This window comes from Rutidosis leptorrhynchoides, chromosome 2 (genome assembly GCF_046630445.1).
Source record: "Rutidosis leptorrhynchoides isolate AG116_Rl617_1_P2 chromosome 2, CSIRO_AGI_Rlap_v1, whole genome shotgun sequence".
In the NCBI taxonomy this organism is placed as follows: domain Eukaryota; kingdom Viridiplantae; phylum Streptophyta; class Magnoliopsida; order Asterales; family Asteraceae; genus Rutidosis; species Rutidosis leptorrhynchoides.
Genome location: NC_092334.1, coordinates 340,760,987 through 340,833,075, shown reverse-complemented (window position 1 = coordinate 340,833,075; position 72,089 = coordinate 340,760,987).

Below are 72,089 nucleotides of genomic sequence, written 5' to 3'. Positions count from 1 at the left end.
GACTTTGGTTGGTGGAAGGGATCGCCTTCTTTGCGTCTGTAGTGACCCGAACTTTTCCATGTTTATATATATTAATTGAGATTGATATTTACATGACTAAATGTTTCCAACGTGTTAAGCAATCAAACTTGTTAAGACTTGATTAAATGAAATAAGTTTCATATAGACAATTGATCACCCATGTTGACCGGCGATTCACGAACGTTACAAAATTGTAAAAACTACATGTTGTGGTATATATATAGACATATATATATGGTTGACATAAGATTATGATGAGTAAGTATCACACTAAGTATATTAACAATGTGTGATATACATAAGAAATGAGATTACTAAGTTAAGAAACTCGAAATGATATATATAACGATTATCGTTATGATAATGTCTACTAAATACATATGTATCATATTAAGATATTGATACACTATATTTAACATGATAAAATGATATTTAAATATATCATTAAGTGGGTTAACAATGAACTACATATGTAAAAACAAGACTACTAACCCAAGAATTACGAAACGAGACTTATATGTAACGATTATCTTTGTAACGACGTTTTAATGTATATATCATATTAAGAGATATTCATACATCATAATATCATGATAATATAATAATTTAACATCTCATTTGATATAATAAACATTGGGTTAACAACATTAATTGAGATCGTTAACTTAATGGTTTCAAAACAATACTTACATGTAACGACTAACGAAGACTTAACGACTCCATTAGAATGTATATACATGTTGTGTTTTGATATGTATTCTTACACTTTTGAAAGACTTCAAGACACATATCAAAATACTTCTACTTAACAAAAATAATTACATCCTCATTCAGTTTCATCAACAATTCTACACGTATGCACCCGTATTCGTACTCGTACAATATATAGCTTTTAGATGTATGTACTATTGGTATATACACTCCAATGATCAGCTCTTAGCAGCCCATGTGAGTCACCTAAAATATGTGGGAATCATCATTTGGCAACTAGCATGAAATATCTCATAAAATTACAAAAATATGAGTAATCATTCATGACTTATTTACATGAAAACAAAATTACACATCCTTTATATCTAATCCATATACCAATGACCAAAAACACCTACAAACACTTTCATTCTTCAATTTTCTTCATCTAAGTGATCTCTCTCAAGTTCTATCTTCAAGTTCTAAGTGTTCTTCATAAATTCCATAAGTATAGTTTCATAAAAATCAAGAATACTTCCAAGTTTGCAAGTCTACTTCCAAGCTTTCTAATCCATTCCAAGTAATCATCTAAGATCAAGGAACCTTTGTTATTTACAGTAGGTTATCTTTATAATTCAAGGTAATATTTATATTCAAACTTTGATTCAATTTCTACAACTATAACAATCTTATTTCGAGTGGAAATCTTACTTGAACTGTTTTCGTGTCATGATTCTGTTTCAAGAACTTTCAAGCCATCCAAGGATCCTTTGAAGCTAGATCCATATTTCTCATTTCCAGTGGTTTTATCCAGAAAACTTGAGGTAGTAATGATGTTCATAACATCATTCGATTCATACATATAAAGCTATCTTATTCGAAGGTTTAAACTTGTAATCACTAGAACATAGTTTAGTTAATTCTAAACTTGTTCGCAAACAAAAGTTAATCCTTCTAACTTGACTTTTAAAATCAACTAACACATGTTATATATCTATATGATATGCTAACTTAATGATTTAAAACCTGGAAACACGATGAACACCATAAAATCAGATATACGCCGTCGTAGTGAAACCGGAGGCTGTTTTGGTTTGGATAATTTAAAACTATGATAAACTTTGATTTAAAAGTTGTTCTTCTGGGAAAATGATTTTTCTTATGAACATGAAACTATATCCAAAAATCATGGTTAAACTCAAAGTGAAAGTATGTTTTCCAAAATGGTCATCTAGACATCGTTCTTTCGACTGAAATGACTATCTTTACAAAAAATGACTTGTAACCTGTAATTCCGACTATAAACTTATACTTTTTATGTATATATTCATAAAGTTAAGTTCAATATGAAACCATAGCAATTTGATTCACTCAAAACGGATTTAAAATGAAGAAGTTATGGGTAAAACAAGATTGGTTATTTTTGCTTGTTGTAACTACGTAAAAATTGGTAACAAATCTATATTAATCATATCCTAGTTAACTTATATTGTATTATACATGTATTCTAATATATTATGTAATCTTGGGATACCATAGACACGTATGCAAATGTTTTGACATATCATATCGACCCATCTATATATATTATTTGGAACAACCATAGACACTCTATATGCAGTAATGTCAGAGTTAGTTATACAGGGTTGAGGTTGATTCTAAAAATATATATAGTTTGAGTTGTGATCTAGCATGAGATGTGCATACACTGGGTCGTGGATTGATTCAAGATAATATATATCGATTTATTTCTGTACATCTAATTATGGACAACTAGTTGTAGGTTACTAACAAGGACAGCTGACTTAATAAACTTAAAACAGTAAAATGTATTAAAAATATTGTAAATATATTTTGAACATACTTTGATATATATGTACATATTTGTTATAGGTTCGTGAATCGACCAGTGGCCAAGTCTTACTTCCCGACGAAGTAAAAATCTGTGAAAGTGAGTTATAGTCCCACTTTTAAAATCTAAATTTTTTGGGATGAGAATAGATGCAGGTTTTATAAATGATTTACAAAATAGACACAAGTACGTGAAACTACATTCTATGGTTGAATTATCGAAATCGAATATGCCCCTTTTTATTAAGTCTGGTAATCTAAGAATTAGGGAACGGACACCCTAATTGACGCGAATCCTAAAGATAGATCTATTGGGCCTAACAAACCCCATCCAAAGTACCGGATGCTTTAGTACTTCGAAATTTATATCATATTCGAAGGGTGTCCCGGAATGATGGGGATATTCTTATATATGCATCTTGTTAATGTCAGTTACCAGGTGTTCACCATATGAATGATTTTTATCTCTATGTATGGGATGTATATTGAACTATGAAATCTTGTGGTCTATTATTATGATTTGATAATATATAGGTTAAATGTAACTCCCCGTACAAAACCATCATGTACGGATCATCAACAACAGGATCCTCACAAGGTCAAACACTATATGCTGTTTGAAAACCGATTTGCATTCATTAAAAGATAACGTTTTACAAAGATAACATGTCATAAGACTAGTTACAAACCATTGCTCCAAAATAACATAAGTTTACGAATGCAAAACATAAGTTTCATAATTTGAGACATCTCTAGTAATGCAGCGGATAACTAGTACAGTAGGTCCATAACAGCAATTCAATAACAGCATGACAGCAAGTGTAACAGCATGACATCAAGTCTAACAGCGGAAGCAATAAACCTCTAGGCACCTGAGAAATACATGCTTAAAAAGTCAACACGAATGTTGGTGAGCTATAGTTTAAGTTGTAATAGTAACTTAAGATAGGCCACGAGATTTCAGTGCTGCAACAGCGTATCAAAACAGTATGAAAAGTATATATATAACCGTGGGCACCCGGTAACTAGACTTAACGTTTATAACCCCCTGAAAGTACACCTGGCGATTGCGTATGTTCACGAAGTATTAAACACCCGTTAAATGCTAGCGCGACTAGCCCGAGTGGGGATGTCAAACCCTATGGATCCATATCTAAGATTCGCGTCTACCGGTTCAAAAACCAATAGTTAAACGTTACCATGCTAAGGGGAAAGTTTATGCCGTTATATAACCCACACATATTTAAAGTTTAAGTCCTCGTGCCTAACATGTAAAACGTAAAAAGCTCATGTATTCTCAGTCCCAAAATAGTTAAAGTAAAAAGGGATGCTATAACTCACAGTGATAAAAGCGGTAAAGTCGGTAATGAAAGTACGCAAGTAGTAAGTCGGTCCGAAAGGTCGTCAACCTAAATCAAAGGTTACTAGGTCAGTAGGTTGTCTTTATAAATTCTAATAGTGCATAAAATAAGTTTAAGTGTCATCATCATCATCATTCATCATCATAAAAGCTAAGTAAGTTGACGAGAATAGAGATCGAAACAATAGGCTAATTCGGTCAGCTGCTACGACCTCTACGTAAATCGAAAAGATGTACGGTCAGTGGATATGGCTCTGTATATGAGTCCCCTAACAGCTGACCAATTTTCAGAACCTAACTCATCTTCGTTTGACCGTGGCGACGGTTTAAGTGCGAGTAGGTCAGAAATTTCAGCACAACGTTAATAGGGTGTAGTGACTCTCGGAGGGCCATAAATCCTAAACCGTAACTCGGATTAAGACGAGGCCTAAACAGAAAATCATCTAATCGAACCGAACTAACTGAAAATTAACTTTTCAGTAGCCCAGGTGATCTGATCAGATACGAAAATCAGTGGGTTATGTGCTCCGGTGGGGTTCTTAGTACTTGATGCTCATCACGGTTCTCATCCTTGATGCTTGTAGCTTCAAGTGTACAACTCGTTGATGGTTTAACATCACTTTTGACAAAGATTCACCATCAATACACAATATGTTAAGACCAAGTAAGAATACAACTCATTCATGAGTCTTAGATAGATGATGAACCAAGGTTACATCATATACTTAGTCTTAACACTTATACAAGTTACAATAACAACTAAAGCTACAAACTTTACATCAATTCAACAAGTATAAGCATAATCCAAGTCAAAAGAGGTGATGGAACCCTAAGCTAGAGAGCTTGGATCCATTTCACACAAGTTACAAGGTTGCAAAGCTAGAAAGCTTGAACCTTTAAGTGTTCTTGAAGATCTTGAAGCATAAAGCTTGGATCTTTAAGATATATGAAGATAACGAACACAACTTTGAATCTTTTTCACAAAACAAAATGATCAAAGCAAAAAGAACTTAGATCTAACAAAAAGATATGAAGATTCAAGCTAGAAAGCTTGCATCTTGATTGTTCTTAAAGATCTTGAAGCATAAAGCTTGGATCTTGAAGATGCATGAAGATTACAAACAAAAGTTTGAATTTTTATCATAAAATAGAAAGATTAACGTATAAAAGAAGTAGATCTACAAAAGATATGAAGATTCAAGCTAGAAAGCTTGAATCTTTGTTGTTCTTGAAAGATTCATGCTTGAATCAACAAGATGTAAGTAAGATCAAAGCTAGAAGGAACTTGACCTTCCACATAATGATGATGATGTACATGAATTTAAGAAGAAAAGAGGAAGGAAAAGAAAAACTTACAAGCTAGGAAGGAAAGAAAGAATAAGTGTATGAAATGCCAAAATGATCAAGTGTTGGAATGAGGAATAATGGCTAGTATTTATAGGTAAATGAAGATCACATGGATTGATGAGGTGGCCAAGACCATGGTGGTGGTGGTGGACGGCATTAGAGGGGGGAGGGGGAGACAAAAACTTGCTTTTTGACTAATGGTGTCTAAAGTGTGTCCTTTTGCTAGAATCTTATGTAACATTTAGATAAACCTTATCCATTATGCTAGTATACTCATTAATTAATTTATTTATTATTTATTTATTATTATGGGCTACTAGTAATAATGCTTGGGCTAATTAATTGGGTCACTAGCTAGAGTAGGGTGGGCTTGAGTCCAACAAGGTAGAAAGTCCAACAAGGCTAACTATTGGGCTTTAGCAATTAAATAAATAAAATTAAGCATCCAAAGGCCCAAGTAATTATTATTATAAAATAATAATTAATATTTCGCAGTCCAAAAGTTCCGGTTCTGACAAAAGTCAAACGTGCGCGCAGTCCGCGGTTTATTCGTAATGGCAAGTAACACTAACGGTTATAAAGCATCCAATGGACAAGTTAAGCATTCCACATACACCAAGGCATGTTTTAAAGTATATATGAATACAAAACATGTGTGTCAAGGTTCCGGAGTAATAAAGTAACACAGTACGCACAAATACGCAATTTCCCTAAAATACAAGGCACAAAAGCAAGTCGAAAAAGTCGGGTCGTTACATTACCCACCTGTTATTGGAAATTTCGTCCTGAAATTTAAGCTGAGGCAGGTGTTGGAGTCAGGAAAAGGTGAGGATACTTCTGCATCATTTGATCCTCTCGTTCCCAAGTAAACTCAGGTCCACTCTTGGCATTCCATCGAACTCGAACAATTGGAATCTTATTGCGTTTCAAGGTTTTGACCTCACGGTCCATAATTTCTACAGGTTCCTCCACGAAGTGGAGTTTGTCATCAATCGTAAGTTCCTCCACGGGTATGATAAGTTCCGGTGTAGCAAGACACTTTTTCAAATTTGATACATGGAAGGTAGGATGAACAGCACTCAACTGAGTCGGAAGATCCAAACGGTAAGCAACGGGTCCAACACGTTCCAAAATTTCAAAAGGACCAACATATCGTGGGTTTAACTTTCCGCGCTTTCCAAATCGGATCACACCTTTCCAAGGTGCGACTTTCAACATCACACGGTCACCTACGTTGAATTCGAAGTCTTTACGTTTAAGATCAGCATAACTCTTTTGGCGATCGCGGGCCATCTTAAGTCGCTTGAATCTGAGAAATCTTCTCTATCATTTCATGGACTATCTCAGGTCCGGTGATTTGCACTTCACCTAACTCAGTCCAACAAATAGGAGAACGGCACTTGCGACCATACAACGCTTCAAAAGGCGCGGCTTTAATACTAGAATGATAACTGTTGTTGTAAGAGAATTTGGCTAGCGGCAGATGCCTTTCCCAAGACTTTCCAAAGTCAATAACACAGGCACGTAACATGTCCTCTAAAGTCTGAATCGTTCGTTCATTCTGACCGTCGGTCTGGGGGTGATACGCGGTGCTCATGTCGAGACGAGTTCCCAAGGCTTCTTGCAATGAACGCCAGAATCTGGAAGCAAAACGGGGATCGCGATCTGAGATAATTGATAGAGGCACACCATGACGAGATACAACTTCTTTGATGTACAGTTGAGCAAGTTTCTCCATTGTGTCTGTTTCTTTCATCACTAGAAAATGAGCAGATTTGGTAAGACGGTCAACGATAACCCAGATTGTATCGTATCCGCCCACCGTCTTTGGTAGCTTCGTAATGAAATCCATTGTAATTGCTTCCCATTTCCATTGTGGGATTTCTGGTTGCTGAAGTAATCCAGATGGCCTCTGATGTTCAGCCTTAACCTTCGAACAAGTTAAACACCTTCCAACATAAGTTGCAACATCCTTCTTAAGATTTGGCCACCAATACTGTTCCTTAAGATCGTGGTACATTTTTTCGGCTCCTGGATGAATCGAATATCTCGACTTGTGGGCTTCATCAAGTATAAGGTTTCGTAGATCTCCATAACGAGGTACCCAAATTCTTCCGGCATAACAACGGAGTCCAGACTCCTTAACCTTGAATTTAGAGATGAGAATGTTCAGGTATTCGCGAGATATGTTCTCCTCCTTGAGAGCCTCTTCTTGGGCTACTCGAATCTGACCGTGGAGGTTCGAATGGATGGTGATGTTCAGAGCCCGAACGCGAAGAGGTACCGTCCTCTCCTTTCGACTTAAGGCATCAGCTACAACATTGGCCTTGCCCGGATGGTAGCAAAGTTCACAATTGTAGTCGTTTAGCGTTTCAATCCATCGACACTGTCTCATGTTCAGTTGCTTCTGATTGAAGATGTGTTGGAGGCTTTTGTGATCGGTGAATATGGTACTCTTTGTCCCATAAAGATAGTGTCTCCACAACTTCAAAGCGAAGACAACGGCTCCAAGTTCGAGATCGTGAGTAGTGTAGTTTCGCTCGTGGACCTTCAGTTGACGAGACGCATAGGTAATGACCTTCGTTCTTTGCATCAATACACAACCAAAACCATTCTTCGAAGCATCGCAGTACACAACAAAGTCGTCACTGCCTTCAGGAAGAGATAAGATAGGTGCGGTGGTTAACTTCTGCTTCAGGGTTTGAAATGCTGCTTCTTGTTCGGTTTCCCAAATGAACTTCTTTCCTTTGTGAGTCAGTGCGGTCAAAGGACGCGAAATCAACGAAAAACCTTCAATAAACCTTCTGTAGTAACCAGCAAGAACTAGAAATTGGCGGATGTGAGTCGGAGTAGTGGGTGTCTCCCATTTGCTGATAGCTTTGATCTTGGCGGGATCAACTTTGATACCTTGATCACTCACAATATGACCCAGAAATTGGACTTCCTACAGCCAAAATTCACACTTGGAGAATTTGGCATAAAGCTGCTCTTGTCTCAAGAGTTTGAGCACTAACCGAAGATGTTGCTCATGTTCTTCTTCGCTCTTAGAGTAGATGAGGATATCATCTATGAAGACGATAACGAATTTATCCAGGTATGGCTTGCAGACACGATTCATGAGGTCCATGAACACGGCTGGTGCATTGGTTAATCCGAACAGCATCACGAGAAACTCATAATGACCATAGCGGGTTCTAAACGCAGTCTTCATCACATCACTCTCCTTCACCCTCAATTGGTGATAACCTGATCGCAAATCGATCTTAGAATAAATGCTTGATCCTTGCAGCTGATCAAAAAGATCGTCAATTCAGGGAAGAGGATATCGATTCTTGATCGTCATCTTGTTCAGCTCACGATAATCGATACACATGCGGAAGGATCCATCCTTCTTCTTCATGAATAAAACAGGTGCGCCCCAAGGCGACGAGCTCGGTTGGATAAACCCTCGGTCGAGCAATTCCTGCAGTTGACTCTGCAACTCTTGCAGTTCTGAAGGGGCCAGACGATACGGCGCACGAGCTACGGGTGCAGCTCCCGGCACTAGATCGATTTGGAACTCCACTGCTCTGGGTGGCGGTAATCCAGTCAACTCTTCCGGAAAGACGTCGGGGAATTCATTACCGATTCGCACGTCATTCACACTCTTCTCCTCTGATTCTAAAGCCTTCACGTGTGCTAAAACGGCAAGTCATCCTTTCTTCATGATCTTCTGCACTTTCATACAACTAATGAGGTTCAGTTTCGAACTACATCTCTCTCCGTATATAACCAGTGGCTCACCATCTCCTTGTGGTATACGAAGAGCTTTATCTCCATAGATAACATTGGCCCTTACTTTAGTCAACCAGTCTATGCCAACAATCACGTCAAAGCTTCCTAATTTGATGGGTATCAAGTCAATTTCGAAATCCACACCAGCTATGTTAATAATAGCTCCTCGGTCAATTTGGTCAACCTTTTCAAGTTTACCGTTGGCTACCTCGACAAGCATACTTTCTTTTAAATGAACTAATGACCAAATTATCTTATCACAAAAGTGTCTACATACATAGCTTCTATCGTCACCAGTATCAAATAGGACAGAAGCTAAAAGATTGTTGATAGTGAATATACCTGTAACCAAGTCGGGGTTCTCACGTGCATCCCTTGCATTAACATTAAAAGCTCTACCACGCGGTGGTCCGCCATCCTTCTTCTTATTGGGGCAATCATTCCTAAAGTGGCCCTGCTGTCCACACTCATAGCAATTCCTTGGCCCATTTGGGTTTGTCCTTGCAGCTGGGACGGGAATCTTGCAGTTCTTACCAACATGTCCGATCCTGTTGCACTTTTCACATACCGCATTACAATACCCAGTGTGGTGTTTGTAACACCTCTTGCATTGCGGTAGGGTACCTTTGTAGTTCGGGTTGGAGCTTGTGCCGGGGTTGGGGTTTCCACCGTTGTTATGTCTCTTAACGGGGGTTTGATCATAGGTCCACCCCTTACTGTTATCCCACTTTCACTTGTCACTAATACCCGCTTCAGATTTAGCCTTCTCTAGTTCATCGATGAGAATCTGATTCATTAGTGTATGCGCCATGCGCATTGCTTCGGGAACATTCGGTGGCTTGGATGAGGTGACATTACCCTTGATGGACTTAGGGAGTCCCCAAAAGTATCTCTCCATACGCTTGAATTCCGGGGTGACCATGGTAGGACACATAAGAGCTAACTCAAGAAACCTCCGATTGTAACCATCGAGATCGTTGCCAACTGCTTTCAATTGCATAAACTCCATTTCCATCTTTTGTATCTCGGTTCCCAGACAATACTCATCAATCATAGCTGCTTTGAACTCCTCCCATGGCGTAGCATACGCCTCATCAATACCTTGTGCCTGAGCCATGGTGTTCCACCACGTGAGGGCGCCATCAGATAGCATGCAGGAAGCAAATTTGGTTTTGTTAGACTCGAAACAGTTGCTGACTCGGAATACTGATTCAAGCTTTTCAAACCATCTTGTAAGACCAACAGGCCCCTCAGTTCCGTTGAAGTTTTGTGGTGTACAGCTCTGGAATTCCTTGTAGGTACACCCGTTTTGAACGGGTTGAATAACCGGCGGTGGTTCAGCTTGAGGGTTCATTTCCGCCAAGGCTGCGGCGACTCTTTCATTAATCATCTCTTCGATTTGAGCTGCTGTGGGTGTTGTTCGTGTGTTTGCCATTGCCCTTCGAAACGAAAGTTTTGACTTAAGTCAAAATCCAGCATACAACATACCATAATACAGTATATAGTAAACAGGGAAACAACACAACGCATGCCAATATAGTAACGCAACTAGGTACAAATACAACAAAACCAACATACAGTAACGTAAATAGAACACTATGCAAGGATTAAACAACGCAAAGTTCCATTAATTAATAAAGAGTTGCATACATTCGCATAAGTTTTCACATTACATAAGGAAAACATGGAACTACAACGAGATTACAAAATGAAACCTACTACAAAGCTCTATGCTGACGGTGGGTAAAGGATGTCCAGCACATGGGACATCTTCTCCTCGAGCTCAGTTACCTGAGCACGGAGGATCTCCACCTCCCTCATCAGTTCCTCAACAGAGGGAGGGGCTGGCAGAGCAGGCGGTGCTGCTGGTGCAGGTGGTGCTGGTGGTGCAGATGGTCCGGCTCCAGAGGTAGATGCTGCACGGCGGTAAGGCTTACGCACGAACGGATCAGCCGGGTAAGGCACGACCCGCTTACGGGCGGTAACCCTACAACGCTGGCCATGTGGATCAGTGAATGCTCGACCTCTATTGATCCCCAGAATAACGGTGCCATCGAAACGGTACCGCTTCTTCGACGGGGTGGAGGGTGGCTGCACACGTGCATCATCAGGGTTCTCCTCGTCGGAGTCATCATCACTAGTGTCGTCTGTGGATGAGTCGTCGGATGATGAATCAGCTGGAGGTGGCGGCGATCGGCGACCGGTAGTCATGATCCGGTATCTGAAAGGTGGGATCGGGATGACACGTCCATCAGGAAGGCGTCGGCACCAATGGTTATGCTCATTACGGAACGGGACGTCCCCGTATTCTCCGGGAATCACAACACCACCGGGGCGGGGCTGTGGCTCCTGAGGTACCGGGGCAACTGGAGCTGGAATCTCCGGAGGGTCCTGGGTTCCGACTGCGGTAACCACTGGTACAGGTGTATGGCTGCTGGTTCCGGAGGATGAAGCGCCGGGGTCACTGGTTAACGGGATCTGTGTGTCGGTAGCAGCAGTATGTGAGGTGGCTGACGAGTCTGAATCGCTACCCAAAATAATGACAGGTGGAATATCCGACATCTGAACAAGGAAAATAAATTTTCCATATCAGTAAGTCATAAGCAAGCAAGTATTAGGCACTATAGCAACCTAGCATAGCAATCAGTACTAATCAGAGATAACATGTGAAAGCAGATAGTAGTCATGCCAAGGCAGAAATAGGCATACAGCAAGTTCGCATGGCAGTAAAGATAAGCAATAGCATGCAGTAAGATCATACAGTAGAAAGTAGGCAAAGCATGTAGTAAGTCTCGCAGAAACAAGTAAACAAGCTAGTTGTAGATTAGTCCTATTAGTGAATCCTACTTAGGTCCGGTCTAGACTTACTAATGCAACCTAATTCCCTACAACCAATGCTCTGATACCAACTGTGACGCCCCGTACAAAACCATCATGTACGGATCATCAACAACAGGATCATCACAAGGTCAAACACTATATGCTGTTTGAAAACCGATTTGCATTCATTAAAAGATAACGTTTTACAAAGATAACATGTCATAAGACTTATTACAAACCATTGCTCCAAAATAACATAAGTTTACGAATGCAAAACATAAGTTTCATAATTTGAGACATCTCTAGTAATGCAGCGGATAACTAGTACAGTAGGTCCATAACAGCAATTGAATAACAGCATGACAGCAAGTGTAACAGCATGACATCAAGTCTAACAGTGGAAGCAATAAACCTCTAGGCACCTGAGAAATACATGCTTAAAAAGTCAACACGAATGTTGGTGAGCTATAGTTTAAGTTGTAATAGTAACGTAAGATAGGCCACGAGATTTCAGTGCTGCAACAGCGTATCAAAACAGTATGAAAAGTATATGTATAACCGTGGGCACCCGGTAACTAGACTTAAAGTTTATAACCCCCTGAAAGTACACCTGGCGAGTGCGTATGTTCACGAAGTATTAAACACCCGTTAAATGCTATCGCCACTAGTCCGAGTGGGGATGTCAAACCCTATGGATCCATATCTAAGATTTGCGTCTACCGGTTCAAAAACCAATAGTTAAACGTTACCATGCTAAGGGGAAAGTTTATGCCGTTATATAACTCACACAAATGTAAAGTTTAAGTACTCGTGCCTAACATGTAAAACGTAAAAAGCGCATGTATTCTCAGTCCCAAAATAGTTAAAGTAAAAAGGGATGCTATAACTCACAGTGATAAAAGCGGTAAAGTCGGTAATGAAAGTACGCAAGTAGTAATTCGGTCCGAAAGGTCGTCAACCTAAATCAAAGGTTACTAGGTCAGTAGGTTGTCTTTATAAATTCTAATAGTGCATAAAATAAGTTTAAGTGTCATCATCATCATCATTCATCATCATAAAAGCTAAGTAAGTTGACGAGAATAGAGATCGAAACAATAGGCTGAATTCGATCAGCTGCTACGACCTCTACGTAAATCAAAAAGACGCACGGTCAGTGGCTATGGCTCCGTATATGAGTCCCCTAACAGCTGACCAATTTTCAGAACCTAACTCGTCTTCGTTTGACCATGGCGACGGTTTAATTGTGAGTAGGTCAGAAACAGCACAACATTAATAGGGTGTAGTGACTCTCGGAGGGCCATAAATCCTAAACTGTAACTCGGATTAAGACGAGGCCGAAACGGAAAATCATCTAATCGAACCGAACTAACTGAAAATTAACTTTCCAGTAGCCCAGGTGGTCTGATCAGATACGAAAATCAGTGGGTTATGTGCTCTGGTGGGGTTCTTAGTACTTGATGCTCATCACGGTTCTCATCCTTGATGCTTGTAGCTTCAAGTGTACAACTCGTTGATGGTTTAACATCACTTTTGACCAAGATTCACCATCAATACACAATATGTTAAGACCCAGTAAAAAAACAACTCATTCATGAGTCTTAGATGGATGATGAACCAAGGTTACATCATATCCTTAGTCTTAACACTAATACAAGTTACAATAACAACTAAAGCTACAAAGTTTACATCAATTCAACAAGTATAAGCATAATCTAAGTCAAAAGAGGTGATGGAACCCTAAGCTAGAGAGCTTGGATCCATTTCACACAAGTTACAAGGTTGCAAAGCTAGAAAGCTTGAACCTTTAAGTGTTCTTGAAGATCTTGAAGCATAAAGCTTGGATCTTTAAGATATATGAAGATAACAAACACAAGTTTGAATCTTTTTCACAAAATAACATGATCAAAGCAAAAAGAACTTAGATCTAACAAAAAGATATGAAGATTCAAGCTAGAAAGCTTGCATCTTGATTGTTCTTGAAGATCTTGAAGCATAAAGCTTGGATCTTGAAGATGCATGAAGATTACAAACAAAATTTTGAATCTTTATCATAAAATAGAAAGATTAAAGTATAAAAGAAGTATATCAACAAAAGATATGAAGATTCAAGCTAGAAAGCTTGAATCTTTGTTGTTCTTGAAAGATTCATGCTTGAATCAACAAGATATAAGTAAGATCAAAGCTAGAAGGAACTTGATCTTCCACATAATGATGATGATGTACACGAATTTAAGAAGAAAAGAGGAAGGAAAAGAAAAACTTACAAGCTAGGAAGGAAAGAAAGAATAAGTGTGTGAAATGTCAAAATGATCAAGTGTTGGACTGAGGGACTAAAGGCTAGTATTTATAGGCAAATGAAGATCACATGGATTGATGAGGTGGCCAAGACCATGGTGGTGGTGGTGGACGGCATTAGAGGGGGAGGGGGAGACCAAAACTTGCTTTTTAGCTAATGGTGTCTAAAGTGTGTCCTTTTGCTAGAATCTTATGTAACATTTAGATAAACCTTATCCATTATGCTAGTATGACTCATTAATTAATTTATTTATTATTTATTTATTATTATGGACTACTAGTAATAATATTTGGGCTAATTAATTGGGTCACTAGCTAGAGTAGGGTGGGCTTGAGTCCAACAAGGTAGAAAGTCCAACAAGGCTAACTATTGGGCTTTAGCAATTAAATAAATAAAATTAAGCATCCAAAGGCCCAAGTAATTATTATTATAAAATAATAATTAATATTTCGCAGTCCAAAAGTTCCGGTTCCGACAAAAGTCAAACGTGCGCGCAGTCCGCGGTTTATTCGTAACGGCAAGTAACACTAACGGTTATAAAGCATCCAATGGACAAGTTAAGCATTCCACATACACCAAGGCATGTTTTAAAGTATATATGAATATAAAACATGTGTGTCAAGGTTCTGGAGTAATAAAGTAACACAGTACGCACAAATACGCAGTTTCGCTAAAATACAAGGCACAAAAGCAAGTCGAAAAAGTCGGGTCGTTACATTAAACCTATAACTCACCAACATTTTTGTTGACGTTTTAAGCATGTTTATTCTCAGGTGATTATTAAGAGCTTCCGCTGTTGCATACTAAAATAAGGACAAGATTTGGAGTCCATGCTTGTATGATATTATGTAAAAACTGCATTCAAGAAACTTATTTTTGATGTAATATATTCTTATGGTAAACCATTATGTAATGGTCGTGTGTAAATGGTATATTTTAGATTATCATTATTTGATAATCTACATAATGCTTTTAAACCTTTATCGATAAAATAAAGGTTATGGTTGTTTTAAAAATGAATGCAGTCTTTGAAAAACGTCTCATATAGAGGTCAAAACCTCGCGACGAAATCAATTAATATGGAACGTTTATAATCAATATGAACGGGACATTTGAGTTGGTATCAGAGCGTTGGTCTTAGAGAACCAGAAAATTGCATTAGTGTGTCTTACCGAGTTTGTTAGGATGCATTAGTGAGTCTGGACTTCGACCGTGTTTTTCTTCAAAAACGAATGATTAACATTTTTTTTGTTGGAAACTATATATTATTAACATGTAAATATTATGTGATATATTAATCTCTTAACGTGTTTGATATTGTGTGATAGATGTCTACCTCTAGTACAAATCCCATTGATTCACCTAATAATAATGAAGAGTCGAATATATTTTGGGAAGATTCACAAATTCCCGAAGAGGAACTGGAAGAGGAGGAACCGGAAGAGGATCCAGAAGAGGATGAATCGGAAGAGGAGGAACTAGAAGAAGAAGAGGTTCCGGAGAAAGAAATATTGATACCTATAGTAAATCAGTTAAATAAAAGAAAATCCTCAACCAACGGACCAAAGTTAATAATGGTCAATGGTGTTTCCGCCGAGGAAGCAAAATATTGGGAAGATTACCAATTTTCCGACGAATCGGATCCCGATGAGGATTCCGATGATGTTATAGAAATTACCTCGACCCAATTTAATAAATCGAAAGAAAATAATAAGGGAAAATGTATAAAAATAGAGAAACCCGATTCCAACCCCGATGAACTTTATATGTATCGACAACATCCGTATTTCCTAAAATGTAACAATGACCCGGGAGCCTTTAAACCACCAGGTTTTTCTAAACCATTATGGAAAACGACGACTCGTATTAGAGGAACACCATATATTCCTAGAAAATTAGGAAAACGAACCAAGTCCGAAGAAGAAGAAACCAGTGATTCAGATTAGAAGGTTGTAATCATATTGTGTATTATATGCATTGTAGTGTGCTTGTACTTTTATGTTCTATGTAAAAATTGCTTGTATTGTTTGTTAATTATCTTTTACGAATCTAATCCTTGTCTATTTTACAGTATAAAAACAAAATGGACATTAAGGGTAGACAACCGAATATTTTAGAAGACCTACCAGAGGATATGATTGAGGAAATCTTGTCTAGAATCGATCAGAATTCATCAGCACATATAGTTATGGCGAAATTAACTTGTCAAATATTTGAAAGACTTTCCAGAAATGCCTTAGTTTATAAAAGGCTTTCCTTTGATAGGTGGGGTATATCACATTGGGGAGACCGTAAGTTATGCCGTGTTTTCTTTAAAGCGTTAAATGCGGGGAACCCAAATGCAATTTTACGCTACGGGTTAAGAACCTATTTTGACTCAACATATCCCAACATAGGATTTTGTGAATTAGAAAGAGCTTCTAACATGCAACATAAAGAAGCATGTTATGCTTACGGGTTAGTGATGTTCGCTTCTTACCAAAGTGAGAAAAAGAACATCGGATTGCAACTTTTAAATAAAACCTTCCCACAAGTGACGGATTCAGTAGTTGGGATGAGAAACAAGGTTTTTAGATTATTACGGGGCTGTTGGACATTACGAAACCCTCGTCCTTTTGACGACATTACAACATGCTGCCTAGCTAATGGTCATAACGGTTATTTTCCACAAGACCAAGGATGGGAAGTCGTCTTAGTAAAACCAGAATGCATGACTTATTTCTGGACTTATGAATTACGTGTCTTTATTTCCTTTGCTGAACAACTTGCGTATTAACTAGATTTATCTTCAAAACTGTCTTGTATCATAGTGTACTATATTTCATGTTATATGTAATATAGCGAAGTTGTAAGTTTGAAGAATATTTGTATGTGATATATTATTATATTCAATTTTTCATATGGAATTGTAGTAGTTGAATTGTATATTAGCTACTAAGTATGAACTTAACAGGTAGGTAGTACCCGAATTTAAAATTATAAAATGCTAATATGAAGAAAAAGCTTTTATAAATGAGTTCATATTATGCTACGAGATACTATTGACTACTCTTAATATTCTGTATGATTAAATTGTTTCATTTGACTATTTTAAAGGAAATGGCACTGACTACTCGACACACCTTGAATATGAGCGAAGAGGAATTTCGTGCCTTTCTTGCTTCAAACATAGCCGCAGTACAGGCTGCGCTACATACCAACAATAACTCTAAATCTAGCAATGCAGCTAACGGCGCAAGAAATTGTGTAGGATGCTCCTACAAAGAATTCACTGCCTGCAAACCTTTGGAATTTGATGGAACTGAAGGACCAATTGGATTGAAACAGTGGACCGAGAAAGTCGAATCGGTGTTTGCCATAAGTAAGTGTACTGAAGGAGACAAAGTGAAGTACGCTACGCATACCTTCACAGGTATTGCATTAACATGGTGGAATACCTATCTAGAGCAAGTGGGACAAGATGCTGCTTACGCGCTACTGTGGTCATCATTCAAGCACTTGATGAACGAGAAGTACCGTCCCAGAACCGAGGTCAATAAGCTCAAGTCAGAACTTAGAGGGTTACGAACACAGGGATTCGATATTACTTTGTACGAAAGACGATTCACAGAATTGTGCCTATTGTGTCTGAGAGTGTTCAAAGATGAGGAAGAGAAGATCGACGCGTTTGTGAAAGGGTTACCGGAGAGAATCTAGGAAGATATAAGTTCACATGAGCCTGCCTCCATACAAAAGGCATGTAGAATGGCTCACAAACTAGTGAACCAGATTGAGGGAAGAATTAAAGAACAGGCGGCCGAAGAGGCCAACGTGAAGTTAGTCAAAAGAAAGTGGGAGGAAAACGGTGATAAGAGTCACCAAAACAACAACAACTATCCCAACAATCGCAACATCAATCGCAACTACAACAAACGGCACAACAACAACAACAACAACAACAACAACTACAACAATCATCCCAACAACAATAACAACCGCAACAACAACAACAACAATCAGAAGCAGCTATGCCAAAGGTGTGAAAAGTATCACTCGGGGTTTTGCATCAAATTTTGCAACAAGTGTAAAAGAAATGGTCATAGCGCGGCGAAGTGTGAGGTCTAAAGACCAGGGGTTAATAGAACGACATGAACAAATGGTGTCGGAATGAGTAATGGCGGAGCAAGTAGTGTCGGAGCAAGTTATGCCAATGTAGTTTGTTATAAATGTGGAAAAAAGGGCCACATTATTAGAAATTTCCCGAACCAGGAGAACACGAATGGACAAGGCCGCGGAAGAGTTTTCAATATTAATGCGGCAGAGGCACAGGAAGACCCGGAGCTTGTTACGGGTACGTTTCTTATTGATAATAAATCTGCTTACGTTTTATTTGATTCGGGTGCGGATAGAAGCTATATTGTAACACCCCAGCTTAACATGACCACAATATTGTGGTCATGTTAAGCTGGGGTGTTACAGAATGGTATCAGAGCCACTCATGTGCCGTTGGGGGTGGTGGGGCAAACCTCATCGAGGACGATGAGTCCCTGAGGGGGGGTGAATGTAATACCCTAGGCAAATCCCACATCGCCCACAGACATGAGTGATCATGGGATTATAAGGTAATACTCACGCTTAAATGACACAACGCGTTTTGGGACCACAGGCAGAGCGGGTGTGCGAGTACGTTGTGGTTAAGCGTGCTCGGGCGAGAGCACTACTAGGATGGGTGACCTCCTGGGAAAGTGCTTCTCGTGTGTGGTTGCCAAGAAAAAGCCGTGCGCCTGCGGGCAAAGCGGACAATATTGTGGTCATGTTAAGCTGGGGTGTTACATATATGAGTAGAGATTTTTGTGCTAAATTAAGTTGTCCATTGACGCCGTTGGATAGTAAATTTTTACTCGAATTAGCAAACGGTAAATTAATTTCAGCAGATTATATATGCCGGAATCGAGAAATTAAACTGGGTAGCGAAATATTTAAGATTGATTTGATACCAGTAGAGTTAGGGAGTTTTGATGTAATAGTTGGCATGGATTGGCTGAAGGAGATGAAAGCAGAGATCGTATGTTACAAAAATGCAATTCGCATTGTACGAGAAGAAGGAGAACCTTTAATGGTGTACGGAGAAAAGGGCAACACGAAGCTACATCTTATTAGTAATTTGAAGGCACAAAAACTAATAAGAAAAGGTTGCTATGCTGTTCTAGCACACGTCGAGAAAGTACAAACTGAAGAAAAGAGCATCAGTGATGTTCCCGTCGCAAAAGAATTTCTCGATGTATTTCCGAAAGAATTACCGGGATTACCCCCACATCGAACCGTTGAATTTCAAATAGACCTTGTACCAGGAGCTGCACCAATAGCTCGTGCTCCATACAGACTCGCACCCAGCGAAATGAAAGAATTACAAAGTCAGTTACAGGAACTTTTAGAGCGTGGTTTCATTCGACCAAGTACATTACCATGGGGAGCTCCTGTTCTGTTTGTGAAGAAGAAAGATGGTACATTCAGGTTGTGTACCGACTACCGAGAGTTGAACAAACTTAACATCAAGAACCGCTACCCACTACCGAGAATCGACGACTTATTTGATCAACTACAAGGCTCGTCTGTTTATTCGAAGATCGATTTACGTTCTGGATATCATCAAATGCGAGTAAAGGAGGATGATATTCAAAAAACTGCTTTTAGGACGCGTTATGGTCTTTACGAGTTTATGGTTATGCCATTTGGATTGACTAACGCACCAGCTGTGTTCATGGACCTTATGAACCGAGTGTGCGAGCCATATCTTGACAAGTTTGTCATTGTTTTCATCGATGACATACTTATTTACTCAAAGAATGATCAAGAGCACGAAGAACATTTGAGAAAAATGCTAGAAGTAATGAGGAAAGAAAAACTGTACGCTAAGTTTTCAAAGTGTGCATTTTGGTTGGAAGAAGGTCAATTCCTCGGTCGCATAGTGAACAAAGAAGGTATCCAGGTGGACCTGGCAAAGATTGAAATTGTTGAAAAGTGGGAAACCCCAAAAACTCCGAAACACATACGCCAGTTTTTAGGACTAGCTGGTTACTACAGAAGGTTCATCCAAGACTTTTCCAGAAAAGCAAAACCCTTAACTGCATTAACGCATAAAGGGAAGAAATTTGAATGGAAAGATGAGCAAGAGAAAGCGTTTCAATTGTTAAAGAAAAAGTTAACTACGGCACCTATATTGTCATTACCTGAAGAGGATGATGATTTTGTGATATATTGTGACGCCTCAAAGCAAGGTCTCGGTTGTGTATTAATGCAATGAACGAAAGTAATTGCTTATGCGTCTAGACAATTGAAGATTCACGAACATAATTATACGACGCATGATTTGGAATTAGGCGCGGTTGTTTTTGCATTAAAGACTTGGAGGCACTACTTATATGGGGTCAAAAGTATTATATATACCGACCACAAAAGTCTTCAACACATATTTAATCAGAAATAACTGAATATGAGGCAGCGTAGGTGGATTGAATTGTTGAATGATTACGACTTTGAGATTCGTTACCACCCGGGGAAGGTAAATGTGGTAGCCGACACCTTGAGCAGAAAGGACAGAGAACCCATTCGAGTAAAAGCTATGAATATAATGATTCACACTAACCTTACTACTCAAATAAAGGAGGCGCAACAAGGAGTTTTAAAAGAGGGAAATTTAAAGGATGAAATACCCAAAAGATCGGGGAAGCATCTTAATATTCAGGAAGATGGAACCCGGTATAGGGCTGAAAGAATTTGGGTACCAAAATTTGGAGATATGAGAGAAATGGTACTTAGAGAAGCTCATAAAACCAGATGCTCAATACATCCTGGAACGGGGAAGATGTACAAGGATCTCAAGAAACATTTTTGGTGGCCAGGTATGAAAGTCGATGTTGCTAAATACGTAGGAGAATGTTTTACGTGTTCTAAGGTCAAAGCGGAGCATCAGAAACCATCAGGTCTACTTCAACAACAAGAAATCCCGGAATGGAAATGGAAAAACATTACCATGGATTTCATCACTAAATTGCCAAGGACTGCAAGTGGTTTTGATACTATTTGGGTAATAGTTGATCGTCTCACCAAATCAGCACACTTCCTGCCAATAAGAGAAGATGACAAGATGGAGAAGTTAGCACGACTGTATTTGAAGGAAGTCATCTCCAGACATGGAATACCAATCTCTATTATCTCTGATAGGGATGGCAGATTTATTTCAAGATTCTGGCAGACATTACAGCAAGCATTAGGAACTCGTCTAGACATGAGTACTGCCTATCATCCATAAACTGATGGGCAGAGTGAAAGGATGATACAAACGCTTGAAGACATGCTACGAGCATGTGTTATTGATTTCGGAAACAGTTGGGATTGACACCTACCGTTAGCAGAATTTTCCTACAACAACAGTTATCATTCTAGTATTGAGATGATGCCATTTGAGGCACTTTATGGTAGAAAGTGCAGGTCTCCGATTTGTTGGAATGAAGTGGGGGATAGACAGATTACGGGTCCAGAGATAATACAAGAAACTACCGAGAAAATCATCCAAATTCAACAACGATTGAAAACCGCCAGAGTCGACAAAAGAGCTACGCGGATAGTAAAAGAAAAGATATAAAGTTTGAAATTGGAGAAATGGTCATGCTTAAGGTTTCACCTTGGAAAGGCGTTGTTCGATTTGGTAAAGGGGGGAAACTAAATCCAAGGTACATTGGACCATTCAAGATTATAGATCGTGTCGGACCAGTAGCTTACCAACTAGAGCTACCTCAACAACTCGCGGCTGTACATAACACTTTCCACGTCTCGAATTTGAAGAAATTTTTTGCTAAAGAATATCTCACTATTCCGTTGGATGAAATCCAAATCAATGACAAACTTCAATTCATTGAAGAACCCGTCGAAATAATGGATCGTGAGGTTAAGAGACTTAAGCAAAATAAGATACCGATTGTTAAGATTCGATGGAATGCTCGTAGAGGACCCGAGTTCACCTGGGAGCATGAAGATCAGATGAAGAAGAAATACCTGCATCTATTTCCAGAAGATTCGTCAACACCTTCAACAGCTTAAAATTTCGGGACGAAATTTATTTAACGGGTAGGTACTGTAGTGACCCGAACTTTTCCATGTTTATATATATTAATTGAGATTGATATTTACATGACTAAATGTTTCCAACGTGTTACGCAATCAAACTTGTTAAGACTTGATTAAATGAAATAAGTTTCATATAGACAATTGATCACCCATGTTGACCGGCGATTCACGAATGTTACAAAATTGTAAAAACTACATGATGTGGTATATATATATAGACATATATATATGGTTGACATAAGATTATGATGAGTAAGTATCACACTAAGTATATTAACAATGTGTGATATACATAATAAATGAGATTACTAAGTTAAGAAACTCGAAATGATATATATAATGATTATCATTATGATAATGTCTACTAAATACATATGTATCATATTAAGATATTGATACACTATATTTAACATGATAAAATGATATTTAAATATATCATTAAGTGTGTTAACAATGAACTACATATGTAAAAACAAGACTACTAACCCAAGAATTACAAAACGAGACTTATATGTAACGATTATCGTTGTAACGACATTTTAATGTATATATCATATTAAGAGATATTCATACATCATAATATCATGATAATATAATAATTTAACATCACATTTGATATAATAAACATTGGGTTAACAACATTAATTGAGATCGTTAACTTAAAGGTTTCAAAACAACACTTACATGTAACGACTAACGAAGACTTAACGACTCCATTAGAATGTATATACATGTTGTGTTTTGATATGTATTCTTACACTTTTGAAAGACTTAAATACACATATCAAAGTACTTCTACTTAACAAAAATGCTTACAATTACATCCTCGTTCAGTTTCATCAACAATTCTACTCGTATGCACCCGTATTCGTACTCATACAATACATAGCTTTTAGATGTATGTACTATTGGTATATACACTCCAATGATCAGCTCTTAGCAGCCCATGTGAGTTACCTAACACATTTGGGAACCATCATTTGGCAACTAGCATAAAATATCTCATAAAATTACAAAAATATGAGTAATCATTCATGACTTATTTACATGAAAACAAAATTACACATCCTTTATATCTAATCCATATACCAACGACCAAAAACACCTACAAACACTTTCATTCTTCAATTTTCTTCATCTAAGTGATCTCTCTCAAGTTCTATCTTCAAGTTCTAAGTGTTCTTCATAAATTCCATAAGTATAGTTTCATAAAAATCAAGAATACTTCCAAGTTTACAAGTCTACTTCCAAGCTTTCTAATCCATTCCAAGTAATCATCTAAGATCAAGGAACCTTTGTTATTTACAGTAGGTTATCTTTCTAATTCAAGGTAATATTCATATTCAAACTTTGATTCAATTTCTGCATCTATAACAATCTTATTTCGAGTGAAAATCTTAGTTTAACTATTTTCGTGTCATGATTCTGTTTCAAGAACTTTCAAGCCATCCAAGGATCCTTTGAAGCTAGATCCATTTTTCTCATTTCCAGTGGTTTTATCCAGAAAACTTGAGGTAGTAATGATGTTCATAACATCATTCGATTCATACATATAAAGCTATCTTATTCGAAGGTTTAAACTTGTAATCACTAGAACATAGTTTAGTTAATTCTAAACTTGTTCGCAAACAAAAGTTAATCCTTCTAACTTGACTTTTAAAACTTGGAAACACGATGAACACCATAAAATTGGATATACGCCGTCGTAGTGAAACCGGGGGCTGTTTTGGTTTGGATAAATAAAAACTATGATTAACTTTGATTTAAAAGTTGTTCTTCTGGGAAAATGATTTTTCTTATGAACATGAAACTATATCCAAAAATCATGGTTAAACTCAAAGTGGAAGTATGTTTTCCAAAATGGTCATCTAGACGTCGTTCTTTCGACTGAAATGACTACCTTTACAAAAAATAACTTGTAACCTGTAATTCTGACTATAAACTTATACTATTTCTGTATAGATTCATAAAGTTAAGTTCAATATGAAACCATAGCAATTTGATTCACTCAAAACGGATTTAAAATGAAGGAGTTATGGGTAAAACAAGATTGGTTATTTTTGCTTGTTGTAACTACGTGAAAATTGGTAACAAATCTATATTAATCATATCCTAGCTAACTTATATTGTATTATACATGTATTCTAATATATTATGTAATATTGGGATACCATAGACACGTATGCAAATGTTTTGACATATCATATCGACCCATGTATATATATTATTTGGAACAACCATAGACACTCTATATGCAGTAATGTTGGAGTTAACTATACAGGGTTGAGGTTGATTCCAAAAATATATATAGTTTGAGTTGTGATCTAGCCTGAGACGTGTATACACTGGGTCGTGGATTGATTCAAGATAATATATATCGATTTATTTCTGTACATCTAATTATGGACAACTAGTTGTAGGTTACTAACAAGGACAGCTGACTTAATAAACTTAAAACAGTAAAATGTATTAAAAATGTTGTAAATATATTTTGAACATACTTTGATATATATGTACATATTTGTTATAGGTTCGTGAATCGACCAGTGGCCAAGTCTTACTTCCCGATGAAGTAAAAATCTGTGAAAGTGAGTTATAGTCCCACTTTTAAAATCTAATATTTTTGGGATGAGAATAGATGCAGGTTTTATAAATGATTTACAAAATAGACACAAGTACGTGAAACTACATTCTATGGTTGAATTATCAAAATCAAATATGCCCCTTTTTATTAAGTCTGGTAATATAAGAATTAGGGAACAGACACCCTAATTGACGCGAATCCTAAAGATAGATCTATTGGGCCTAACAAACCCCATCCAAAGTACCGGATGCTTTAGTACTTTGAAATTTATATCATATCCGAAGGGTGTCCCGGAATGATGGGGATATTCTTATATATGCATCTTGTTAATGTCGGTTACCAGGTGTTCACCATATGAATGATTTTTGTAACACCCCGCCAAAATCGTCATTGACGCGGATGTTAACTCTGGTCCCAGTGCTTGGCTTGACTTCTAAGTAACAGTAGAGGTCTATAACGGAAGCAATAAATCTAAGTACCTGAGACAAAACATGCTTAAAGAGTCAACCAAGAAGGTTGAGTGAACAACATAGGTTAAATATATAGAGTTTTAGACCACAAAATTTAGTTATCAAAAGCAAATGCTGAAAGTTATGATATCGAGACGTAAACAAAGTTACCCCAGGACACCTTGAACTGTCAGTGTCGTTTAATCATTATTATGTAACCAAAGACCAACGGTCAAATGATTAGAGGCGTCACTCTCAATAGCGCTATTCACAATAACTAAGCTAAATAGTTTTCAGGTACTTGTGTCTAAGCGTAAAATAGTTTGAAAGTAAGCATGTGTCTCACCCCAAAAGTTATAAAATAAGTAATAGAAACAGTTAAAAAGTGGGGCTATGAAGTTCACCTTATTAGCAGATAGATATTCCACGCAAGTAGTAAGTACGAAATGTGTAATCGAGGATCTCAACCTAGAGATATAATATTCGATTAGGTAATGTCCAATAGACATATAGCTTGTTTATTAATACAGTAAACTATATTAACAGTGACCGTTTTCGAGAAAGTTATGTGTATGTAAGTGATAACATACTTAGTGTTATAAGTGTTACTATATAGGTATGTGTACATGTTATACCAATAATAGTATTATTAGTTACTTTAATTATTCAACTATTGAGTAAGTTATCATTATATGTTATGTATATAATTATATCTATGTGATACATACATATATATTCTTTATTATTATCATACATGTATGTATTTATAACTACATGATATGTATATATATTTAGTAGGTGTATATGTTACATATATATAAGTGTAGGATGGTACATATACTTATTACTTCTTATTATTATTATTAGGTTTACTATCTTATTAACCTACATAATGAACATTCATACATACATTCACACGTACATATACATACTTATATACACATACATATACACGTATGCATATATTTACATATACACACACACATATACATACAGTGTATACATGCACATGCGTATGTATGCATGCATGCATGCATTCATGCACGTACGCTATGATCATAACTATGTTACAAAACCACAAATCATAAACTAAATCTTTTAATCAAAATCTTTATAACTTAACATAAAATCATAAGTTTTTAACTTAACAACTAGTAATCTTTTAGCTCTAATCAAATCATAATCTCTTCTATCTTTAATCTATTTTTGACCCAAAGATCATGATCATAATCTAAATCTTTTATTCATAACGATATCTTTTCACTATCTATATCATACCCCTTATTAATTACAAATCAAATTATTATCATTAACTACATATTAATCAAACACTAATATTCTTTTTAACAATTTTAACACATATTTAATCCACTTTAATCTTTTTCACCTACATAAAATAATACTTCATGATCATACTACATATTAACATCTAGTTATCACACTTGATCAAATTTTTAACCGTTAACGACATCATTAATCTTTATCTACTTTATACATACTTACAACATAAAATCATAAACTTCTTATTAATAACTAATTAAAATACTTGATCTTAATCTTTATTATCTATCATTATAATTAACCTTACATAGTTTCATTAATCTTTATAACTTTAAAACACAATTGTTATTCGATCTTCAACATTCTTCTTGACATAACCCCTAGTAAAATACTTATGTATAAGTGATTTAAACACACCATTAGACTAGGTTTTAAAAGCTACCTCAAGCAAGATTGATGATGAATGTGGACTGAAACAGAAACAGAAAATAAGCAGGCTGCAGCAACATCAATTCGACCCAAACAAAGGTCTGTTTTGGGTCTGACTTGTCGACAGGATCACAGCAACAAATAGCAGCAGATTAGCAGCAATATGGATCGTGTTTGGACTGTTGGATCACGACAGGAAGACAGAATATCAAACAACAATTTATCAACATAACTAGCTGATATGGATCGAATAATTCAGCAGGATCAGAAGCACTTACATGTTTGTTTTGGGTTGTCTTTGTTGCACAGGAAACAGCAGAAACAGGAAGCAGATACAGCAGGTTTGATGGATGTTGTTTAATCGATGCAGAAGGAGGGTTTTTGATGGAGGTTTAGTCGACTGAATATGGAGGGAAAGCAGGAGATAAAGTCGACAGAAGCTGAGGGATTGCAGGATAAAAAAATTTGACTGAATGCAGGATTTTTTATAGTGATTACTTGGAAAAATCACGACCTTTTTTATAGATTGTGGAGTTTCCTAATTGAACTCTAACTCTTGGAGATTAAGGAAGGAATTAGAGATTAACTAGGATGTATAAACATAGGGATCAAGCTTAATAATCTATTGTTAATCCCTACAACCGATTTTATTGATACATCATATTTCTTTTTTTTTATACGGCATTAGTTATTTATTTGTGTAATTTATATTTTTTTTATTATCAATATTAATATTATTAATATTAGGGTTACATTTATTTTAATTACATTTTACTTATTTATTTGCCCCTAACTTTTATTAATTTTTAATTAGTCCCAATTAGTTTGTTGTAATTTTTAAAGGTTATAAAATATCACTTTTTAATATTACATATAGTTTATGTTATTAATTTAGTATTAGAGTTAGGTTTTATTATTAATAAACCTTTAGGGTTAGAGTTTTGATTACTAATTATTATTATGTTTAGGGTTTCAGATTTATAATTACGAGCATTATTTATAATTCATTTTACACGTCTTGATAACAACCCTTATGATGAGACAAGAAAATGAAACCCTAATTAGTAAATTCAAAATGAAAAAAAAAATGAGGGTTGTTATAGTACCTCCCCGTTAATTTAAACTTCGTCCCGAAGTTTCAGGAAGACTTCTCGGATGCATCTATGTTTAAGAAAATATGAGGTTATTTCCGCTTCATGTGGTTTTCACGTTCCCAAGTATACTCGGGGCCTCAACGTGAATTCCAACGGATCTTAACAACAAGAATAGAGCTTTGTTTCAAACGTGATTCATAACTTTTATAGGTTTTTCGATGAAGTGAAATTAATGCGAAGATCATTCAAAGGAATAACAAGTATGTTGTCAACAAGACACTTTTTAAGATTCGAGATGTGAAATGTATGAACTTTATTTAACATGAAGTGTTGACTAAAAAAAAGTTACCATTCGGTCAATATTTTGTTACAGCAAAGTTTACACTTAATTACAGGAGGGGGGTCTATTTGAGTGAGAGCTGATGTTGCATGAAATTTTAGCTAAAAGAGCCTAGGTGATTAGAATATCCAGTCTTATGGACTTCCTCCATGACTAGTTCTTGAAAATTTCTGATTAATGGTGATTTTTATAGGATCGACACGTATTTCCTCACTATTAACTACATGTCCAAGAAGTTGTACGGTTCGCAGCCAAAGTTCACACTTGGAAAGCTTGGCATACAGTTGTTCCTTCTTTAAGAGCTCTTGAATCAATCGCAGAGGTTGCTCATACTCTTTCTTGCTCTTAGAATAGATTAAGATGTCATCAATGAAAACGGTTACGAATTTATCAAGATAAGGTTTGCATGCATGGTTTACAAAATCCATGAATACAGTAGGAGTATTGGTTAAAACAAAAGACATGACAAGAAACTCATAATGTTTATAATGAGTTAGGAAAGTAGTCTTAGAAGCATCGGTTTCCTCGACTCTCAATTGATGATAATCCGACCTAAGATCAATCTTTGAGTAGATACTTATCCTTGCAGTTGGTCAAACTACCTCTATAAGAAGGAATGAATAACAATTCTTGATGGTTAGCTTGCTGAGATCTCGGTAATCAATACACATTCTCAACGTGCCACCTTTCTTAATGAAAGAACGGGTGCTCCTCACGGAGGCAAGTTAAGACTAATGAAACCTTTTTTCAAAACTTCTTGGAGTTGATTGGATGATTCCTTCATTTCGGATGGAGCTAAGCGGTAGGGTACTTATGCAATAGGTACAACACCGGGCGTGGACAATTGACAAGTGAAGAATATATAATATCTAGGGTTGATATTTTTAGCTGAAAATATAGTGATAAGGAGTAAGTAATGGTACACAATGGTCCTAAGGTCGATCAAATCTTATTTTCATCATGATCCATTAGGATTTCTGTATGACTTATCATAATATAATGACGTTGATCAAGTGTCATTATATTATTCTAAATTATACTTTTGTCACTCCGTAAGGTTACTACTATGTCATCTTAGTCAATATTCTTCTTCTTCGAGGTGAATAATTCAAATGGAAAATGAAAGAAAAGAAAATAACATCATTCATTCATTTAAAAGAAAATAACCAGAGTATTACATGAACTTAACAAAATCTTACAAAATATAAAAGTACTAACTCGTAACATAAAGAATACTATGAAAATGAAGAATTTAAATGTCTCTAGTGGTTTCCAAAAACTCTTCATTGTGCCTCTTCATTCTTCTTCTTATCCGAACATTGATTTTTGAAATGCCCTACTCCCCCGCAGTTATAGCAAGTAGGAACGGTTGCAATTGCTGGAGTTTTGATTGATGGGATAACAACTCTACATTTCTTGGCTATGTGACCTACCTTCTCACACTTGGTGCACTTGGCCTTACACCATCCTTCATGATGTTTCTCACACCTCTTGCAATAAGGACGTTTTCCCTTATATAACTTGTTGAATTTGCTTTTAGAATTTTCTTGCTCCAGTCCTTCTCTCTTCCTTTTTGCACCTTCTTTCTCCTTATGTTTGTCGATGAAATAGCTTGCCATGCAAGCAGCTTCTTGTATGGTACTTGGGTTCTCTAAGATAACATCTCTTTGGACTTCATCAGGCAATCCATTGATGTAGCATTAGATTCCTAAATACTCGGGAGTAGCCATGAGAGCAAATTCTTGAAATCGGTTGGTGTAGCTTATGAGATCAGCATTCACCATTTCCATATTCCCAAACCTAGGTTTTTCAGTACTCTTGTATGTAGGGGGCGAGTAGCTCACGAAACTTTGATGTGAACGAGTAGACAAAGGATTTTGCGGTGTACCATTGTTGCCATTGCCTTGAACAGAAGGCTTGGATTCTTCCTCCTCGTCATCCCCATCATAGTTAGCATTTGTGTGGGATTCTTCCAAATGAGGGGAGTGTGGTGGACTAGCAGGGACATAGTTTGGGTGAGTTGGTGAAAATGGCGAGGAAACGGGTCCATAAATCGGTGTGTGGACAGATCTTTCGGAGTAGGATCCATCGGACTCGTTGTCGGAGATGATGATCGGGCTATTACGAGACATCCTAAATGAAAAGAAAGAGAGATGATTAGGTAGGTTCTAAGGATGACGCAAAAGCACGAATAAAATATAAGGGAAAAAAATACACCAGAGACTAAAACAGGAAAGGTTATAGTCCTATGGATTGCTAAGGCACCTAACTAACACATAAGGCACACATAATATGCAATCCTGGTTCTCTATAACAACCTGAGCTCTCATAAATTACATAATGTGGTAGGTAGGGTGGCATTCTATTGTTGGAATACGAGTAAGTCATGGCTCTTATTCTAAGAGTCAGACGTGTAAGAATAATTCCTATAGCAAAGTGTTTCTAAAGGTTTGAATGGCATGAGAATTCTAGGCATAACAAATATAAGTGAACTTAATGCACATAATCTAGAATGTAACGCAAATAATCAATGCCAATGAACAACTCGGTTATAGACTAGACTCACTAATGCATCCTAACTATTCATGTTAGTCACACTAATGTAACCTAGTTCTCTATAACCAGAGCTCTGATACCAACTGTAACACCCCGCCAAAATCGTCATTGACGTGGATGTTAACTCTGGTCCCAGTGCTTGGCTTGACTTCTAAGTAACAGCAGAGTTCTATAACGGAAGCAATAAATCTAAGTACCTGAGACAAAACATGCTTAAAGAGTCAACCAAAAATGTTGAGTGAACAACATAGGTTTAATATATAGAGTTTTAGACCACAAGATTTAGTTATCAAAAGCAAATGCTGAAAGTTATGATATCGAGACGTAAACAAAGTTACCCCAGGACACCTTGAACTGTCAGTGTCGTTTAATCATTATTATGTAACCAAAGACCAACGGTCAAATGATTAGAGACGTCACTCTCAATAGCGCTATTCACAATAACTAAGCTTGCCTTTATACGTAGCAATTAACGATATCATGGTAGGGATTTAGAATGAATCAAAGCATGTCAGCACAGTTAAACAGTTTTCAGGTACTTGTGTCTAAGCATAAAACAGTTTGAAAGCAAGCATGTGTCTCACCCCAAAAGTTATAAAATAAGTAATAGAAACAGTTAAAAAGTGGGGCTATGAAGTCCACCTTATTAGCAGATAGATATTCCACACAAGTAGTAAGTACGAAATGTGTAATCGAGGATCTCAACCTAGAGATATAATATTCGATTAGGTAATGTCCAATAGACATATAGCTTGTTTATTAATACAGTAAACTATATTAACAGTGACCGTTTTCGAGAAAGTTATGTGTATATAAGTGATAACATACTTAGTGTTATAAGTGTTACTATATAGGTATGTGTACATGTTATAACAATAATAGTATTATTAGTTACTTTAATTATTCAACTATTGAGTAAGTTATCATTATATGTTATGTATATAATTATATCTATGTGATACATACATATATATTCTTTATTATTATCATACATGTATGTATTTATAACTATATGATATGTATATATATTTAGTAGGTGTATATGTTACATATATATAAGTGTAGGATGGTACATATACTTATTATTTCTTCTTATTATTATTAGGTTTACTATCTTATTAACCTACGTAATGAACATTCATACATACATTCACACGTACATATACATACTTATATACACATACATATACACGTATGCATATATTTACATATACACACACACATATACATACAGTGTATACATGCACATGCGTATGTATGCATGCATGCATGCATGCACGTACACTATGATCATAACTATGTTACAAAACCACAAATCATAAACTAAATCCTTTAATCAAAATCTTTATAACTTAACATAAAATCATAAGTTTTTAACTTAACAACTAGTAATCTTTTAGCTCTAATCAAATCATAATCTATTCTATCTTTAATCTATTTTCGACTCAAAGATCATGATCATAATCTAAATCTTTTATTCATAACGATACCTTTTCACTATCTATATCATACCCCTTATTAATTACAAATCAAATTATTATCATTAACTACATATTAATCAAACACTAATCTTCTTTTTAACAATTTTAACACATATTCAATCCACTTTAATCTTTTTCACCTACATAAAATAATACTTCATGATCATACTACATATTAACATCTAGTTATCACACTTGATCAAATTTTTAACCGTTAACGACATCATTAATCTTTATCTACTTTATACATACTTACAACATAAAATCATAAACTTTTTATTAATAACTAATTAAAATACTTGATCTTAATCTTTATTATCTATCATTATAATTAACCTTACATAGTTTCATAAATCTTTATAACTCTAAAACACAATTGTTATTCGATCTTCAACATTCTTCTTAACATAACCCCTAGTAAAATACTTACGTATAAGTGATTTAAACACACCATTAGACTAGGTTTTAAAAGCTACCTCAAGCAAGATTGATGATGAATGTGGACTGAAACAGAAACAGAAAATAAGCAGGCTGCAGCAACAGCAATTCGACCCAAATAAAGGTCTGTTTTGGGTCTGACTTGTCGACAGGATCACAGCAACAAATAGCAGCAGATTAGCAGCAATATGGATCGTGTTTGGACTGTTGGATCACGACAGGAAGACAGAATATCAAACAACAATTTATCAACATAACTAGCTGATATGGATCGAATAATTCAGCAGGATCAGAAGCACTTACATGTTTGTTTTGGGTTGTCTTTATTACACAGGAAATAGCAGAAACAGGAAGCAGATACATCAGGTTTAATGGATGTTGTTTAATCGATGTAGAAGGAGGGTTTTTGATGGAGGTTTAGTAAACTAAATATGGAGGGAAAGCAGGAGATAAAGTCGACAGAAGCTGAGGGATTGCAGGATAAAAAAAGTCGACTGAATGCAGGATTTTTTTGTAGTGATTACTTGGAAAAATCACGACCTTTTTTTATAGATTGTGGAGTTTCCTAATTGAACTCTAACTCTTGGAGATTAAGGAAGGAATTAGAGATTAACTAGGATGTATAAACTTAGGGATCAAGCTTAATAATCTATTGTTAATCCCTACAGCCGATTTTATTGATACATCGTATTTCTTTTTTTTTTATACGGCATTAGTTATTTATTTGTGTAATTTAATTTTTTTTTATTATCAATATTAATATTATTAATATTAGGGTTACATTTATTTTAATTACATTTTACTTATTTATTTGCCCCTAACTTTTATTAATTTTTAATTAGTCCCAATTAGTTTGTTGTAATTTTTAAAGGTTATAAAATATCACTTTTTAATATTACATATAGTTTATGTTATTAATTTAGTATTAGAGTTAGGTTTTATTATTAATAAAACTTTAGGGTTAGAATTTTGATTACTAATTATTATTATGTTTAGGGTTTCAGATTTATAATTACGAGCATTATTTATAATTCATTTTACACGTCTTGATAACAACCCTTATGATGAGACAAGAAAACGAAACCCTAATTAGTAAATTCAAAATGGAAAAAAAAAATGAGGGTTGTTATAGTACCTCCCCGTTAATTTAAACTTCTTCCCGAAGTTTCAGGAAGACTTCTCGGATGCATCTATGTTTAAGAAAATATGAGGTTATTTCTGCTTCATGTGGTTTTCACGTTCCCAGGTATACTCGGGGCCTCTACGTGAATTTCAACGGATCTTAACAACAAGAATAGAACTTTGTTTCAAACGTGATTCATAACTTTTATAGGTTTTTCGATGAAGTGAAATTAATGCGAAGATCATTCAAAGGAATAACAAGTATGTTGTCAACAAGACACTTTTTAAGATTCGAGATGTGAAATGTATGAACTTTATTTAATAGGAAGTGTTGACTAAAAAAAAGTTACCATTCGATCAACATTTTGTTACAGTAAAGTTTACACTTAATTACAGGAGGGGGGTCTATTTGAGTGAGAGCTGATGTTGCATGAAATTTTAGCTAAAAGAGCCTAGGTGATTAGAATATCTAGTCTTATGGACTTCCTCCATGACTAGTTCTTGAAAATTTCTGATTAATGGTGATTTTTATAGGATCGACATGTATTTCCTCACTATTAACTACATGTCCAAGAAGTTGTACGGTTCGCAGCCAAAGTTCACACTTGGAAAGCTTGGCATACAGTTGTTCCTTCTTTAAGAGCTCTTGAATCAATCGCAGAGGTTGCTCATACTCTTTCTTGCTCTTGGAATAGATTAAGATGTCATCAATGAAAGTGGTTACGAATTTATCAAGATAAGGTTTGCATGCATGGTTCACAAGATCCATGAATACAGCAGGAGTATTGGTTAAAACAAAAGACATGACAAGAAGCAAATAATTTATCTATACACTGTCTATGCAATAGAGGCAGTAAGTCGTGTCTAGACTTTAAGGATGATAAGCAAATAATTTTCGACACTAAACGATAAGCAAAACTTTTGACATGCAGACATGGTCGAAGTCCAGACTCACTAATGCATCGTTATCAGTTAGATACACTAATGCAGACCTGGTTCGCTAAGACCACCGCTCTGATACCACCTGAAATACAGTTGGGGACAACCAGCGGCCCACCCAGTGCCTTCCCAGCTAACCGCCTGGTGACCACTGAGTGTACCTCAGATACTGATTTTAGGGTCTGCCTCTCAGCTACTGCCAACCCTCGTAAGGGATCGCAAGGAGTAAGAGCCAATGCTTCGTCACAGGTAACACTGTGAGAACCTCCTTTACGACTAACCCGCCAAACATGGACGGCGTTATACCAGCTCTGATTCCACCTGTAGTGACCCGTCCTAATCCATCTGGACGAATACATTACATTTGGTTACATCGCGAGGTACTTGACCTCTATATGATACATTTTACAAACATTGCATTCGTTTTTAAAATGACAAACTTTAATTACATCGAAAGTTGACGGTATGCATACCATTTCATAATATATCCAACTATAATTGACTTAATAATAATCTTGATGAACTCAATTACTTGAATGCAACATCTTTTGAAATATGTCATGAATGACTCCAAGTAATATCTCTAAAATGAGCAAATGCACAGCGGAAGGTTTCTTTCATATCTGAGAATAAACATGCTTTCAAGTGTCAACTAAAAGGTTGGTGAGTTCATAGATTTATCATAAAACAATAAAATTCATCATTTTGATAGACCACAAGATTTAAATCCTGCATGGTACAAATGGGCCCGAATCCTATACCTACCTGTAAAGTGTACATGCGATATCTTTTAAATACAGTACACCTTTTTCGTGTACGAAATCATCTTTCATAAATCTTAGTAACCGTACACATATCTCGTGCACAAAAATAATATACACATAACCTGTGTATAAAATCATTCTCTCGATACATAACATTCACTTTTCATTGCTTTCATAGCTTGGCTTGGTAACCGACCATAACATATAATGCGCATAATAATATCCCCAAAACAGAACATCTCGTCTGTATAATAATCATATAAACTTCGAAGTACTAAACACCACGCCCACTAGCCCTTCCGTCTAGTGAACATTCTGGGTGGGGGTGTTAAACCCGGTAGCTACCTTTAGGATTCGCGTCAATTAGGTGTCCACTAATTCTCAAAATTAGTGATGTTCCCTAATTCTTAGGTTACCAAGCAATAATAATCAGGGAAAAAAATATTCATATCAATTGTGCCAATTATCACGTCCACATAATTCAATGGTGGCAATTATCACGTCCACATAATTCATTCGAGAAATGTTTTGCTTGTGTATATCTCGTCAAATATTTATAAAATCATTTCATGTATTCGCAGTTCAAAATGTATTTCAAAAGTAATTAATAAAGTAGTTGTAAAAGTAGCGCATGTATTCTCAGTCCCAAAAATGTAAAGAGTAAAAGGGAATCAAATGAACTCACAATATTATATTTTGTAGTAAAAATACATATGACGACATTGAACAATTGTAGGGTTGGCCTCGGATTCACGAACCTATATTATTCGTATATTTATTAAAATATTTAATGAAATCACATAATTTCATTTATATATATATTATTGATATATTTGTATTTATATAGAATTTATACTAAACTCCATTTAAAACATATACTTATATTATATCTTAATTTATATTATATATATATTTATTTTGTAAATATATTTAAAATAATTAGTATCTCTATATTAATATATCTATATATATATATATATAATTAGTATTATATAAAAAAATATTAGTTTTTATATGTAAGTATATATATATATATATATATATATATATATATATATATATATATATATATATATAAAATGTTAATAGGTTCGTTATATAGTTATATGAAATAGTAGTATGATTATATGTAATAAGTATATTTTTATATACCAAATATTTATCTGTTAAAAATAATAGTTTTGATAATACTGATTCTTTTGATAATAATAATAATAATAACTTTATTAATAATGATAATACTAATAATAAAATGATAACGATAGTAATAATAATAATAGCGTTTATGTTACTAATAATAATAATAATAACTAAAAATTATAAAATGATATTAATACTAATATTAATGATAGTAATAATAGATTGTGTTATTTTCAAAACAACAATAGTAATAATCATACTTATAAATATAATACTTATATGATATTAATAATAATAATAACAATAATAATAGTAATAATAATAATAATAATAATAATAATGGAAATGAAAATTAAAGTATATACCCTTAAAAAATGCTTTTCTTAAAAGAATGGCCCGAGACGAGACTCGAACCCGCGACCCCTTGATACCCCGAACATTCTCCTTACCATTCAGCTGTTTCTATTTTTCTGTTTAAAACCCCATATGAAACTATTTAATCTATCATTCGGTTTCTTCTTCTTCTTCTCAATTACTTCGACCATAATCATCATCTTCATTAGTTTGCTACATCATTCACGGTTCATCATCGATTACGGCCCAATCATGAACACGGCCCAACTGGCAGTCCAACTGAAATTGATGAAGTCCACATCGAAGTGGTTGTGCAATGTCACAATAGACTATTCGTCCCTTTCATATTGGTTAGTCATTGTCTTTTTATGTAATTATACGTGCCAGGTGGACAAATGGACGAGCTAGTTAATGGGTTAAGAGGGTGAATTTAATTTACATGGGTCATCATATCTCAAATTGACCCGTTACACGTTTGGGTAGAACTCTTATCGTTGCATATATATGTTTAGTGTGATCAATACAATTGCGAAAGTATATTCTGATGAGTCAAATTATATAAGATGGTTTAGGAGGTATTTGTGTGTTTAAAGTTCCCTCTCTTATTATAGTGCTTTTTTAATTTATTATTTGAGTATAAATTTGGATTACTTGTATGAATCTGCATGTCAAATAATGGTGATGCTAAAACTTCATTTCGTTACTAACTTACTGTCAGCATATTTGTACAACTGGGATGTCACTTAATTAAGCTATAAGTTTACAGGTTGCTAGAGATATCACGAAAGTAAGCACTTTACTTCCTGATTACTTCAAAGGAGTTAAGAAAGTGATTAATGCGGTTTCAGTTATCGTTGGTCCAAAAGAAGGGGATACTCCGGATCGGGCCAAATACAGTCAAGTAATTTTCTCAACGTTCGTTTAAATTTTAATTCGGGTTTGTTTGCATTTACCTACTAACGAAAGATACATGCTGCTTTGCAGGGGATCAAATTACTTGAACCGGAGGTGAAAAACATATTCCTTGAAATATATGAATTTCTGGTGTTTTATTTGCATTTTTTATTTTGATCTTGATTAAATTAATGCAAGCAGATTAAAGGTGATTCACCTTAAAAAGTGAAATATATTGAAATGCAAAATCTGATAAAAGCGTTAAAGGACAATGTTGGACTTAAAACTGGAAAATTGGTCTTTAGATTTGAAGGTATTGTTTAGTCTATGGTCAGTACTTTGATCTTAGTTTTGAAGTGACAATAGTGACCGTTATAAGGACCTGTTTATGGATAAACAGGTCAAATTTAGTTGAACTTTTCTTTTTAAAGAATAACTGGTCAAATTAGTAAACAAATTTATTTTTGGTTAACATGGTTCAAATAAACATGGGTTGATGGGTCAAATGGTCACCTAAATGTATGTAAATTCTTTGAAAATGGTGATTATTAAGGACGGAGGAAATATTACTTACTGATCATGTCGAAAGCAGCACAACAATCATTCTATTACTCTTGAGTGGTGCACTGAAACTAAGGGTTTGACCTCAGAAAGTCAACCACAGTGAGTAATATGTATTAACTGTTTGATTCTTCTAGACTGTTCATCGAGAGACCTGCCTTGGGGTGCGTTAGATGATGTTGTGATGGGCGGAGTTAGTCAAAGTTCATTCCAAATACTTCCAAAGTATTTGATGATTGGTTCATCGAGAGACTGGTGCTATTTAATGATTTTTTTTTGAAAGGCAAGTTGTTGGCATCGAATACTCTCATTTGCCACGCACGCACGCGCTTTTTGGCAGAAAACCTGAACCGCATTAATGATTTTGATATATATATATATATATATATATATATATATATATATATATATATATATATATATCAACCCACTCTATATGTTATTTAAGTCTTTTGATGAGTGTGATGATTTGGTCTGACCTCAGCCTGTTGGTGGATGATATTTGTCTAACAGAAATATGGATGTTGCCATTTTATCTCGCAACAGGTTATAATGGTTAGTTACCAATATCTCTCTTTTTGCTGCATTTTTCTATTTTTAAATTGATGGGATCTTTCTTATTTTATGTTAAAGTTGGCAACATGGGTGAGTGGGTCGGGTTCATTACAGTAAATCATTTGATATATGGACATAAATCTAAGACTTATAGTGACCCATTCACATATTGATGATATATTGATATACATTAAACCATCTGCTTTAACACCTAACTTTTTTAAAGAACTATATCTTTACCCTGCTCTAGCATTGTTCTACAATGCCTTTTGCTTTTGCTTTGACTTCTACCTATGTTGTGGCCTGCCTTCTTTTGATTCTACTGAAGCTCCTCATGGGCCACCTAAAATGGCGTTGTCATATTAAGAAACTGTCTAGCTACGTATTTAATTTTTTGTTTCTCTGATATGAAATAGAAACGTTGACAAAACCACAACGATGACTGTCTAGCTACTTATTAAATTTTGTATTTCTCTGTTGTGAATTTGAATTGTAGGTATACTCGTGGTCTCTTTATATGAGAGAGATGTGGGTGATAAAGTAGTATGTTGGTGATAAACTAATTTGCAAGGTAAGAGACTTACATATATAGCGTATTTGTTTATGCTAACATGGATATCGGAATCTGCAGTCCAGGTATGTATTTCATGGTTTGACTTAGGTTTTTGTTTTATCAGTTGGTATTTGAACCATTTGTTGTTGAAATTTTCTTTTTTTCATCTTTTTTTAGAGTTTTTACGATTCCTTAGTTGTCATTGGTTTTCGTTTGAAAGGTTATGTTAAGAGTGTCGTACTGTATTTTTTTTAAAAAAAATTAGTTACTTAGTTTATTGCTTAGTATGTTGTAGCAAATATCGACGTTAATTACGTTCATGATGTTCATGTTGTGGCTGTTAACGAGCCTGATCAAGGTACATTACTTAGTTATTTACTTTTGTGTGCTTTCTTGCGTTATTTGTCTTACAATTGTGATGTTGACTTATTATATAATAAGTTTTTTTTCAGGTGGGCATGCTACGTCTTCTACTATAGTTTCTTATCGGTTGCCTACGCTCAGCCCGGAAAAAGAAGATTAGTTGTCACTGTTTCTTTTCTTATTCGGATGTGTACGTGTTTAAACCATTCATATCGTCTCTATTCGTAAAATTGTTAGGTATCAACTGATATGATTAGGACATATAATTATTAGTGTTGATTAAATTCTGTTTTGTCTTCATCTGGAACGTTCATGACATTCTAAATTTCATTATAGATCAGAAGGGTTGAATGGATTTAATCAGTTTATAAAAATGTTTAAACGGATATATATCACAAGTGTTTATTAAACATAAGATTAATCCTTTACTGTTTATTTTATATTTGGTTTAGCTGCGTTATTTTAACAGTTGTAGTTGTTGCAGCTACTTTTATGCATTTTTGTGACTTTTTCTTCTTAAAGTTTTTTATTTTTTCATATTTAGTGATAGGTCAGATCATGTTGAGATTGAGAGAAATGATAAGATAAAGAGAGATTCGGTATGTAAGAATGAGACTCGGTATTAGAGAGAATCGGTAAAATTACATTCCACAGCTTCTAGAACTTGGTTACAATGCAATGGCTATCTAATTAGCACTACTTAGGTTCCTTATATAGCCCTCTTCTAAGGAACCTTCATTTAAGCTTATTTCACATTAACACTATACAACTTCGGGGTCCTAACAATCTCCCCCTTAGTGTTAAATGTGAACTTTACAACATAATCCTATTTAAAACATCTAAAGGAACTTTGTTCCTCTGAAGTGAACTTTGGATTTGAAACCCTTGAGATTCTCATATCTTCGTATGTTCACTCTTGTTTTGAGACGACTTTTTAATCTTGTGAGAATGTATTTGACAATCTCAATATATTCAGTTGAATAGCAGTTATTGATCAATCTCCATCTCATGTACTTGAAAGCATACATCAACGTTCCGTCTGAGTATCTTCTGAAATCTGAGACTCTGATGAAGATCTTTGTATAGTGAGAATTGACAAATGCAAACCCATATGGACAGTCGCTCACTTCAAGTAAGGACATGTATCTTAGCTCTTCAATCACTTGATTTGGTAGTTTGATTCCGAGCTTTTTGTGTCCAGATTCCAATACCAACTGAAAATCATGAACTGACATCCATCTCATCGAATCAAGAATAAATCTGTAGACTGCCTTCATTGCAGTAGCATGATAAATTGTTGCAGATTCATTCAAGTTAATCAGATAGTTGTAAATGAAAATAATGTCATCCATCTTCAGTTTATCAAAATCCGCTTCTGAGAATTGGTAATCCTCATCATCCATTCTTGTAACTTGAAACAATGGCATCTTCACTCCATCCTTGTTAATCATCAAAACCTTATCTATGCTTTTAATCTCTGAACTCCGCTGAATTTGAAGTTTCTCTTCATTCTTCAATTTAAATTTGTCACGAACACTCAGATAAGCTTTGAGATATTCTGGTTTCTTATGATATTTGCATGCACCCAGAACACTCATTGATGCAGAAAGGACGAGATCAGAATCACCATAAATTCTATATGCTTGTTGTTCAATGAATGGTGAACGAAGAATATCTTTCTCTTCATCCTCACTCAGTTGGTAATTAGCATCACGTTCAAGAACAATCTCTGCAATTTGAAAGGGAACATTCAAATCGGGAGGAGTCGTGGTATCTTCTTTGCCATTAGAGAAAATCTCCTTTTCGAAGTGTATTCCAAATTCATCAGTTGGAGATGTCAAATTAACAAATTGATGATCATTGAATTAATTGGCGACACTCGATGACCCCTTCAAAATATCTTCAATGTTGTCAAAGTTTTGATTGTCCTCTTGAGTTAACTTTTTCTCTGATTGATCAGCTGAATCCATAATCATTAACATCCCTGAGTCACCCTCTCTCTGACTTTCCGATTCATCTAGAAAACTTTCACACTGAATTTCTTCAATTTCATCACTGGAATCAGATATATCAACAACATCTTTATCCTTCTTTTGACTAGATGTACCAGCTTCATACGTTGATCTTTGAAAAACACTGGACCGATAACCACCTTGTCTATTCTGCCCCTCATGAAGATTGTCGGGATCGAAATCATCATGATCAGGCATGTGAATTGGTCCAGGTGACTTGCATGGAGATAAAGGATACACTATCCTTGCTTGCTCAAGATAAATCATCATAGTTTCGCGAACTTCATCAAGATCAGCTCGTTTAGCAAACTCAGCAAGATAGAGCTCCTCCACCTCATTGTCAGAGAGATACTATAATCCATATCTATTTGAACTTCGAGAAGGTGACCTAGTTGGTGAAACAACAGTGTAACCATGAACAAAAGCAGCATCAGCAGCAACTGTTGAAGGCGATATTGGTGGAAGTGTTTGAGTTGCCATGAGGGCAGGTAAGGATGATTGTGTGGTATTATTCTTATATGTAGGGCTATACATACTACTAGTCAGATTCATGATATCCCCTTCTGATGGAGGTTGGGTAACAACCGGAGTTGTCACCGGCAAAGTTTCTTTCGAAGCATCCGCCTCCATGACTTTGGTCTCATGGGACTCTGACAGAGTAGTAGAACTACCCGTCTGTTTAGTTCTCGCAGAGATATTACTATCCCCGACTCCTGAAATCATTGATATACCATGAGGTGGCACATCTCTTTCAGTTAAAGACTCTTCCTCCAGACCCTGAGATTCAGAATCTGGAAGAGAAGTGGTTTGAACCAATGGATCACTTTCATGAACCAAGGGAATAGTCTGCTGGAAGTCTGATAAATATTGCGAAGGATTGTCATGTTGACTCGTTTCCATGGGACGCGGCAGATCTTCCTTATCAAGATAAGCCGGACCTCGAGACCCTGTTGTACGTTGAGGCACAGGAGGATTTCCAGCCGATACGCAGGGTGCCTTTTCAAGATTTTTCGGCTCCCCTTTGGCCTTTCTGGACTTCAATGATTGAGTGTCCTCAATCGATTGAGTCAACGCAGACTTTACTGCAGAGGAAGACTTTACTTCCTTAGATGCCGACGCATCTTGCTTTGTGGGATTTATTCTTAAGTCATGTTTAGATTGGATGGGCTTAGTGGTCTTTTTACCATCCGTGCGTTTATATCTCTTGCCTACCGAAGCTTGCGCTTCATTTAGTGTAGGGCTTACTGTTATTCTTGGATGTGATATGGAGATGGGTGAAGGTGACCTAATTGGCTCTAGGTCTTGGTCCGTATCACCAATGGTTGGAGTAACTGTTTGGCGGATGATGGGTGTCGAAGTCCTAGATCTAGTTACTCGTTGGGTTGGCGGAGTCTGAATCATCTCATCAAGCATGTATCGAGTTCTCTTAGGAGAATGTTCAGGAGATGATTCAGATGTTGTTGCTGAATTTTCACTGCTTACTTCGGGTGTTGTGGAAAGGGTTGGTTCAATCCTAGTTGAACTAGGTTCCCTGATCCTCACGGGTTGAGCTTGGTGTGCTACCCTAGATCATTTGAGGTTCACCCTAAGTGGAGGATTAGCTGGCCCGGGTGGTTGAACTACAGGTTCCTCTAATACCTCTGGGGCTGGAACCACGGCAGGTTCAACTTGTTCTTGTTGTACCGGGTTCGGAAGAGGTATTCCTACAACCTGAAAATAAGAACGCATACGAGCGTCTTGGAGTTCAGCTAGCCTCACTAGCCAATTTGGAATTGGCGCAGTGAATTGATTATCAGACACCATAGGGGTGTTCATCTTCAGCTCTCCAAACCTTTTCATCTGTAATCCATGTGTACCTGGTACAAATATATTTGCATTTCTGCAAGCATTTATAGCATCATGGATAAAGATACAGAAAAACCTTTCGCAAGGGATGTATGAACCCATTGGCTTTTCAACCTGTACCTGAACCAAATCCCATATAAGTTCTGCATAATCAGGATTCTCTACTCTTGTGAATGAGTAGAAAAGTTTGAGCATCGGCACAGTTAAGCTATCAGATCCACTTCTTGTCATCAACAAGCATCTGTTGATGATTGAGAATATCACATACCACCTGGAGTGCAGATACTTCTTTTGAAACTTAGCAGGTGGAACATTAGTTGCTCCAACATATCCAAGAGAAAAGATTGAAGACATCATCTGCTGTGTGGCAGGAAAAGCAAGAGCATTCTGTACAAGAGGAAGTCTGAATATCCTCCTGAAGTCTGCTTTTGTGATACTCCTGAATCCTTGTACTCCCCTCAGCCTAAATTCAAATCTGGCTGGTTCACCCTGTGAATTAGTAGCATTTGGTTGTGTGGCCTCCACAAATCTGATTGATCTGTTAAGAATATCCAAGTCTGTTTCTGGCACACTAACTGTGGAGCACAGAGCAAGCCATAAAGTATGCCACTCTAGAATTGTAGTCCAATAATTGCAGGGAATATTGGTTTCAGAATTGATAAAGTGATTATTCGCCATTTAGCTGTATACATAAGAAATAGAAGACCACAAAATGTTATCATAAAGCACATTTCTCTATTCTTATTTCCTTTGAAATCCTTTTTATATTTTTCAAATTTTATAATTTTTATGACTTTTCTAAGATATAAAAATCATTTATTCCAAATATGAACAAATAATTGACAACCATGACATTCATATGATATTCATCTTAGTACAAAATCATCATGCAAAGTCAATTATATAACACAAGGAATCAGAACAACACTTAGTCAATTTTCAGCACAATTCAAGCAGATTCGGTATTAATGAAAACTTTAGATTCTGTAACCAAATAAGCTTGAGTTTTCATATCGGAAAGATATAGAATAAACATGTTAAGTGTTTGAAGATAAAAATCAGAAAATTTCAAGGTACCAAATTCCAGACTCGGTATCAAGAAAGAAAACCAGATTCGGTATCTTCAACAATTAACAGAAAGTCACTCAAACATGCATATTCTATCACATATCATGTAATTTCACAACCATGATCAATTAACCATTCAATTACAAGCATATTAACATGTTAATTGTATGAGCAAACTCGGTATCAGGATAAGAACACATTCGGTAGATACAGAATTCATCAAATAAGCAATTAAACATGTAATCAGGCTCGGTCAAATGATAGATCAGTCAATTTAACTCAGATTAGACAAGATTTCATGTTGATTTTCCAAATCAATTGAGTTTAATCAAAGATTAATTGAAATCGACTCAGACTCGGTATAATCAACAAGATTTCAAAAATTAAAGGTCATAATCCAGTTATTTTTTATCTTTTCTGGTTGATAAAAATATAATTATCTCAGATCTACAATTATATATCTTAAACATTGATTAAAATGAACAATTACCAAGAATTTGAAGAAACAGAATGACGGACTCGGTAGAATTAGACAGATTCGGTATAATCAACAGACTCGGTAGGTAATTAATAACAGTAAGAGAGTAATGTTTGACTTTGACTCTCCTTTTATAGATACCGAAGGTAAAATACCGAATGGGCTTTATAGAATGGGCCTAATATATCGAATACAGTCCAATTTTTTAAACTTTAACAATTTAACTCCAAATCTTGACAAATTGATTTTTCCTCTTGAAATCCATTTCAATCTTTTCATGAAAAACAATTCTGAGACAATTTTTGAAAACTTTGAACTTACCGAATCTGTACTGTTGGTTGTCAGACTCGGTAAAATGCTAAAAATAGCATTTATTCAGTAAAATTTAAATATATTTTTTTTTGGATTTTATCTTTTCCAATTTTTATGAATTTTTCAAAATAAGATTTGTACTTAAAAGAACTTTGAATTTTATACAAAGTACAAATCTTCAGTGATACCAATTGTTGACACGGGTTGCATACTGAGATGTATACAATCCATAGTGAATTATTTCAGATAAAAACAAAGAAATTTTGAATTCACTTTTGCAAAACAATATTTTTGAATAATTTTCTCATTTTCTCCCTTTTTCTCCCCCTCAAAATGTGATATACAAGAAAGTAAATCAGCATTTTGATTATGTTCCCAAGAAAATGAATTAACTCCCCCTTGAAATAGGATATCAATGAGTTACCTCCCCCTTGCGTAACCATTGAACAAATATATCTAGGAAGTTATCATTAATCTAAAGGCAGTCCCTTAAAGAAAAATTATCTAAAGCACTGAAACTTAGTTGCTCCCCCTAGAAAGTATCTACTCCCCCTAAACACAAGATCCCAAAAATAAGTCCCAACAGAGCTAAGGAATATCAAGCACTATACTCTACCATGCCAATCTATTTGATCAAGAATTTTAGCCTAAGTTCATCTAAAGGTTTAGTGAACATGTCAGCTAATTGCACTTTAGTAGGCACAAAGTATAACTCTACATCCCCTTTCTCTACATGGTCCTTAATGAAATGATAACGAATATCTATGTGTTTAGTTTTAGAATGTTGAACCGGGTTGCTTGTTATTGCAATAGCACTTTGTGAATCACAATAGATCGGGGTCTTAGAAATCTTAAAGCTATAGTCCAAGAGTTGAGTTTGCATCCACAAAACTTGTGAACAACAGTGAGCTGCAGCAATGTACTCAGACTCAGCTGTTGATAAAGACACACAGTTCTGCTTTTTGGATGACCAACCAACTAGCCTATTCCCCAACATCTGAATTGATCCAGATGTGCTCTTTCTATCAACATGGCAACCACCATGATCCGCATCAGTATAAGCAGTGAGATTGAAATCGGATCCATGAGGATACCAGATCCCAAGGTTAGGTGTACCTTTAAGGTATTGAAAAATCCTAACTACCGCTTTGGAGTGAGATTTCTTAGGGTTGGACTGAAAGCGGGCACAGATAGTTATGGAAAGTGTAATGTCTGGTCGACTTGCAGTCAGATACATTAAAGAACCAACCATGCTTCGATAAAGCGTAATATCAAAGGGTTCCCCATTAGTATCAGCATCCAGTAAAGTCCTCATTGGGGTTGTCATTGGTTTTAAAGCAGCCATTTTAAAATGTTTTAGCATATCATTGATATAATTTGTTTGACTGATAAAAAACCCATTTGGTAATTGTTTTACTTGTAACCCCAAGAAGAAAGTTAACTGGTCAAGCATGCTCATTTCGAATTTGCTGGCCATAAGGTCACCAAATTCTTTGTATAAGGCCGGGGACGTGGAACCAAAAATAATATCATCAACGTAAATTTGAACAAAGAGAATGTGACTGTGGTTTTTATGGATGAATAGCATTGTATCAATCATTCCACGAGAGAAGTCATTGTCCAGCAAATACTTTGTTAAGGTCTCGTACCATGCACGCGGTGCTTGCTTCAGACCATATAAAGCTTTCTCCAAGTAGTAAATGTGGTTTGGATGAATGGGATTGACAAAGCCTTCTGGTTGATCAACATAGACTTCCTCTTGAAGATAACCATTCAGAAAAGCAGTTTTGACATCCATTTGAAACACCGTGAACTTCATATGAGAAGCAAATGCAAGGAAAAGACGAATAGCCTCAATCCTAGCAACCGGAGCAAACGTTTCATCATAATCAATGCCCTCTTGTTGTCGATATCCTTTGGCCACAAGACGTGCCTTATTTCGAACCACAATTACATCAGAATCCTTCTTGTTCTTGAAAATCCACTTAACCCCTATTGGTCGTTGACCCGTTGGTCTTGGAACTAATCGCCATGCTTTCAATCGTTCAAATTGATTGATCTCGTCTTGCATTGCAACTACCCAGTATGGATCTAGTAAAGCTTGAACAACCGTTGTTGGTTCAATCTTACTAAGAAAGGCTGTGAATAGACGCATATTCTGAGTAGCCCTTCGAGTTGAAACTGGAGCAGATGCGTCACCAATAATAAGATCTATTGGATGACTTTTAGTCCATCGGGTGTGGGGAAGAGGTTGAACATCAATTGTATCCATCGGAACATCAACCGTTGTTGACATTGAGCCTTGATCTGCTTGATCTGATGTAACATTATCTAATGGATTCAATAGAGTATCTGGAGAAACAGCTGGAGTTGTATCAAATGATGAATCTTGATCTTGTTCAAGATTATCAGTAACAGGAGGTTGGAGGGAGGATGAAGAAGCAACAGGTGAATCAGTTGGTGTTGAATCTTCATCAAAAAGACTTTGAAGAGTCTCCACAGTAGTTGACTGTGATGGTGTAACCGGTACGGCTTGAACATTTGAATCCCGTTGAGGAGTATAAAGACTATCAAACAAGATATCAAGTTCCTCTGATGTAACCGTAGGAACACCCTTCTTCGAGAAAATTGAGTTTTGCGCGGAAGAAGTAGTAGCCAGGTTAGGATCGGGTTTTGAACTGAGTTGTTCAAAAGCCATTCCCGAAAATTCATCGAACTTTTTAATGCTCTCTTTAATCATCTTTGTCCGCTTATGATAAACACGATAAGCAACTTTGTTCGAGGAATAACCAAGAAATATGGCCTGATCGCCATGAGAATCAAACTTTTCGAGGCTGTCAAAATCGTTAAGCACATAGCATATACAACCAAAAATACGGAAATATTTGACATTCGGGCGTCTACCATATAATAACTCATATGGAGTTTTATCAAAACGTTTGTTTACAATACAACGATTTTGGGTATAGCATGCAGTTGAAATGGCCTCCCCCCACATTTTTGGAGGTAAATTGGAGTAGGCAAGCATCGTTCGTGCTGCTTCGCACAACGTACGATTACGTCGTTCGACTACTCCATTTTGTTGGGGGGTCCGAGCAGCAGAGAACTGATGTTCAATGCCTTGGTCTTTCAAATAACTATCAAGCGGGTCATTCTTAAATTCCGTCATATTATCAGTTCTGATGCTCTTAATATGTTTATTAAAAGAGCGTTGAATCTTTTTAATGAACTCAATGATAATGTTGGGGGTTTCTGACTTAGTTCGCAAAAGAAAAATCCATGTAAACCGGGTATAGTCATCAACAATGACAAGCACATGTTTCTTGCCACCGAGGCTAGAAATACGCATGGGTCCACATAAGTCCATATGCAATAATTGCAAAGACGATGAAGTTCTGGGGTTTTGCTTAAGCGGATGATTGGTCTGTTTCAGCTTACCCATCGCACATGATGGACACACATGATGCTTATCATATTGAAAGGTTGGAATACCATCAACTAAATCTTTAGAGACTAGTCGATTGATACCCTTGTAATTCAGGTGTGACATCCGATGATGCCATAACCATGAATTTTCTTTGGTAGAACGAGTGGCCAAACACATGGTTGCATGTGATGGTGCATCATTGAGGTCAATAGTATATAGTGAAGCACAACATTTACCAACAAGAAGATCATTCCCTTCGGTGGATTGCACCGAGCATTGTCGACGTTCAAACAAAACTTTGAGATCTCCATCACAGAATTGGCTCACACTAAATAAACTGCACCCCAAACCCTCAACATATGAAACCCGTTTGATTGTTATGCCATTTTGCACAAAAACTCTGTAACCCGTTATTGCTGCAATCTCATCGTTTCCGAATGTAACCGTTCCTAGGAATTTGTCAATGAAGTTGACAAGCAAGGATTTATCGCCCGTCATGTGTAGAGAACAACCGGAATCGATATACCAAACACAGACGTCGAAACCCTGTAAATGTGAATTTCCTAGAGTTTAGGTACCCAAAGTTTCTTGGGTCCTTTTCGGTTAGTACCAGTAATAAACTTTGGATTAACAACAAACTTTGGATCAATGATGAAATAATCACGTAAAGCATCATGTAGTTTAGATAATAAAGCATCATTTAAAACCACATTACATGAAGCATCATACGCAATATCAATCTTTACATCGTTATCAGAAGTCTTAACACACAATTTATTCCAAGCAGATGTTTTGTTCACAGACGAAAATTGAAAAGCATGAGATGATTTCCTAGGCCGACTAGCAGATTGCTTTGGTTTGGTTGCTACTTTCTTAGTTGTGGACTTAGGAACCCATACAGATTTGTAATTCAAGTTTGGATTATGACCTGTGACACGAAAAACACCTTTGTTAGTTAGACGTCCAAACTGTTCAGTTGACACATGAGATGACTGATTTTGCAGAATTTCCAATTTGATTGTACGTTCTTTTGCACCATACTCACTTAAATCAGGTTTAGAACTAGTGTGTGTTGTGGACTTAACTGATTTCTTTAAAAGACTCGCTTTTGAAGTTTTTGTCATAGGAATCATAGGAATCTTTTCAGTTAACACAGAACCATTTGGAGAATGAATCTTTTTAACAATATACTGAGTTGTAGAAACAACTTTCGAACCATGATTGTCAAATTGATAACGTAGAGGATTTTTAAGAATAGTAATGGGTTTTACATCCTTAGATGTTGTTGTTCCCTTCCCCTCCTTAGTAATCCCACCAGTACATTCAAGTACATTGGTTGCAACATTAGACGTTTGCTTAAGTGTGTTAGCCTGTTTCAGTTGAATTATATTTTGTTTTAAGCTTTTAATCTCAAGACATAATTCTTCAGCAGAAACTATCACTTCACCCTCCTTAAAAGCATAAGTACATTCTTTCTTAGGCAGTGAAGGCAATTTATCACACAAAACAAGCATTTGTTCTAATGATTGGCACTTAAGTTGCAAGTCAATATTCTCCTGTTCAAGTTGAGCTACTATATGATTCAAATCACGTATAGCAGGCAAATGCAAGTAATAATCATGCAAAGGATCAAGTTGACTTTCAAAATCTATCAAAGGTTCAATGTTCGGTTCATTCTGAGGTTCTACTTTTTCATCTAAAGAATTTTGACCTAGAGAATCTGTCTCAAAGAAGACAGTTAGTTCATGTGCTAGGTCTTCACGGAAAACATCATCTGGACATGCAGGTAAAGTTGGTAGAATTGGTTTCACATCAAAAATTGGTTCATCAAACACCTCATGTATTGCAGTAATGCTAGAACTAGGTTTGTTAAACACTTCATTCTCAAGCATTAAAATGTATTTCTCTAGCATGAGTGTTGGGATATAAACCAGTTTATGCTTAGGCACATAATCTTCACGTTCCATGTTCTTTTCAGTTTCAACAAGATTTTTCAAGAAATCAGGATTCGATTTACCTATCTTAGCATTGATTTTTTCATACATTAAGCTAATTTGATTGTATTTCCTAGATTTACGATTCACAATAATATCATCAAAATCAGCATTAGAAGCATGTACAAAATGCGATGGTAAACCGGCTTGAAAATAATCAGAATGATATAATCCTGGAATCTTATTGGAAGCATCTTACAAAATTTTCGGATCTTCATAACCCAACCCCCACTTTTCACCATGAATCGTTTTTGGTCTATTCATGAAAATCGTTTGTTTTGAAAGTTCCATATCCATGATAGCTTTGGATTGCTCTGTTTGATAGAGTTTTTCCTCATATCGAGCAACTTGTGCTTTCATTTGAAAAGATTCTTTTGACAATAAAGAAATTTCAGTGTTCTTTTCAATTATGGTGTTTTCCAATTGAACGATTTTCTTGTTTAGTTTTGAAAGTGTGGGTTCATGTTGGTTTTTCAAATCAGAAAGATCTTTTTCTAAAAATTGAACTTTTTCTGCAAGTCGTTCCGATTTTAAACGATAATCAGTTCTTTTAACTTTAATCGGATGAATTGTCTTTTTCAGATCTTCCAACTCAGTTTCCGTAGAGTTGAGTTGGAGAGTCAATCGTTGCACATCCGTTTGCAATTTGGATGAGGAAGGTCTGGTCTCATTCATTTTGATTTTATCTTTTAAAACCTTGTTTTCAGATTTTAAGCCTTTGACTTCTTTTGACATTGAGACCAGATTCTTCATCAAGTCATTTTGCATTTTTATAAAATCAGGTGAGAATTCAGTTGATTGTACCTCATCATCATCGGATGTTGAGTCAGAATTCTCCATTGCTTCCTTAGCTTTGATGAGCTTTGTCACCTTGCAAACATTTGCATGTTCCACCTCTGAATCTGAATCGTCAGTCCAGTTAAACCAAGTATCATCAACCGGTTTTAGCTCTCCCCCAGTTTCCACAATCTTAGCCATCAACATTTTCTTCTTGTAGTAAGCTGCGTCCTTCTTCTTAGGCATCTTGCACTCACGAGAGTAATGACCAGCTTTGCCACAATTGAAACAAATTGAATCTTCCTTCTTGGAATCATCAGCACGTTGTTGTTTAGATTGATCAGCTTTCTTGTAGTACGAGAAAGATGACGAGTTTTTGCGTTGATTGCTTGATTTGCCTTTAAACTTGTGTTTGTTCAAGGCTTTTGTGAACATGGCTGCCATCTTGACTAATTCAAGGTGAGAATCATCAACATCAGAAAGATTCAAATCTTCTGAATCAGTTGATTCTTCTACAAGCAGTTTCTTGGACAAGCTTTTGGAAGCCGTCAACGATTTGTTCTTCTTTTTGGCAATTAGGGCAAGTGGATCGCCTGGAGAAAACTCTTTCCTTCCTTCTTGAAGTTTAGATACTTCAGGTTGGAAATGCATAAGAACTCCAACAAGCTCATGAATAGTCAACTTGTCAATCTCTTTAGTAGATCGAACAATGGTTCCATAAGGAAGCCAATCAGCATTGAGCTTTTTGAGAAACTTCATGTTGACTTCAGCATTTACTTTTATGATCTTGCACCTTTTCAACTCATTGAGAACACCATTGAAATGACGATATGTATCCTTGAGTGGTTCATCAGTTTCCTGCTTGAAATCTTCATAGAATCCCAGAGCCTTATTCAATTTAGTAACGTCTGATATGTCATAACCTTCTTGCTGTCGTTTGATCTCATACCATATATCTTTTGCTATTGTGTTGCTATCAACATTTTCAAACAATTCATACGGGATAGCTTGCATAACAATATTCTTTGCCTCTATGTCACCCTGAGCTCTCTCACGCTTATCACCAGAAAGTTCATAGACTGGAATTGGCATACCAGTATCCGGATGATAATCAACAACTGGACCATCTCTCAGAGAAGCCCAAATGTACTTTGCTTTCTCACCCTTATAGTCTATGTACTGAGTGATACGGTGAAGCCACTGAGTGTACTTGCCATCAAACAACACTGGAGGACGGGAATCTGATCCAATGATCAAAGTATCTTGAGTAGACATCTTGAAAATGAGGTAGATTCGGTAAAGATTCTGTATTACACAAATCTAAGATGAAAAATCACAACAATCTGATCAGAATGTCAGATTCTGTATCAGATTCGGTACTGTAGCAGATTTGGTAAAGATTCTGTATATCAGATCCTGTATAAGAAACTGATCAGAAATACAAGTAACACACCCAGTTTCAGTATAGATTCGGTAATCACAAGAATTGTAGCCTGTAACCACTTAAAACAATGGATTAAGTGATACAGAAACTCAGATTCTGTATCTGACTCGGTAGTCAGATTCTGTATGAATTTGAAGTTCAAACTCAATTCAATCCTTTTGAATTAGATTCTGTAACCTTGCTGCACAAGGAAACAAGTTAGTATCACACAAAATATCAAAGATACCGAAAGTATAGGATACCGAATGTCAACTGTAGCAGTTGACAATACCGAGTCTAAGTTTAAAACTTAGAAATATGACGGAATCCTTTCTCAAACCACACCAATTAGCTGCGTATAATCAAATCGAATGTGATAGAATCACGATCACACCACAATCTGCAACACTTAAGATGAATTTAAGTAATGAAGCAGACTCGGTATGACAGTTACGATACCGAGTGTTGATCAAATCTTCAAAACTTGATGAATTGAAGAAATTGAACCGTCAGAAATATGATTTAACACCTCACAAACACAACTGAATCCTTAAATCTTCACAAAAATCCAGAATCAAGCTTGAATTAAGAAATACCGAGAGTTTTAACCACAAACTCTAAAAATCAACTTGATTCTCCATAATTGAAGTTAAAAAGCTATAATGATGATCGAAACGCTTTCTAAAAGACCTAATGCACCTTCGCTGAACTTATCACAAGAATCTGAACGTCAGATTATCAAATTCGATAATACCGAATGTGATTCAAAATACCGAGAGTATTCAGATTCTGTAATCTACAATCTCTGGATCGATATAGTGATGTAGAATCACTTCCTGGAAGCTCTGATACCAAATGATAGGTCAGATCATGTTGAGATTGAGAGAAATGATAAGATAAAGAGAGATTCGGTATGTAAGAATGAGACTCGGTATTAGAGAGAATCGGTAAAATTACATTCCACAGCTTCTAGAACTCGGTTACAATGCAATGGCTATCTAATTAGGACTACTTAGGTTCCTTATATAGCCCTCTTCTAAGGAACCTTCATTTAATCTTATTTCACATTAACACTATACAACTTCGGGGTTCTAACATTTAGTTTTGTACATTTTTTGTTGTCTTTTGTGATTGTTTGACTTTTATGTTCTTTAAGGTGTTACAGCTAATTATTTTGACCTTGACAACTGTACTTATGTGTGTAATCACTGAATGCCATGTTTTGGGGAATTGAAGTATAGAGATGGACCAGATGGATTATATTCATAATTAACAACATATTCGGTAACAGTACATGTCAGGACTGTACGACGTTGTCCGAAGAGGTGACCATGTTCGTTCTGAAGTTGGGAGTTGGGTTATTTTACATGCTTCATTCACCGGTGGTCCCCGCTACATGTATAGTCACTATCTCGATGCTATAGCGATATGCAGAGTTCATGGAAAACCACAGTTTTTCATAACCTTTACATGTAATGCTAAGTGGCCGAAATTGCGAAGGTTCATTGGTGTTTTTGAATATTTAATTCCCTGTGATAGAGCAGATGTGGTGGCTCTCTGGTTTTTCACATGAAGGTCAAAAAATTTGTTAATTTTGAGCAACATCCTTTTAGTTATGTTAAAGGAGGTCAGCATGTACTAAGTTTTTTGGTTATTGTGGTAGTTCATTGTTATTGTAGAAATTTGCTAAACATTCTTGATCTATTACTAAGGAGCAACAGCCTTTCGATTATGCTAAACATGCATTTATTGTAAGTCATGTAAAACTACTACTATAATTGAATCGAACACTATGTAGAATATAATGGTTCATATAAGTCAATGGTAATTCATCCCTCATTAAACCCCGCGAATCTTTTGTACCTGTAGATATGCGTTTTTTTGTTCGACTTTACTCAATAACTATATAGAAATGTTATCTGAATGTCGAGGTTACTACAACACATGCAAAGTAAAAAAATTATTTATATTTACTCACGCAAAACCAATACCTGCTTAATTCACTAAAGTAGCCCCGCAAATTCGCGGGCACTAAGCTAGTTATATATATTATAAAAAAACTTATTTACAAATGTTTACATATCTCATTCGTAATATTTTTACTTTTAAATCCCCCTTGCATCATATCATATTTGCCAAGATCTTTAGGGTGATCAGATATATAATAACTAAAGTACTAGTTTTATGAGTACGTGTATTGCACGACACTTGTATAAATTAGCATAAGATTACGTTAGTATTGATATTCACCAAATGTATAATACAATTATAATAAGAAAACCATTTTATCACCGATAACATTTGTATCGAAAGTATTAGTATCAAAAGCATTGTGTACGATAACGTTAGTATTGCACACACTTTATATAATGCATGATAACATGAGTATGAGGCATTGAAAACATTATTATCGTAAGTGTTAGTATTAAATACAATTACAATACAACAATCAGTTGTTCACATTTAATGTCGTAAAGTTTCTTGAGCATAGAGTGATACGTTTATGAGCCCGTCCGTTTGCAAATGTCAAAAAGTTGAAATACTTTAAATTTATTTAAATATCATATTTTGTATTTAGTATAGATATTTGATTATTTATATAATTGAGTTATATACCTAATGTTATTTAAATTTTATTCATTTATTTTGCGTACATTCAACATACACATTTGTGCTGTGGATATGCTCAAATATAATCTTATGTATTAGGGTGCACATATTGTTTACTACTTTTTATGTATATACCTGCTAATAGCTAATAATAAATTGTTATATTTAATATTTAAGTAATTTTATTGTACTTAGAATATGATTAAACAATATTAACTTTTACATTTATATTATTTTATTTATTTATTTAATTTAAATTATTATTTAATTTTATATTTTTGTTAACGTCAAATGTGAAGTTCTATTATTCCTGTTACTTCCATTTTTATATTTAAATTATTTTATTTATTTAATTTGATATTTAAAGTAATTGTATTTTATTTAGAATATCAATAATTTCCTTATTTGAGAAAATCAATTAAATAGATATGGGAATAACGATAGAATGACACGTGACAAGAATAAAGAAGAAGTTGACACGTCAGTATAATGGCACGCGCTTTATATAATGTATAGATAGATAGATGTTACAAACCTTAATTACAAAGATGTTAATTAACCCATTGTCTCAAAGCGGCTAAATTTTTTGTGGTTAAATTGTCCTTCTACAATTTAGTACATTTGGCTCGCTAGAAACAATGCGTTGTTTGATGAAGAATTTACATGTTGGTCTACGATAGTGAAAAAAGATCAAAGTGTTCAAATAGGCAATCATTTCAAAGCTTAGTTATTCACATCAATACTATATTTGAAATGCAAACCCATGGATTTTAATTTAATGGAGGTAACAAGCTCCAGGTTCACGTTTTTGGCTTAAGCTGTATTCGATCAGCCTTGTTTTAAGATTAGTTTAGCCGAGTAATGTTTAAGATTTTTAATACGGGCCTCTAAACCGTGTAATGGATTTTGAGAGGTCCATCATTGTAATGGGTCAAACCATCGATTTGATGGCCGGGCCTCTTTGTTTCTTTTTATGCATTTCATCGTTTTTTCCTTAAAAAAAAATGTCTCATAAACATGATATATTCACTTTCACAAACCCTAATTTTTAAATTTTTAGACATCCAAAGGTTTCATTTATTCTTGCATAAAAGGTATGATCAAGTAGAGTAATTTTGAGTCGGTTTTGTTTAATATGTTTATTGTTAGGGTTTGAGTGGGTTCGTTATGTTCATAGTCATTTCTCGTGTTGTATTCATTTTGGAGTCTTTCAACTTCTTTTTATAAAAGTCCCTTTATTATTTAAGTTTTTTTGTTCCGTCAAAATAAAAACTAAAAGTGATTTTTATCGTTGTAAAATTTTCTTTTTTCTTTCTTCTTCATCTTTGGCTAGAGAATGCATTTCCTGAAATTGGTTGAACATTTTACTACAAATGGAATTTGTCGTTGTACAATTGACAACTTTTTGTAATGTCATCGTAGCCCAATTATTTCTTCGGTCTACTCATTGAACCGATAATAAAGTATCTCTGAAGTTGGTTTGCTCGAAATGGAAAGACGGGTGAACTTTAAACGACGAATAAGAAAATGTTGGGTGATTTATTTAGAACGTGTGATTCGTGGTTAACCACGTTAGGTTAAAAGGGATCTCGACATCCCAAATCTTTCAAATTGCAAGCATTTGTACATAAGAACACGGTATTTGCGGAAAATATTGCTCCGTAGAACTTACATTTGTATTATAGTGTTAATTGTTGGACATTATTAGAGCCACAAAATTTAAGTGCCCTGAACGAGGCGAAAAAGGCCCAAACGAATGATATAAACTATTAAAAAAAATTCAGATAACGTCTTATCGATAAACATAAAGAATATAACATTAGAATTATAAATCGTAATAGTTAACCTATAACAACCCTCACTTTTCTATTTTGAAATTACTATATTACCCTTAGGGTTTCATTTTCTGATCCGGTACACTGTCATTAGGATTGTTATTCAAATAATAAATGCTCGTAATAAATAAACCTAAACCCTAACCCTAATTAATGATATAAAACCCTAGATAGTAATCAATACTATAAACCCTAACATTATAAACTCTAATTATTCAAAAACCCTAACCTAAATAGTAACCCTAATATAAACCCTAATTATAATGTTAATTAGGTACATGAAGTATTAAGATTACATATATATATATATATATATATATATATATATATATATATATATATATATATATATATATATATATATATATATATATATATATATATATATATATATGTGTAACTAATATTAATTATGTTAATAACTAAAGTACTATATAACTAACCTTGTAATAAAAATAATTATATGATGAGTAATGTGTCACAACTATAAATAATAAAAATCATAAGTTGATAATTTAAAAAGAAAAGTTTAATATTTGTAATTACCAAAAATATAAATATAAATATATGAAATTCGTAATTAATAAATAAATAAAAAATAAAAATGAAATCCTAAAATTCTAGAATAATCTTAGAGTTATCTTCAAAATATATATATATATATATATATATATATATATATATATATATATATATATATATATATATATATATATATATATATATATATAAACATGTATATCTCGACCGAATTTTTAAAAAAAGGGATAAGATCATTTTTTTTAAATTTTTTTGCACAATAATTAGACTACATACAAAAATCAACAAAGATGATCCTTTTAGCAAAGTCCTACGGAATTTTTTTATTTTTTAATTTTTTTTTATTTACTAAATCCTATCTATAAATACTAGCACACTCCTAATATTTTTTTATCACTCACAAAAAAAAAAATCTTTCTCTCAAGAAAAAAAGAGTCACGCAGCAAGATTTGGAGGTATCCCCTCATCCTTTAATTTTTTTTTTTATTTCACTCGGTCTTATTTTTTTTATTTATTTGCCGAGTATATTTTTTTTTTGTTGTTGTTTTAAATTCGTATTAAATGGAAACACAACATCAATATCTATATGATCATACTAAAATCAATATTAAGTAATATGGAATGTCATAAAATTATTTTTAAGAATTTAATATTCGGATTTTTATTTTAAATACAATTAAAAACGAAATTATAATACATATGTGTATATATTCGAATTAAATATGTAATAATTGCATAAAAATGATAAAAATAATTTTTACAGGTCACATAATTATTATATGATTTATTAGTGATCAGAAATAATTTATAAGTGTTTAATTCGAATTATTTAGTATCTATAGTATTATTATGCATCGAATATTATATAAACATGCAAAAATCGAAATTAATTGTTATAAATATTTATAAATTGTTATGATAGTTTTTACAGATGTTATAAGACATATATAAATTATTGAATACGAAAAATTAATTAAAATAACATTTTATTTATTTATTCTACATTTTAGTGATTGCCGAGTTCATTTAATAAATAAAAACGAATTTAAATTGAATAAAAATATTCACATCAGTTATTTTTGCTTAGAAATTATTTATAACAGTAGAGTTACTTATAAAAATAATTATAACAAGTTTTGGAATATTATCCATATTTAAATACGAATTACCTATTAATTTAACACAAAAACTATGCGAAATTCGTAATAAATATTAAACATAAATAAAAATAATTATAAATTTTTTTTCTGAGATTATTATAACAGTATAAAGCTGCGAAAATTATAAAAAATATATAAATAGGTCGTTTAGTATTTAATGTATATTTGTTTGTGTTTAATTGTAAACCGAAAAGGAAAAGAAAAAGAATACAAAATAAATACCAAACTCTATTAATTCTGATAATATAAAATTTTTATATAATCATTAGGATATATAGGTACTGTAAAAATTATAAAAACTAATTTTAAATTAATTTATCTTATTTATTCAATTATAAGCCTAATTTAATGGTTAAATGATAAGATAATATTAAATAAATAATATATTTATATAAAATTTTTATTTATAATTTTTGTAATATATTTGCAGAATATAGAACCTATAAAAAATATAAAAGTTCTTAATTAGGTCGAATTAATAATTAATAACTAATTAACCTTGATTAAAATGAATCGAATATGTATATATAAAGAAAATTTGAAAGAAATATAAAAATGAGCTATATCTATATTTATAAAATTTTACACAGTTTATAATACTTAAATAAACTTATAAAAATTTTATTTATATTTATTTAGTATTTATTGTAATTAAAAATGAATTTAAGGAAATAAATAATAAGTATAATGTTTATAATATAAGTTAATAATAATAATACATTATTAATAAATACTGATATTACAACTTATTATAATACTTTAGTTATTATATAATAATTAAAAGTTATTAACAATTAATAATACTAACCATAGTAATACATTAATAATAAATAGTTATAATGTAACTATTAATACTTTATTATAAGTATGATTTAAAAACGAATAATAAGTCATTAATAAATAAGTATAATATAACTTATAATATAATAATATGACTTAAACTTAAGTGAAGGTTAATCAAAAGATAACGTACAAGTCATGCAAATTTCACCGCTACTTACGGTCGTAAGTGAATGATGTCTAGGTTGCCATTTATGGGTAAGCTTGTGGATCTCGAATGCCATGACTTAGATTCTGGTCAAGAGTCATGGGCTCCCGGTTACATCTGGTCATTCTTGACTTATTTGATAGCAACGAAGTTTGAGTAAAGTTGTACAACATCTTAAGAAAGATTATAACCCAAACTTCCTAAATTTGGAAACTTACTATAAATGGAAATTTTTCAAGAATAGTAACTTTTCGAAAATAGAACTCTTTTAGAAAACCATTATTAGTATAGTTACTATACTTATGTCTATTAGACAATATCTGATCGTGCATTCTATCTCTAGGTTGAGATCTCGATCACGTTCGTCCGCTCAATCCTCTCATTTGTGGAATATCTCTTCTGTGCTATTTAAGGTGAACTTCATAGCCCCGTTTTTTCATATTTATTGATTTTATAAATCTTGGGGTGAGACACATGCTTGTATTTAAATGATTTACACTTTAGACACAAGTACTTAACTTTTTGATATGCAACTTCATGAGATTATTGTTAACTTGTATTCTTACATGCAAATCCCCGCTATAATATCGTTAATTGCTGGAATTAAAATGTTGCAAGCTTAATTATTGTGAGTAGGCCTATTGAGAGCGACGTCTCTACCCGTTGACCGATCGTCAAGGGGGTACATAATAATGATTACCGACACCCGTACAGTGTCAGGGGTGAATGTTTAGCTCGATATTATAACTCATGGCATATTGAATATTTTTGTTTCGAATTAAATCTGGTGGTCTAAAACTTTATTGATTATATAAACCTATGATGTTCACTCTGTAGTGACCCGAACTTTTCCATGTTTATATATATTAATTGAGATTGATATTTACATGATTAAATGTTTCCAACATGTTAAGCAATCAAACTTGTTAAGACTTGATTAATTGAAATATGTTTCATATAGAAAATTGACCACCCAAGTTGACCGGCGATTCACGAACGTTAAAACTTGTAAAAATGACATGACGATATATATATATGGATATACATATGGTTAACATGAGATTATGATAAGTAAGTATCTCCATAAGTATATTAACAATGAGTTATATACATATAAACAAGACTACTAACTTAAGGATTTCAAAACGAGACATATATGTAACGATTATCGTTGTAACGACATTTAAATGTATATATATCATATTAAGATATATTAATATATCATAATATCATGATAATATAATAATTTAACATCTCATTAGATATAATAAACAATGGGTTAACAACATTAATTGAGATCGTTAACTTAAAGGTTTCAAAACAACACTTACATGTAACGACTAACGATGACTTAACGACTCAGTTAAAATGTATATACATGTAGTGTTTTAAATATGTATTTATACACTTTTGAAAGACTTCAATACACTTATCAAAATACTTCTACTTAACAAAAATGCTTACAATTACATCCTCGTTCAGTTTCATCAACAATTCTACTCGTATGCACCCGTATTCGTACTCGTACAATACACAGCTTTTATATGTATGTACTATTGGTATATACACTCCAATGATTAGCTCTTAGCAGCCCATGTGAGTCACCTAACACATGTGGGAACCATCATTTGGCAACTAGCATGAAATATCTCATAAAATTACAAAAATATGAGTAATCATTCATGACTTATTTACATGAAAACAAAATTACATATCCTTTATATCTAATCCATACACCAATGACCAAAAACACCTACAAACACTTTCATTCTTCAATTTTCTTCATCTAATTGATCTCTCTCAAGTTCTATCTTCAAGTTCTAAGTGTTCTTCATAAATTCCAAAAGTTCTAGTTTCATAAAATCAAGAATACTTTCAAGTTTGCTAGCTCACTTCCAATCTTGTAAGGTGATCATCCAACCTCAAGAAATCTTTGTTTATTACAGTAGGTTATCATTCTAATACAAGGTAATAATCATATTCAAACTTTGGTTCAATTTCTATAACTATAACAATCTTATTTCAAGTGATGATCTTACTTGAACTTGTTTTCGTGTCATGATTCTGCTTCAAGAACTTCGAGCCATCCAAGGATCCGTTGAAGCTAGATCCATTTTTCTCTTTTCCAGTAGGTTTATCCAAGGAACTTAAGGTAGTAATGATGTTCATAACATCATTCGATTCATACATATAAAGCTATCTTATTCGAAGGTTTAAACTTGTAATCACTAGAACATAGTTTAGTTAATTCTAAACTTGTTCGCAAATAAAAGTTAATCCTTCTAACTTGACTTTTAAAATCAACTAAACACATGTTCTATATCTATATGATATGCTAACTTAATGATTTAAAACCTGGAAACACGAAAAACACCGTAAAACCGGATTTACGCCGTCGTAGTAACACCGCGGGCTGTTTTGGGTTAGTTAATTAAAAACTATGATAAACTTTGATTTAAAAGTTGTTATTCTGAGAAAATGATTTTTATTATGAACATGAAACTATATCCAAAAATTATGGTTAAACTCAAAGTGGAAGTATGTTTTCTAAAATGGTCATCTAGACGTCGTTCTTTCGACTGAAATGACTACCTTTACAAAAACGACTTGTAACTTATTTTTCCGACTATAAACCTATACTTTTTCTGTTTAGATTCATAAAATAGAGTTCAATATGAAACCATAGCAATTTGATTCACTCAAAACGAATTTAAAATGAAGAAGTTATGGGTAAAACAAGATTGGATAATTTTTCTCATTTTAGCTACGTGAAAATTGGTAACAAATCTATTCCAACCATAACTTAATCAACTTGTATTGTATATTATGTAATCTTGAGATACCATAGACACGTATACAATGTTTCGACCTATCATGTCGACACATCTATATATATTTCGGAACAACCATAGACACTCTATATGTGAATGTTGGAGTTAGCTATACAGGGTTGAGGTTGATTCCAAAATATATATAGTTTGAGTTGTGATCAATACTGAGATACGTATACACTGGGTCGTGGATTGATTCAAGATAATATTTATCGATTTATTTCTGTACATCTAACTGTGGACAACTAGTTGTAGGTTACTAACAAGGACAGCTGACTTAATAAACTTAAAACATCAAAATATATTAAAAGTGTTGTAAATATATTTTGAACATACTTTGATATATATGTATATATTGTTATAGGTTCGTGAATCAACCAGTGGCCAAGTCTTACTTCCCGACGAAGTAAAAATCTGTGAAAGTGAGTTATAGTCCCACTTTTAAAATCTAATATTTTTGGGATGAGAATACATGCAGGTTTTATAAATGATTTACAAAATAGACACAAGTACGTGAAACTACATTCTATGGTTGAATTATCGAAATCGAATATGCCCCTTTTTATTAAGTCTGGTAATCTAAGAATTAGGGAACAGACACCCTAATTGACACGAATCCTAAAGATAGATCTATTGGGCCTAACAAACCCCATCCAAAGTACCGGATGCTTTAGTACTTCGAAATTTATATCATATCCGAAGGGTGTCCCGGAATGATGGGGATATTCTTATATATGCATCTTGTTAATGTCGGTTACCAGGTGTTCACCATATGAATGATTTTTATCTCTATGTATGGGATGTGTATTGAAATATGAAATCTTGTGGTCTATTGTTACGATTTGATATATATAGGTTAAACCTATAACTCACCAACATTTTTGTTGACGTTTAAAGCATGTTTATTCTCAGGTGAATATTAAGAGCTTCCGCTGTTGCATACTAAAATAAGGACAAGATTTGGAGTCCATGTTTGTATGATATTATGTAAAAACTGCATTCAAGAAACTGATTTCGATGTAACATATTTGTATTGTAAACCATTATGTAATGGTCGTGTGTAAACAGGATATTTTAGATTATCATTATTTGATAATCTACGTAAAGTTTTTTTTAAACCTTTATTTATGAAATAAAGGTTATGGTTTGTTTTAAAAATGAATGCAGTCTTTGAAAAACGTCTCATATAGAGGTCAAAACCTCGCAACGAAATCAATTAATATGGAACGTTTTTAATCAATAAGAACGGGACATTTCAGTTGGTATCCGAGCGTTGGTCTTAGAGAACCAGAAAATTTGCATTAGTGTGTCTTATCGAGTTTGTTAGGATGCATTAGTGAGTCTGGACTTCGACCGTATTTTCTTTAAAAATGATTGCTTAACATTTTTGTTGGAAACTATATATTTTTAACATATGAATATTATGTGATATATTAATCTCTTAACGTGTTTGATATTATGTGATAGATGTCTACCTCTAGAACAAGTCCCATTGACTCACCTAATAATAATGAAGAGTCAAATGTAAATTGGAATGATTTGTGGACTGATTCACAAGTTCCCGAAGAGGAACCGGAAGAAGAGTCGGAACCGGAAGAAGAATCGGAACCGGAAGAAGAATTGGAACTGGATGAAGAAATAGAACCGGTGGGGGAAATAATAAAACGGTTAAGTAAAAGAAAATCCTCAACCAACCGACCAAAGTTAATTATGGTCAATGGTGTTTCCGCCAAGGAAGCAAAATATTGGGAGGATTACCAATTCTCCGATGAATCGGATTCCGACGAGAATTCCGATGATGTTATAGAAATTACCCCAACTGAATTTAAAAAGGCAAAAGAAAATAATAAGGGAAAGGGCATAAAAATAGAGAAATCTAATTCCAACCCCGATGAACTTTATATGTATCGTCAACCCCCGAAGTCCTTAAGTTGTAACAATGACCCGGGAACCTCTAAACCACCAGGTTTTTCTAAACCAATGTGGACAACGACGGCTCGTATTAGGGGAACATCATATATCCCTAGAAACTTGGCAAAACGAACCAAAACCGAAGAAGAAGAAACGAGCGAGTCGGAATAAGATAGTTGTATTCGTGTGGTGTAATATATGTAATATAGTGTTCTTATGCTTTATGATATATGTAAAAATTGCTTGTATTAATAAGTATTTTTTTTTATGAATCTAACTCTTGTCTATTTTACAGTTTAAAAACACAAAATGGATAGACAACCCAATATTTTAAGAGACCTACCCGGAGACATGATTGATGAAATCTTGTCTAGAGTCGGCCAGAATTCTTCGGCACAACTATTTAAGGCGAGATCAGTTTGTAAGACATTCGAAGAACGTTCCAAGAATGTCTTGGTTTATAAGAGACTTTCGTTTGAAAGATGGGGGATATCACATTGGGAAACCCATAAGTTACGATGTGTTTACTTTGACGCATATATTGCGGGGAACCCAAATGCTATTTTACGCAACGGGTTAAGAAATTATTTTGACTCAATATATCCGAATATTGGACTTCGTGATTTAGAAAAAGCGGCTAACATGCAACATAAAGATGCATGTTATGCTTACGGATTAGTAATGTTCGCTTCTCACCAAAGTGAGAACAAGAACATCGGGCTACAACTATTAAACAAAATGCTCCCACAAGTGACGGAGTCGGTAATTGGGGTAAGAAATGAGGTTGTTAGATTGTTACGGGACTGTTGGACATTACGTAACCCTCGTCCCTTTGACGACGTTACAACACGCTGTCTTATCAACGGCCATAACGGTTATGTTGCACAAGACCAAGGATGGGAAGTAGTCCTAGTAAAACCAGAATGCATGACTTGTTTCTGGACGTATGAATTACGTGTCTTTATTGCCTTTGCTGAACGACTTGTGTACTAGCTAGAATTGTCTTCACAACTATCTTGTATCAAAGTTATTGTGTGCTATATTTCATGCTTTATGTAAAATAAGCGGTATTGTAAGTTTGTAAAATATTGTATAAAAGTTTGAACGCGAAATATTATTATAATCAGTTTTTCATATAGAATTGTAGTAGTTGAATTGTATATTAGCTACTAAGTATGAACTTAACGGGTAGGTACTACCCGAATTTAAACTTATAAAACGCTAATATGAAGAAAAAGCTTTTATAAATGAGTTCATATTATGCTACGAAATACTATTAACTACTCTTAATATTCTGTATGATTAACTTGTTCCATTTAACTATTTTGAAGGAAATGGCACCGACTACTCGACACACCGTGAATATGAATGAAGAGGAATTCCGTACTTTTCTAGCTTCAAACATAGCCGCAGTACAGGCTGCGCTACATACCAACAATAACCTTGAATCTAGCAGTACAGGAAATCGTGTAGGATGCACCTACAAAGAATTCACTGCCTGCAAACCTTTGGAATTTGATGGAACCGAAGGACCGATCGGATTGAAACGGTGGACCGAGAAGGTTGAATCGGTGTTTGCCATAAGTAAGTGTACTGAAGAGGACAAAGTGAAGTACGCTACGCATACCTTCACAGGTTCTGCGTTAACATGGTGGAATACCTATCTAAAGCAAGTGGGACAAGACGATGCGTACGCACTACCGTGGTCAGCATTCAAGCACTTGATGAACGAGAAGTACCGTCCCAGAACCGAGGTCAATAAGCTCAAGACAGAACTTAGAGAGTTACGAACCCAAGGATTTGATATTACCACGTACGAAAGACGATTCACAGAATTGTGCCTATTGTGTCCGGGAGCGTTCGAAGATGAGGAAGAGAAGATCGACGCGTTTGTGAAAGGATTACCGGAGAGAATCCAAGAAGATATAAGTTCACACGAGCCCGCCTCCATACAACAGGCATGTAGAATGGCTCACAAACTAGTGAACCAGATTGAAGAAAGAATTAAAGAACATACTGCTGAAGAGGCCAATGTGAAGCAAGTCAAAAGAAAGTGGGAGGAAAACGGTGATAAGAATCGCCAATACAGCAACAACAGCAATTACAACAATAATCGCAACAATTATCCCAACAATCGCAACTACAACAAACGGCCCAACAACAACAACAACAACAACAGCAACTACAACAATCATCCCAACAACAATAATAACCGCAACAGCAACAACAATCAGAAGCAGCTATGCCAAAGGTGTGAAAAGTATCACTCGGGGTTCTGCACCAAATTTTGCAACAAGTGTAAAAGAAATGGTCATAGCGCGGCGAAGTGTGAGGTCTACGGACCAGGGGTTAATAGAACGAAAGGAACAAATGGTGTCGGAATGAGTAATGGCGGAGCAAGTAGTGTCGGAGCAAGTTATGCCAATGTAGTTTGTTATAAATGTGGAAAACCGGGCCACATTATTAGAAATTGCCCGAACCAGGAGAACACGAATGGACAAGGCCGCGGAAGAGTTTTCAATATTAATGCGGCAGAGGCACAGGAAGACCCGGAGCTTGTTACGGGTACGTTTCTTATTGACAATAAATCTGCTTACGTTTTATTTGATTCGGGTGCAGATAGAAGCTATATGAGTAGAGATTTTTGTGCTAAATTAAGTTGTCCATTGACGCCTTTGGATAGTAAATTTTTACTTGAATTAGCAAATGGTAAATTAATTTCAGCAGATAATATATGTCGGAATCGAGAAATTAAACTAGTTAGCGAAACATTTAAGATTGATTTGATACCAGTAGAGTTAGGGAGTTTTGATGTGATAATCGGTATGGACTGGTTGAAAGAAGTGAAAGCAGAGATCGTTTGTTACAAAAATGCAATTCGCATTATACGAGAAAAAGGAAAACCCTTAATGGTGTACGGAGAAAAGGGCAACACGAAGCTACATCTTATTAGTAATTTGAAGGCACAAAAACTAATAAGAAAAGGTTGCTATGCTGTTCTAGCACACGTCGAGAAAGTACAAACTGAAGAAAAGAGCATCAATGATGTTCCCATTGCAAAAGAATTTCCCGATGTATTTCCGAAAGAATTACCGGGATTACCCCCACATCGATCCGTTGAATTTCAAATAGATCTTGTACCAGGAGCTGCACCAATAGCTCGTGCTCCTTACAGACTCGCACCCAGCGAGATGAAAGAACTACAAAGCCAATTACAAGAACTTTTAGAGCGTGGTTTCATTCGACCAAGCACATCACCGTGGGGAGCTCCTGTTTTGTTTGTCAAGAAGAAAGATGGTACATTCAGGTTGTGTATCGACTACCGAGAGTTGAACAAACTTACCATCAAGAACCGCTACCCACTACCGAGAATCGACAACTTATTTGATCAACTACAAGGCTCGTCTGTTTATTCAAAGATTGACTTACGTTCCGGGTATCATCAAATGCGGGTGAAAGAAGATGATATTCCAAAGACTGCTTTCAGAACACGTTACGGTCATTACGAGTTTATGGTCATGCCGTTTGGTTTAACTAATGCACCAGCTGTGTTCATGGACCTTATGAACCGAGTGTGTGGACCATACCTTGACAAGTTTGTCATTGTTTTCATTGATGACATACTTATTTACTCAAAGAATGACCAAGAACACGGTGAACATTTGAGAAAGGTGTTAGAAGTATTGAGGAAGGAAGAATTGTACGCTAAGTTTTCAAAGTGTGCATTTTGGTTGGAAGAAGTTCAATTCCTCGGTCACATAGTGAACAAAGAAGGTATTAAGGTGGATCCGGCAAAGATAGAAACTGTTGAAAAGTGGGAAACCCCGAAAACTCCGAAACACATACGCCAGTTTTTAGGACTAGCTGGTTACTACAGAAGGTTCATCCAAGACTTTTCCAGAATAGCAAAACCCTTGACTGCATTAACGCATAAAGGGAAGAAATTTGAATGGAATGATGAACAAGAGAAAGCGTTTCAGTTATTGAAGAAAAAGCTAACTACGGCACCTATATTGTCATTGCCTGAAGGGAATGATGATTTTGTGATTTATTGTGACGCATCAAAGCAAGGTCTCGGTTGTGTATTAATGCAATGAACGAAGGTGATTGCTTATGCGTCTAGACAATTGAAGATTCACGAACAAAATTATACGACGCATGATTTGGAATTAGGCGCAGTTGTTTTTGCATTAAAGACTTGGAGGCACTACTTATATGGGGTCAAAAGTATTATATATACCGACCACAAAAGTCTTCAACACATATTTAATCAGAAACAACTGAATATGAGGCAGCGTAGGTGGATTGAATTGTTGAATGATTACGACTTTGAGATTCGTTACCACCCGGGGAAGGCAAATGTGGTAGCCGATGCCTTGAGCAGGAAGGACAGAGAACCCATTCGAGTAAAATCTATGAATATAATGATTCATAATAACCTTACTATTCAAATAAAGGAGGCGCAACAAGGAGTTTTAAAAGAGGGAAATTTAAAGGATGAAATACCCAAAGGATCGGAGAAGCATCTTAATATTCGGGAAGACGGAACCCGGTATAGGGCTGAAAGGATTTGGGTACCAAAAGTTGGAGATATGAGAGAAATGGTACTTAGAGAAGCTCATAAAACCAGATACTCAATACATCCTGGAACGGGGAAGATGTACAAGGATCTCAAGAAACATTTTTGGTGGCCGGGTATGAAAGCCGATGTTGCTAAATACGTAGGAGAATGTTTGACGTGTTCTAAGGTCAAAGCTGAGCATCAGAAACCATCAGGTCTACTTCAACAACCCGAAATCCCGGAATGGAAATGGGAAAACATTACCATGGATTTCATCACTAAATTGCCAAGGACTGCAAGTGGTTTTGATACTATTTGGGTAATAGTTGATCATCTCACCAAATCAGCACACTTCCTACCAATAAGAGAAGATGACAAGATGGAGAAGTTAGCACGACTGTATTTGAAGGAAGTCGTCTCCAGACATGGAATACCAATCTCTATTATCTCTGATAGGGATGGCAGATTTATTTCAAGATTCTGGCAGACATTACAGCAAGCATTAGGAACTCGTCTAGACATGAGTACTGCCTATCATCCACAAACTGATGGGCAGAGCGAAAGGACAATACAAACGCTTGAAGACATGCTACGAGCATGTGTTATTGATTTCGGAAACAGTTGGGATCGACATCTACCGTTAGCAGAATTTTCCTACAACAACAGCTACCATTCAAGCATTGAGATGGTGCCGTTTGAAGCACTTTATGGTAGAAAGTGCAGGTCTCCGATTTGTTGGAGTGAAGTGGGGGATAGACAGATTACGGGTCAGGAGATTATACAAGAAACTACCGAGAAGATCATCCAAATTCAACAACGGTTGAAAACCGCCCAAAGTCGACAAAAGAGCTACGCTGACATTAAAAGAAAAGATATAGAATTTGAAATTGGAGAGATGGTCATGCTTAAAGTTACACCTTGGAAAGGCGTTGTTCGATTTGGTAAATGAGGGAAATTAAATCCAAGGTATATTGGACCATTCAAGATTATTGATCGTGTCGGACCAGTAGCTTACCGACTAGAGTTACCTCAACAACTCGCGGCTGTACATAACACTTTCCACGTCTCGAATTTGAAGAAATGTTTTGCTAAAGAAGATCTCACTATTCCGTTAGATGAAATCCAAATCAACGAAAAACTTCAATTCATCGAAGAACCCGTCGAAATAATGGATCGTGAGGTTAAAAGACTTAAGCAAAACAAGATACCAATTGTTAAGGTTCGATGGAATGCTCGTAGAGGACCCGAGTTCACCTGGGAGCGTGAAGATCAGATGAAGAAGAAATACCCGCATCTATTTCCAGAAGATTCGTCAACACCTTCAACAGCTTAAAATTTCGGGACGAAATTTATTTAACGGGTAGGTACTGTAGTGACCCGAACTTTTCCATGTTTATATATATTAATTGAGATTGATATTTACATGATTAAATGTTTCCAACATGTTAAGCAATCAAACTTGTTAAGACTTGATTAATTGAAATATGTTTCATATAGAAAATTGACCACCCAAGTTGACCGGCGATTCACGAACGTTAAAACTTGTAAAAACGACATGACGATATATATATATGGATATACATATGGTTAACATGAGATTATGATAAGTAAGTATCTCCATAAGTATATTAACAATGAGTTATATACATATAAACAAGACTACTAACTTAAGGATTTCGAAACGAGACATATATGTAACGATTATCGTTGTAACGACATTTAAATGTATATATATCATATTAAGATATATTAATATATCATAATATCATGATAATATAATAATTTAACATCTCATTAGATATAATAAACAATTGGTTAACAACATTAATTGAGATCGTTAACTTAAAGGTTTCAAAACAACACTTACATGTAACGACTAACGATGACTTAACGACTCAGTTAAAATGTATATACATGTAGTGTTTTAATATGTATTTATACACTTTTGAAAGACTTCAATACACTTATCAAAATACTTCTACTTAACAAAAATGCTTACAATTACATCCTCGTTCAGTTTCATCAACAATTCTACTCGTATGCACCCGTATTCGTACTCGTACAATACACAGCTTTTAGATGTATGTACTATTGGTATATACACTCCAATGATCAGCTCTTAGCAGCCCATGTGAGTCACCTAACACATGTGGGA